The 72,089-nt window shown below is 41.5% G+C and overlaps 2 protein-coding genes across 2 annotated transcripts; one reads left to right on the top strand and one right to left on the bottom strand.

Annotated features, from left to right (window-relative positions):
• Positions 1 to 16,142: 16,142 nt before the first annotated feature.
• Positions 16,143 to 39,740, top strand: LOC124255648. The gene is made up of 6 exons (XM_046689543.1): positions 16,143 to 16,399; positions 30,133 to 30,185; positions 32,846 to 32,977; positions 36,546 to 36,699; positions 37,472 to 37,572; positions 38,639 to 39,740. The coding sequence occupies exons 1-6, from the start codon at positions 16,312 to 16,314 to the stop codon at positions 38,819 to 38,821; spliced, it is 711 nt and encodes a 236-aa protein (XP_046545499.1). The 5' UTR covers positions 16,143 to 16,311; the 3' UTR covers positions 38,822 to 39,740.
• A 2,490-nt stretch (positions 39,741 to 42,230) lies between these two features.
• Positions 42,231 to 65,635, bottom strand: LOC124255647. Its single transcript, XM_046689542.1, has 4 exons — positions 65,489 to 65,635; positions 44,842 to 45,051; positions 43,759 to 44,009; positions 42,231 to 42,437 (listed from the first exon to the last, which is right to left on the bottom strand). Exons 1-3 carry the CDS (start codon positions 65,514 to 65,516, stop codon positions 43,783 to 43,785), a joined length of 465 nt encoding a protein of 154 aa, XP_046545498.1. The 5' UTR covers positions 65,517 to 65,635; the 3' UTR covers positions 42,231 to 42,437; positions 43,759 to 43,782.
• Between the last annotated feature and the right edge of the window lie 6,454 nt (positions 65,636 to 72,089).

The following is a 72,089-nucleotide window of genomic DNA, read 5'->3' as shown; positions in this document are numbered from 1 at the left end:
ATCAAGCGAAACGGAGGCACCACTTGATGTCAAAATAACTTTTTTTAAATAGACGAAATAATGGAACGTTGTATAGGTGTTCCCTGTCGAAAGGACATCGTCTGTGATAACGTCAAACGAAACAATACATGCTCCCTCGTAACGGCCAACGGCCACGTCAGCTGACCCCTGACATTTGACCTCACCTGTCACCTGGTCCACGTTGCCCTTGTGAGATAAATATTGTGACAGAAATATAAACCATGCGTGTGAGAATAGGTCAAATCCCATACACCAGGGTGTGACAGTCTGAGAATCATGTTCGGTGAAAATGACCTTTTTTCATAGTGTACTAGGTTTTTTACCTACATAGCACAAAACAGATTTTAGAAGATGAACAGACTTTATTCATTCAACTTGTTCTGACCCGTGAAGATCCGGGTTAGAAAATTTATCTTCAGTAATCCATACTTGCCGTGAGAGGCGACTAACGGGATCGGGTGGTCAGGATCGCTGACTTGGTTGACACGTGTCATCGTATCCCAATTACGCAGATCGATGTTCATGCTGTTGATCACTGGATTGTCTGGTCCAGACTCGATTATTTACAGACCGCCGCCATATAGCTGGAATATTGCTGGGTGCGGCGTCAAACTAAACTCACTCACTCAATTTGTTCTGAATAGAAGGACTTCATCTAAATAGGTGTATGCTTTTGAATGATATGTGAGACATTGCTCTATTTAGATACAACAGGAACGGATTTCATATATACTCTTCAAAAAATGTAGAGGAACTTCAATTTTGATTTTCGATTGAAAACATTTCGAGATATATCGACGTCAACCAATGTTGATATGATAATAATGAATGTTTTGAGAGCACATCACCACTTGCACTTCCTTATGACCATAGTTGTTTGTACAGTAATCGCTCTTGAAAGATGATTGGTGTATGACGTGAAACTTGCATGTGTACGATTTTCTTTGGTGATGATGATGATTTTATGGAGAGGCATGTACAATGTGAATGACACCACCACCCCCACCCCCACCCCCACACACACCTAAAATGTATGTAAAAAGTAAATCCCCACCCCAACCCCCATGTCACGTACAAAAGCAATCCCCCCTTCCCTTTCCCATATTCTTTTAATATTTTTATGTTCAAAAGAGCTGACGCCCAAGTACATGTGTATACAAAAGTGATCTCAGATCTCCCTAGAACAAAATGGACATTTTATCCATTTGTATTTCACCAACATTAGGGCGGGGGACACTAGAAACTGGCTGCAAACATTGCAACCGTCAGGCAGTTAGAACCATAGTATGATTTCACGATTTACAGCTATGGGCACCAAACTGAAGAACAATGTCACCGCCATCTTCAACGAAAGTGTGGCAAAGAAAACGTTTGTAAAAGAAAACTTGAGAAACTCCTTTTCAAACTGTCAACACCCGAAATGTTGTAATTTATAGGGTTTTTTCTAGAACTGCCTGTGAAGTGTTAGCGTAGAACTAACCTTGTCTTGTTAGTCTTAGCACATTTCCTTACAAGCAGGCGCTTCTTTTTGCCCAACATCTGTCAAATAGTTGGGACAACGATGATGACGAAAATGTTGGAGAGTATTTATCGCCTTACTATATTTTAAAGGCTATTCTTCACCTTGAAAACATAATCAATAAACTGTCCCCATGCCGCTTCACTCATTATCTTTGAGGCAGTGGGGTAGGCTAATGGTAAAAGCGTTCGCTAACACGTCGAAGACCCGGGTTCGATTCTGAACATGAGTGCAGTGTGTGAAGCCCATGTCTAAATATTGCTAAAAGCGGCGTAAAACTAAACTCACCTACCCACTGACTTACTTGTCTGTTCGTGTTTATTTCTGTGATGATACACATGGACATTTCTCCATAATAAACAAACAAACGAACGAACAAACAAACACAAGCATTCACATTTATATGAGAGTTGTAAACACAATTGGAGTGAGTGAGTGAGTATGGTATTACGCCGCTTTTAGCAATATTCCAGCAATATCACGGCGGGGGACACCAGAAATGGGCTTCACACATTGTACCCATGTGGGGAATCGAACCCGGGTGATCGGCGTGACGAGCGAACGCTTTAACCACTAGGTTACCCCACCGCCCCCACAATTGGAACAATATATGTGCCGCGATGGGTAATTCTTCTTTACTATCATTCATACAGTTAAATAGAAATAATTTAAATACAAATAATTTAAATACAAACTCAGACGGAATACGCGTATACCATAAGAAATCACAGTTATTAAACTTGTTGACGAAGTACCGTTATCACCTTTAATGACATAACGTTCAATGACGGAATACTTATCATCATGTTGCACCCTTGTAGATGTCATCTTGACCTGGTTTACACAGGATAAATATTTGGATCGTAATATTACATTCGAGACAGACCGACGTGATCTTTGTTGGTCGTCTTATCAACTCTGTTATCATACGCCATGGTGATAACGACAGCGTTGTGATCACACTGGGCAGGTGTTCGACACGAAAGTGAATGTCTGCTTCGTCATTAGCACGTGCTGCACGTGGACAACGTGCGACCTGTCGTATCCTGCTCTGCGCAGGTGTCAAGGTCACCAGTGTATAGCACCCATCAGTCAAAAGAACTCTGAGCTTTTATCATGAATGTATCTGGTGGTCAGAATCGGGAGTGTTGGTGAGTTTAGTTTTACGCCGCACTCAGAAATATTTCAGCTATATGGCGGAGGTCTGTAAATAACCGAGTCTGGACCAGACAATCCAGTGATCAACAGCATGAGCATCGATCTGCGCAATTGGGAACCGATGACATGTGTGAAGCAAGTCAGCGAGCCTGGCACCCGACCCCGTTAGTCGCCTCTCACGACAAGCATGGGTTACTGAAGGCTCATTCTAACCCGGACCTTCGCGGGTGAATGAGAAATGAGAAATAATAACAATTTCAGGATGAAATGAAATGCATTCGACTTGGCCGATCAATGTATGGAAATACATAATAACTCAGTAACATTCAAACAAGAGTGAGTGAGTATGGTTTTACGCCGCTTTTAGCAATATTCCTGCCATATCACAGCGGGGGACACCGGAAATGGGCTCCACACATTGTACCCATGTGGGGAATCGAACCCGGATCTTTGGCGTGACGAGCGAACGCTTTAACCAATAAGCGCGCCCCAATTCAAACAAGAAAGCTACCATCTGTATTGTAAGAAGAGTAATACACATCCTCCGTAGTTATTATTATTACTATTATTATAGGATATTTATATAGCGCACATATCCATGCACTAGTGCATGCTCAAGGCGCTGGTATTTTTTTTCCCTCGAATCATTGGATGTCAATATCAACTGCACATCGTTTTAGCAATCTCAACTCCCTGGGGAGTATACAACTCTTGCTGCCACTAGGCGCACCGAGTTATCGTGGCTTTCTCATCCTAACCAGTTCATTTGCTAGTTGCCACGCTAGTGTCTATGCTCTCTCACCCTCTCCCCTTCCCCAATTATGTTACCGAGCGTCCCCGAGTCTCGCGAATATACATACATGTACATATATAGGCCACGGCAACAATACCTTTAATCCCTGTGATCCCAAAGTCCAGTTAAGCCACGTGGTCAGAAGTCTATAGCCAGATGGATGAGTGACCGTAATTCGGGAGTTTGTAGATTTTCATCCCAACCCATACTGACACGCCCGTTTCTCCCGAGGCTTCTGGTTTTGTTTGATATACGCCAGCAGTTACTGGGTACCCGGTAGGATCAGGTGTAATGGGACAATTAACGTTCGAGCGCCTTATTAGACAGCTAACATGTCCTCAAGCGAAATCAGAACAAACTGTGAAAGCGTTTGGTCTATAACAGATATAATAATCATCATCATCATCATATCTCAAATACGTAGATCGACGTTCATGATGTTGATCACTGGATTGTCTGGTCCAAACTCGATTATTTACAGACCGCCGCCATTTAACTGGAATATTGTTGAGTGCGGCGTTAAACAACAACCAAACAAATAAACAATCAAATCTAGTAAACAACGGCGGAGACGCAAAAACAGAACTTCACACACTACTCTATGAAAAACCGAACCCACGTCAACCACTTGACGACAGAGGGCATTAACCACTAGGCTACCCCACAGCCTTTGCTACATGAATTTATTGATATCCGCATATAAAAATATTAGAGTCATGAAACGTAGCAAATGATACTTTTCTTAACAAACACGATAATGAACCTATTTACAGGGGACATTCATCGCCAGGCTGAGCAATTACATTGATGCTATCAACAGAAGTAGCGTAAAAACGTCACTTGTCGGACGCATAAGGGAATGTCAAGGGTCGCGGTGTGTACACATGGTGTTTTGTAGGACAAGAGGGTCGAGAGGGACCCCCTTGCAAGACGTGCAGATATTATGATACTTTTCCTGGCGAGGGCAACAGGTATGTTTATTTGTTTGCTGTTGAGATAAAATTTATAAATTGGTGATTTATCTTAAATTGTTTATGCATACACACACGTACATTGACTAACTATAGTACAGGTGTATTAAAGGCGGAACGAAAATTCGCACGTTGAAAAAAATATTGCTCGTTTTCTTAAAAGCAAGGGAGACTCAGTAGTACAGCTGAGATGAGATTTGCTAGTCTAGGGAAATGGTTAAAGGTTTAGGTTGGTGTACATGCTAATGAAACATAAACGTGATGAGAAGATTTCTGGACAAAATATTTTGTTTCGTGGCCATGACCTTCTTTAAGGTCACTTGACCTACATTCAAACTGGGTCATGTACTGTTACGTGAAGAGAAATGGGGTTTAACGGTTACTTCAAAATCGTTGCACTTCTATACTTACGTGTGTGCGTGCGTGCTTGCGTGCTAATACTTGACTAATACTGTTTTTATTATATACACAGCGGACTGTCTCCAAGCCTATAAGCCTGTTTTGCTTTGAAGAACGAGCCCCCGACAGGATAGCAGCCAAAGAGTGGGCGAGTGAGTGAGTTAAGTTTTACGCCACACTCAGCAATATTCCAGCTATATGGCGGCGGTCTGTAAATAATCGAGTCTGGACCAGACAACCCAGTGGTAAACAGCATGAGCATCGATGATTTGCCCAATTAGGAACCGATGACATGTGTCAACCAAGTCAGCGAGCCTGACCACCCGATCCCGTTAGTCACCTCTTACGACAAGCATGGGTTGCTGAAGATCAGTTCTAACTGGTCCAAGGAGTCGGTTGTCAGAAGCTTTAATTTATACGGCCAGTCATTCCCATCTCCCGACAGTATTAACCAAGTTGGCGGTATATACCCATATTTACATTCAACTATGTCTAAAATGAACAAATTGAGAAAATTATGATGATTCGATGATGATCCATTTGATGCGGTTTGTTTCGGCGACTTTTTTCAGACAAGAAACATTTTGTAAACAATTAGATTCAATGTACATTTTTCAAATGTATACTTTCTTTTTTCTTTCAGTTTATTTGGAAATCGCCTCGTAACACACTCGCATTGTAAACAGAGTTACGCGGAACCAGAATACACTTTGTTGCATGTAAATGATTTAAAGGCACAATATCACGCTTTTTCGACAATATTTTGGTCTATAATATATATACTCATGGAAACAAATAAGGGAACGCATGAATGTACAAGTGTTCCTTTATTCTTTTCCAGGTTTCTTCACAAGGTATGTATTGCACTGTGGGTAAAATTCTGGAAATAAATAAAGGGACATTTCTACTTTCATATATTGGGTCATATGCACTCACTTTAGCTTCCTATTAATGCAATCGGGGCGGTGGGGTAGCCTAATGGTTAAAGCGTTGGCTCGTCACGCCGAAGACCAGGGTTCGAATCCCCACATGGGTACAATGTGTGAAGCCCATTTCTGGTGTCCCCCGCCGTGATGTTGCTGGAATATTGCTAAAAGCGGCGTAAAACCACACTCAGTCAGTCAGTCAGTATTAATGCAATCAAAGACGTATTATCCTTTACGACGTGCGTGAAATCGATAATTGAATCTTCGAGGCGAACAGCTTCCAAACAGGTGACACTTATATATGCCATATATGGAATGTAAACGATTGCTCCGTACATCGAAAACTGTCGTACGCGGTGTTGTCGGTGTTTACCGAACTGGCCTCAATCAAGTTATAGGATATAGCAGCTTCGCTGGGGGCTGATAATTAGCATTAATCAATAAGAGAAATGCAATACTGATATATCGGAGTCAGTCAATGTTGATATGATAATAATGAATGTTTTGAGAGTGCCTCACCACTTGCACTTCCTTATGACCATAGTAGTTTGTACAGTAGTCGCTCTTGAAAGATGATTGGTGTATGACGTGAAATTTGTATGTGTACCATTTTCATTTTCCAACATAAAACCCCCCAGAAACAAACACGAACAACTATACGATGTAAGATGATTGTCAAAATTAATGGTCTACAGTGACTTATCGACATTCTTGAACACTGTCAAAATCAAGAATGATAAGTGTATGGGGCTAATGCGTTTTGCACGTGCATCCCGTGGGTTAAGTGGTTGGAGAAATGGTGGTGCGTTCATAAGATGTCTGGCTTTGAGAAGTTCGTTAACGCTTATACTTCCTATCCACCCTTGAAGGTCCGGGTTAGAATATTGATCTTCAGTAACCCATGCTTGTCGTAAGAGGCGACTAACTTAATCGGGTGGTCAGGCTCGCTGCCTTGGTTGACACATGTCGTCGGTTCCCAATTGAGTAGATCGATGCTCATGATGTTGATCACTGGATTGTCTGGTCCCGACTCGATTATTTACAGACTGCCAACATATAGCTGGAATATTGCTGAAAGCGGCGTAAAACTAAACTCACTCACTCACTATACATCCAATTCAAACTGAAAGTTCAGGTTCCCTACCATTTTTTAAGAGTATAGTTTCCCCATCTATTTGTAATTCCACTGACCAACTCCATGGTGTAGCGGTTAGAGCGTCCGCCCGGAGAGCAGAAGGTAGTGGGTTCGATCCCCCGTAGGGCTGGGACGGGTACTCGGGTACTCGAATCCGGGTCGGGTACAGCTGGAATCGAGTCCTATTTCTTGGAATCGAGTACCCGAATAGGGAGAGAACTCTGTAATGACAAGGGCAGATAATAACTTGTCTTTTTCATAACTGACGCAACACTCATTCACGTCACTGGTATTGTCCGATTAATGAAGGTTATTATTAACGACTGTTATTTATCTGCGCATGAGCAGTGAGTAGTGAGAGTTACAGTAACAGTAACAGCGGGAACGAAAGGTTCTGTGTTCTGTGGATGTAAGTAATGGTGTTACTCTTTATATTGGTTTAACAGACGTAAATTAAATATCCTAAGATCTATTTTAATGTCTTATTGCCATCCTTTCGAGTTTTCTATAATAATCTCTGTCAACTCGTGATTAAATATTCAGACAGTTGACAGAAGCGCTGTATTCCTTACACTTCCGGGTACTCGATTCTGATTCGGGTAAGAACATACGGGTACTCGATTCCACTTTTTCCTACGCGTCACAGCCTTAATCCGCAGTCGACGTTAAAATATAGAGTTCACTCCCAATATGACTACTCCCCGTTTGACCACCCATCCAATACACAGTCTGTTCCAGTCAAATGGTTTATGTTTATGAGTAGACAATATGGGAGTAGTCCTAATGGCCCCATTTCACCTCACCTGTGACCGCCTCCGTGGTGTAGTGGTTAGAGCGGAAGAGCGGAAGGTCGCGGGTTCGATCCCCGATCGCGTCATACCAAAAGACGTTAAAATATGGTACTTGTTGGTCCCTGCCTGGCGCTCGGCATTAATGGGTACAACAAGGACTGGTGGGCTCGGAGTCAGTATAATGTGTCTGAGTGGGGTATTCATGCTTCACTGCGGCATGGTATCTCAGTGGGCTAGCACTATAAAACCAGTTTAAGTCTGGGCTATTACAAGCAGCCGCACATACAAATATACACACGCATGCACGTCGTCATATGAGCGAAATATTCTCAAGCACGACATTAAACCCAATTTCACCTCACCTCTTAGAATGTTCCAGTTCTAATTTATGGGAGAAAACAAGAAGTGTTGGATTTCACAGACGTTTCCCACTTCGGTGCAAACCATGAACAAGGGTAGAAATACATTTGGGATGCGAACACATGATCCTAGGCTCCAGGCGCCTCTAGGGGACGCAACTCTCCAATTGAATTGATGTTGAGCAGATAATTCAAGAACGACCGGTCCGGGGTGATTATAATGTGTGTATCCATGTTCGGTGTGGTATGGTATTTCACTGGACACGCATTAGTTCGCACTAGTGCGCACACACGTGTACACGTCTTCTTACGCACGAAGTAACGTCTATCGTCGCGTACACATCTAAATTTCTTTAACGTTCTTATAAAATAATATGTATAAAATCCTTCACCCCCACCCCTCCTCCACTAAACCGCCACCCCCTTCCCCTCCTTCATTAAACCGTAAGTAACAGTAATAGTAATTGTCCGCTTATATGGCGCTCATATCCAGGCACATTGCCTGCTCACGGCGCTACGTACATTACTATCCCGGTCATAGGACATCATCGTAGTTTCCGATACTTTTTCAACTCCCTGGGGATCATACAGCCATGCTGCCTGTTAGGCGCAATGAACTAATCACTCACATTGCCAGAACATCCTCACGGGTACCCATTTCACAGATGGGTGAACTGAGACAATGTTTACGTAAGTACCTTGTTCAAGGATATAAACTACGCAAATGTGCCCACTTTGGGACCCGAACTTAGGTGCTTCCACCGGGGATTGAACCCGGGCCTTCAGCGAGATAGGCAGACGCCTTACCACTGCACTATTGCGCTCCACCCCCACCCCCCAACCCCTTCTCCCTCACTAACCCCCTCCCCAACTTACCCATCAGTCCCTCTCTCCTCCACTGTTAAGCCCATTTCTGGTGTCCCCCGCCGTGGTATTGCTGGAATATTGCTAAAAGCGGCGTAAAACTAAACTCACTCACTCTCTCCTCCACTATCCCGTCACCCCCAAAACCCTTCACCAACCGGTACACCCTCCCTCTCCCTCGTTGAGCCACCCGTCACCGTCGACCATCCAATCTTTGTGACATTCCCACGGGATGTATTGTGTACGCTATCCTGCTGATCTCATGATAACATTGAAACCATCTCAAGTGCTAATTCTAAACGAGGGATAATCTCCAACTTGACATTACCATTCATTAGACATGAAATGGGCGGGTGTAGGGATAGAATACACTTCTCCCAGGCCCGCTCGTCTCGACCCAGAGGCTGTCCCTCGTAGACATCGATACTACAGAACCCCCCTCGTCATGCCATCTTCGTGTTTCACCCAATTCAAAATTTATAGCCATAATTAGTAGAATCGTGAATATTTCAAAATAAAGATCTCGACTTACGTAAAAAACCCGATGAGAAATGTATCTGTCATGCTGAATCACAGCAGGGCTTCACATTGGCAGTAGGGTAGAATCCAGAGCTCCAGATAAGATTTAGCTCATGTGGGTACTGTACCCACTGTATTTTTTTGGAGTGGGTATTATGAATGTTGAGTGGGTATTTCATTTTCCGTTACCCACTGCTTTCAAATATGTGGGTATTTCAGTCACTTTACTCACCTAAGTATTACGTCATTGAGTAAGTTTACTTAGCAGGTATGTTCTGCCTTATGTCATACCTAATCAAAACCAACTTAAATATAATGGAAATTATTTCATAAAAAATCACTCAACCTTTACTGACAGTACAACACTTGTCCTATACTAACAGTACAACTTGATAGCAATCGATGCCTTTTTCATTATGCAAGCGATTTTTATAAATATATTCCGTTCGCATTTGTTTTAAACTTTTTGCGTATCTAACATGTTACATGCGTAATTGGTACGCAACAATTATTTTTCAATGGGTAATTCTATGCGTATTTTACCCGGATACGCAGCTTATCTGGGCCTCTGAGTAGAGGATTGCAATATATGCTCGACACCAAACAACAGCTGGTGCACACAGTAACCTTGAGTGAGTGAGTGGGTGGGTGGGTGGGTTCACTATTACTAAAGACACCATAGTGAGTGAATGAGTGAGTGAGTGAGGGAGAGAGCATGGTTTTACGCCACTTTTAGCAATATTCCAGCAATATTCCAGCAATATCACTGCGGGGACATAATGGGCTCCTCACACTGTACCCATGTGGGGAATCGAACTTCGGCGTGCAGGGCGAACGCTTTAACCACTAGGCTACCCCACTGCCCCGCCTAGACTCAGGCTTAGCCTCTGACTATATATACAAACATTTAGATTGAAAAAGAAAAGGACCACAAGTGAGCTCAGCGATTACCTGAGGAAATCTACACTTGTTCATCTACCTTTTTTTCCGAAAGGGGAAATAATGTGATTTAGAGACTGTGAGAAATATGACTTGTAGACCTATTTCGTGGTCTTGAGGACAGAGTGTCTGCCCGGAAAGCGGAAGTTCCGGAGTTCAAATCCCGGTCGCGTCATACCAGGATGCCGATGTACAAAACGATCTTAGCACTAAGATGACCGTAACTCCCATACTTTAACATAGACTGAAGTTAGTCTTAGCACTAAGATGACCGTAACTCCCATACTTTAACTTACACTAAAGTTAGTCTTAGCACTAAGGTGACCGTAACTCCCATACCTTAACATAGACTGAAGTTAGTCTTAGCACTAAGGTGACCGTAACTCCCATACCTTAACATAGACTGAAGTTAGTCTTAGCACTAAGGTGACCGTAACTCCCATACCTTAACATAGACTGAAGTTAGTCTTAGCACTAAGGTGACCGTAACTCCCATACCTTAACATAGACTGAAGTTAGTCTTAGCACTAAGGTGACCGTAACTCCCATACCTTAACATAGACTGAAGTTAGTCTTAGCACTAAGGTGACCGTAACTCCCATACCTTAACATAGACTGAAGTTAGTCTTAACGCTAAGGTTGTTTTGTATAACAGCACCAATGTGTTGAAATATGAGTGAGTTAGTGAGTGAGTTAAGTTTTACGCCGCAATATTCAAGCTATATGGCACCGGTCTGTGAATAATCGAGTCTGGACCACACAATACAGTGATTGTGAGCATCGATCTACGCAGTTTGGATACGATGACATGTGTCATCCAAGTCAGCGAGCCTGACCCCCCGATCCCGTTAGTCGCCTCTCACGACAAGCATGGGTTACTGATCGAAGATCAATTCTAACCCGGATCTTCACGGGTAGTTGAAAGATAATTGATGTTGCTCTGCCTGGCGCTAGATCAGCTCGGGGTATACAGTGTCTGAGCGGGGTGTCCTAATAAACCTGTAGCACACACGCACACACGCACTCTTTTAAGTGTGTTTGTTGTTTAATACAGTAACCCCTTGATGCCGAGTTTTTTTCAGGCGCACATTTTCATACGCTTTGAAAAGTGAACGTTGTGCGAGAATTGCGCTCGCGTGGTCCTGGATCTACGTACGGCTATAAAATTACACAGAAATGTAGAATATTAAATTTCCTATCCGTTGGTATAAATATAAGTGCAACTACCTTGGCGGTTTGAGAAATAGACCTTGCTAAATGTTGTCCAAATTTTTGTTATGCGTTAAAAAACAGTAAATTTCTCCGCTTTTTATCGCGCACCGATAAAAGCACTGTGCTACGAATTTTTTAATGTGGCATCTTTACGGAATGTGTGAGCGAAGAAAATACAGCCTGATATCTGAACGACATAAGTGTATATGAATTGGGTTTATGTGCTTGTGCATAACGTTATACGCTCAACATTAAAAATGACTCGTAATAAATGTCAAAAATGGATTTTCTTCTATGACGTCAAACGACGACAGAGAGGTCATACACGTATAATGATAAGGGGGCATAACTCCGTTATGCGTAACACTAGGTCAATGTAACTCAGATCACTTGGAGAGAATTTGTTGTGGATACGGACGCTATATTTTCGTTATTTTATGTTCATGGTGAACCAAACTATTCCAATTCAAAGTTCCCCAATGTGAACGGATGCGCTTTGGTAGTTTCACAATTTATAAGAAAAGATGTCAACGTATTACATGTGAAAGCACGTAATAGCGATTTGAATGGCCCTATCCGATATATAAGTTAGTTCTTAGATTCCCATATTCTCCTGTTTGTGTAGATGTAATTTGACTTATTTTGCATCGTTATTACCAGAGTACTAGCCATATCTTCAAATGTAACGAAATTGCTGAAAATGATACAACATTTTAGTTGACGTCATTGCTTGTTTTATGCATTTTGCGACGTCGGAAAAAGACGACATTGGTATGCTGATTAGTATATATCTCACTTAATTTCCATTAATTGTATAAAAGGTCTAGACTTCTATGTCAGAATTTAACACTCTTTAGACAAAACATAAAATGACTGATTTTTCCATTTAAATAGTGTCCTGAATATATCAACAATTAGACGGTTTGACAGCGTATCTCTTTTTGTGAACAACACGCGCACCTGTTTGGCATCAATTTAACGTAAATAAAAATAATATTTCACAACACCCGAATATTTTGTTTGGGATAAGAATTTTGTTTGTTTATGATTATGTCGCTATTTCTCTTCATACGTATGCAATGAAAGATGCAAAAAGATAGCTTTTTTATATATGGAACTATATATTAGAATATGGATGTAAGATTTGTCCGAATTAACACATGAGATGGTATATATATTTTTCAACAATTTTCCTATAAATGTAGTTAGAGTTTGATATCCTGTCATCACAATATTATTTAATCGAATATGAATTGAATATATTATCGAAAACAATGATAGAGAATCATAAAACGTTTCCAACAAACGCGCACCTTGCCGATCAATATGCATCATTCTTTTGTCTATAAAACGACACAAAATTATGCAATGAACAAGACAATTCCTTTAAATATGTGTGCATATACATTTCATACCATATATAAATCATTGTCATTAATATTATCAGTTTTACATATAAGGTTGAATTAAATCAACTTTCATTAACCTGTTCATATGAAATTGCAATATTAGTAAAAAAAAATTGAATATTGTACATCATAGGAACTAAAGTAGTTGCAGTTATTGCTACGTTTGATCTTCTAACACTTGTGTAAAGGTTTCGAATATGGTGTATTGCACTAAATATGTCAATTTCTTATGTAAATATGATTCAAACAATCAAAAACTTTCAAAGAATAAAACACCGTAAACCCTATATGCACGTATGATATGATATTGAACAAGGCTAAATGTAGATACTGAAGTCAGTTTCATGAAAAAGTATCTGAACTAATACGCAAAATATACACCATAATACTGACAGTGTAATCGGAAGGATATGGCGATTGTGTTTACTCTTGTTCAACCGACCTTCACCTCAAAGAAATTGCCTAATATGTAGAACAATGTTGACGTATGACATCACTACCGCTGACCGATTTCTTACAAAATGGCGGCTTTGCTGACAAGGGTACACAGGATTTTGCGAGGACCCTTCCATTGATTCAGGGATCGTTTGTACATAAATATGACATGTAAGTAATCAGAATGATTCTGACTATCTGTGTATTGTTATATGTTTTTTATCGTTTTCACTATAAGTAAGAGAAAAGGCCAGAAATGCAGATAATTACCGTTGTCGTTTTCCGTGATTTGGCGTCAGTCATGGCGTCACGCTGCACGGAAACTTTGACAATTTCTTATGAATTATCAAATCATTGCATTGTATCTATTTATAATTTCCTATTTCTTGCTACGATACTCTTTCCATGCATATTCCAAAGGTATTGAGCAATTGCAAGCAATGAATAGACGGATGAATGTTGAAAAATTTCAGAAAATGCTACGCAGTGTAAAATCGGAATTTGTCTTTGTTTACATTTCAGACTAACGCAGTCTTTCAAGCACAGCGTTCGTTTTCACACCCAATATGTTTCGTCTCATTTTATCTAGACAGTTATCATTGGTGACACAGACCAGTTGCAATTTGATTCTAAAATGTATGGGGAATTCAGTGATGCATTTTTCGAAGCTGAATATGAAATATACGTGATGTAATAGGCGTCTCAATACCGGCCTTCGCGAAACGTGATTTTGTAAACACTATCCAATATGGCGGAAAGCGCTCTACGGTGTTCGTGTAAGTGCATTTTCGAAAACATCCCAACCGATTCTAGATTCATCGGCAACGTTTCAGAATTATAATTAGCGATTTCATGTAAAACTGATATCAGTGATCATAAATATGTTATTTTTGAAATTCAATACTCCCAGTAATTATCCGATTTTCACATTTCAAAACATACAGCAAATAACGCTGTGAATCGCGATTTCGTACTGTGTAAAAAATGGCGACATTTTCGATGAAGCCAATTTTGAAAGGTCATTTTCAGCACTTGAGCTTTGTCTAAAATACTAGTGGGTATTATCAAGAAACAGGAAATTTCCCGCAGAATTCGAAACTGTGAAGTGTATTTGTGTGCGTGGGATATTTTGATTTTTATTGGACTTGAAATTGAGGGTTGAAGGGGAAGGACATATATGTCCCTGTGGCATCCAGGGGGTTAGACGAACGTTACCAGAAAAAAGAAATGATAACAGTTTGATGACGGTTTACGTTCGGATTAAATATCTTCTCTGAATTATTTTAATTACATCTGTCATTAACGTAAACCATGTGGGGCAATATGAACGTCGCATTTCTACTACCAGCGTATGTTTAGATCAGTACATCCAGAAGAAGCTGAGTAGTCAAGCGACATTCCACGATTGCATTGTGGGAATGTAAACAGTGCGAACGTTACCGTGTCGCTGAAAACTTGTGAGTCGAACTGACACATTTTAACCATCGTAAAACATAAACGTAATGTTAGCTGCGTGAAGCAACTGCAAACCAAGAAACGGGATGCAACGGAGTAGTTTACTGTAGAAGGCCGTACGAGGCGATGACAACTGACATGCATCGTGACGTCGCTTACATTGTGACGTAATGTAAAATGGTTCGATTACGAGGGGGCACACTAGAATGGCGCAGTGACAGGATAACGTCATTCAATTGTTACGTCATCAAAAAAATATACCTTTATTGTCTGATAATGTTTTGTTTTTTTTCGATTGTTCTAACCGCTAGGCATCTTAGAATTGGGATTACACTATCTCAGTGAAGTTCAGATTCTCTTATTTTTGTAGGGGTGAGTTGTATCCGGGGTTCGAACCCACACCCTCAGAGTCAGGCACCTAATCGCCAGCACACAAAGTCATCCATCTAACCCGCTAGTCACCGTGGCTTCCACAAAACGGGAGTCGGACAACTGGCCTGACCCCGGACGGATAAGTGGCAATTAGAACGTCTGAGGGGTCAACTCAATTAAAGTATTAGAATCTATACTTTCTGAGAAAGTTTAATCCCAAATAAGCATCTGTTACATTGCTAAGAATTTTCTGAACAAACAAGCAAGGCGGTGGGTTAGCCTAATGGTTAGCGTTAGCTCGTCACTCCGAAGACTCGGGTTCGATTTCCCACCTGGGTTCAATGTGCGAAGTCTATTTCTGGTGTCCCCCCGTCATGATACTGTTGGAATATTGCTAAAAGCGGCGTAGAACCACGCTCGCTCACTCACTCACTCACTCACTCACTCACTCACTCACTCACTCACTCGATAAACAAAAAAATGTTCACAAAAGGGAGTGAGTTTGGATGATGACAAATATGTCAGTCATGTAACCTTGTGTCATGTAACGGGATCGTTACGACAAGCATGTGTATCAAATTATCATATCTATGTATGTCTAAACTTATTAACAAACTGAAGTTCATTTTCAGTGCAGTAAACATACGTTGATACTGCAAACATTAACAATACGGGGGAAAAAACTAACAATATTTCAGCAATTAGTAATTAAAACTTTAGTTGCGTGACTTATCGCCATCAGCATATAATCAACTTACCGCTAACAACATGGCCGCATATTAAATTACCACAATTATTTCGGACAACAAAGGAAGCTCGTGACCACACCCACACAGCAGTCTGTCGTCGTTGAAGTTGATAGCAAGCACACTCAACAAGGTCAAAACTGAACGACACCCACGTGAAATTCCGCTGTGGCTACCTGATGCGCTACCCCATGTGGAGCCTCATCTAAGCTTCCGAATACACCTGTGAACTTGCGCTTGGCTTTTTTCGCTGTTCGGACCACAGTGAAATCGCATTTTTTGTCTAAAATGGCGATGAACGGGAGTGTTCGAACAGGCAATTCTTTAACAGAGTTTCAGAGCCGAAAACAGGAGTATATATTTGACACACTTTACGGTAGGTGCTTAGCGACCGAGATATGAAAGTGATATTAACATGACATGAACAACGTTTTATATCATTGTCGTCTATGGGACAAGGGAACGAGACAGAGCTATAAACATGATATCGACATGGTTTTGTAGCGGTCTGACTTCCTGGTGGAGAATCTACGTTATTTTCACCTGGGCTTTTAAAATTACTTCATGTATACCTCTTCCAAATAGCAAGGGGATATAAATACGTTATAATTGTAAACGTTTGATGTTGAAAATTAGAAATACCGTTTCCATGAGGTATTTCGAAATCAACAGGTGTACAATTGTTTGGCCGTTGCCCATTATATGCATGTTTATTGCGAATTTCGATATTCTTTTTAATTATATTTCAGTGGAATTTGCTTTCAGTGGAACTGAGTTTTGAAAAGTCACTTGCGTTCTAGATAATCAGTGTGTGGAGTTATGTGATTTTTTTTCAGTATGAATGTAAATAGACTTTATCACATACGTGCAGAGAATTAACAGTTGTGTGAACCCAATGATAACCTCTTCAGTTTATCAGTAAACAATAACTTACTAAAATGGCGATATATGGACATATTTAGCTGTCCGTGACAGAAAATAGAGTGAATGAAGGAGGAAGGAAGGAAGGAAGGAAATGAGAAGAATGAGTGAATGAATAAATGAAAAAAGAAGTAGTAGTGAGTTCAAATTTAATGTCATATCGGAGTTATTTCAGCTATATAGCGACGAGGAGATGTTGTACACTGCTGTGCAAAAGAAAGTGTACACATAAAAAATCCACTCTGTTAATTACTGTGAACATGCGACTTGAGACTCTATGTGCACGTCCTGATGAGATAGTGGGGGAATTAGTTTAGTCTTACGCCGCACTCAGCAATATTCCAGCAATATGGCGGCGCTCTGTAAATAATCGAGTCAGGGTCAGACAATCCAGTGATCAACAGCACGAGCATCGATCTACGCAATTGGGAACCGATGGCATGTGTCAACCAAGTCATCGTGTCTGACCACCCGATCCCGTTAGTCGCCTCTTAACAAGCATGGGTTACTGAAGATCAATTCCATATCTAAAAATTCATTGTTCCTAGTTTCGCTTTAAAGCATTAAACTGCTCTCATCCCAACCAAAATATTATGCCTTTAACCATATCTAATTATTTGCATATTTGCCTGTGATGGTAGAAATATTTGTAAACAGTGCAGGATGACGCTGCCACTATGAAACTCCGTTTCACACAAAGTCATCACTTCACCTTTAACGTCAATATGCTCTAGTTACGTGAGTTCAGAGTTTTCCTCATTTCAAACAAAAAAGTTTCCTTGTAGAAAACAAAGGGAACGTCTCTCTTTTGTGGCCATGTCCTTGAGAGTGAGGTGTGCGTTACGTGATAGGTATAGCGTGCCGAATGGGACATGGCAACCTATAAAACTGATGTTCACAGCATGGGCTTTTCACCTTGGAACATAAATCATCTTTCTCTTTTTCTTTTTTTCCTTATAATTGTAACGAAATACTCTGGAGAGCATGACTCTGACGGGAGACAATTTATGTACAAAGTCGACAGGTTATTCAACATGTAGTTTATATAAACATGTGGGTTTTTTGCGACTAAGACACATACGTGCAAATATAATGTTTGTTAAGAAGATTTTAGTGTAAGAACGTTTGGAAGTATAATGCGTTTTGACAGGTTGTTTTTTATGTTTCGGCGATTAATTAAGGTTTAATAACAAATGGGTTATTTTTCTCAATGGTTCAAAGGACAAACAACATAGGTAGGTCAGTTTTATTTTATATTTTGATTTCCCATTCTCCATCTATGGAAATAACACGTCCCTTCGAGGATTTATATACTCTATGCTATAACCACGAACGCAATTGCAAATCAATTAACAAATTATCCGGAACAAAACAAAACAAAAGAACACCAAAAAAAATATTAAAAATAAATAAATAAATAAAAAAACAAAAAAATAACAAAATAAAAATAAATAAAAAAAAATAAATAAATAAATAAATAAATAAATAAAAAAAATAAATAAAATAAAAATAAATTAAAAAATATAAAAATAAATAAATAAAATAAAATATAAATTAAATAAATAAATAAATAAATAAATAAATAAATAAATAAATAAATAAATAAATAAATAAATAAATAAATAAATAAAATAAAATAAGTACCCAAGACCCAGTTACGATCATTCGGTGATGAATAAACTCTCCCAAGCACGCACCTCTGCAGATCTAGAACTCGGCCAAAGTGGGCGTTACCCCGTGGACGGGTCAGTCCATTTAGTAGACGGAAATCAGTCAATCCAATGCTGTCCCCAAGGACACGACACATGGATATTTCTCACTCTTGAGCGCAACACGACAATATTTCATCTGGATATTTCTTGGTTTCTCATATCCATATGAGCGTAGTTTCTGGGGGGCGGTGCGGTAGCCTTTTTAATTGGCTCGTCACGCCGAAATAATTGTTCCTGGTTTCTCATATCCATATCATTTCTGGTGTCCCCGCCATGATTTCTGGGTCTGCTAAAAGCGGCGTTGTTGTTTCGTTGTTTCTTCCTGTGCTTGTTGTTTCTGACAATTTTCCAACTAAACTGATGTAAAAGAAAGTACACACCTAGTTCATTGGGATTATTTTCCAAATCCAAATAACAACGTAAATATTTTGAAAAGAGTTTTGATTGTGACTTATAGAATATTTACGTTCTTCATCTTTGGAAACAAGTAAACCAGCAGCTTACTTTCTTTTGTACCTCGGTCTGTACACATTCGTGTCTGGACCAGGCAATCCAGTGATTGGTATGATGGTAACGACCCATGCCGGGGGGGTACGTTGACTTTTGATCAGTGAAGTCAACGACACTTACCATCCAGTGAAGTGCTGCCCCCCCCTACGGCCATTAAAGGTTGCTTAGGACCTATTCAAACCCGGACTCAAGCCATTGTTAAGAGTGAGTGAGTGAGTTTGGTTTTATGCCGCTTTTAGCAATATTCCAGCAATATCACGGCGGGGGACACCAGAAATTGTACCCATGTGGCGAATCGAACCCGGGTCTTCGGCGTGACGAGCTAACGCTTTAACCACTAGGGTACCCCACCACCCCCTATTGTTAAGAAAATGGGTGAGTTGGGTTTTCCGTCGCTTTTTGGTAATATTCCAAGAATATCAGAGCCAATGACAGCATAGATAGGATCTACAATCTACAAAGCGTTCGTAATGTTACGACCTGTCGTACGTCTTTAGTTTATCACATGCTTACGAATCTACCCGATTGCCTCGTAAGAGCTAGAGGTGAGGTGAAAGTGGGTTTTACGTCGTACTTGAGAATATTTCGCTCATATGACGACATGCATGCGTGTGTATGTGTATGTGCGGCTGCTTGTACTAGCCAAGACTTAAGCTGGTTTTATTGTGCTAGCCCACTGAGATACCATGCCACAGTGAAGCATGAATACCCCACTCAGACACATTATACTGACTCCGAGCCGACCAGTCCTCGTTGTACCCATTAATGCCGAGCGCCAGGCAGGGGAGCAACAAGTACCATATTTTAACGTCTTTTGGTATGACGCGGTCGGGGATCGAACCCGCGACCTTCCGCTCTCCGGGCGGACGCTCTAACCACTACACCACGGAGGCTGTCCATAAGAGCTAGAGGGGTGGTGGGGTAGCCTAGTGGTTAAAGGTTGGCTCGTCACGCTGAAGACCCGGGTTCGATTCCCCACATGGGTATAATGTGTGAAGCCCATTTCTGGTGTCCCGCGCCGGGATATTGTTGGAATATTGCTAAAAGCGGCGTAAAACTAAACTCACTCACTCAAGAGCTAGATATGTGGGATACGGGTGTTTGGTAATGGAACATGTGTGGATAAAAAAAATGATAATTATCAATCATGGTCTTAGCTAATGGATAAGGTATTGTTCGTTTTACAACGTGTACCGGTATACGATGCCAATTAATGGCTAAGAACTGGCACCCCTTTCACTGGTAACCTCCCAGAACCCCTACATCCCACAACCTTGTAATCTCTCCTTTGGGTCAGTTCATTATGCCAGACAGGTAAATACCGCGTGTTGTATTAACTAATTGTAGGGGTACTGGGCTGTAGGGGTTATGGGATGTAGGGGTTTTGGGAGACAACCCTTTCACTCCACGTCATTGTCGAGCTCTGAATCCTGATTTACCGGGATACCTAAATTTATCTGTACTTCACTGACAGATATGTTACATATTTAATGAAAGCTGAAACGTTTATTGAGAAATGAAACGGTATCTGATATTTACAGACAATAATAAAGCAATTGTTATATTTGCTGAACGTTGAAACGTGATATAATGAGACAGGAAGCAATATCTGTGACCAACAGACCACACAGTTATATTAAATACGAAGCATTGTGTTATTATGATGACATTGATGACATTAAAGCAATATTGGTGAAATTATCAGACTACAGCAGTGAAACACGCGTCACGGGGGAGGTCATTTTTGAATAACTAGTATTTGAAAAGCATTGACGTTCATATTCCACATGAAAACAATGCTATAGTAAGCATTTATCACAGTTCAAGTAACTGCTGTGCATTTGTCATTAGTTTCTGAACAAATATTCTTTTGATGACAACTTTTGTAGTTCTTGTAATTGGTCTTCAGTAACCCATGCTTGTCGTAAGAGGCGAGTAACGGGATCGGGTGGTCAGGCTCGCTGACTTGGTTGACACATGTCATCGTATCCCAGTTGCATTCATCGATGCTCAGGCTGTTAATCACTGGATTGTGTGGTGCAGACTCGGTTAGTTACAGACCGCCATATTGCAGGAATATGCCACGTGCGGCGTTAGACAATAAACTAACTGAGATGTCACGAGTCAGTCCTTAGCTTTTCGTTCAATACTGAAGTGCGGATCGATATTTGTGGTGTGTGTGCTGATGATGTGATGGTAGCGTGTGGTGCTGTTGATGTTGTCACCCCTATCCTAACGTACAATTAAACTTACAAAAGACAGTACATACGTGCTTTTTATTATTTAAAAAATAATGTAAATTGAAAACTGAAAGTGTTTTGACTGTGAATTAAAATTCGAAGTTACAAACATTTTGTACGTGTTCCCGAAACACCATGGATATCCTACCCAACTGCGACGTTGCCATCGAATCAAGTTCCTCGCCCAACGTCGACGATTCTCTCAATGTTGACGGATTGATGACATGACCCGAAACGGCCATTCTATTGGTCAAGCATAGCAGTCATGTTGGCGTATACAGCTAAATAATTTCGTGGCCATTCTGGACAACTTTGGCTCATTGTCTTATAAGAACTGAATAATGAGAACTGATCGTATGCATTTGAAAACTTTTGAATATTTTAAATGTGTCCCTTTTTCTGAACAGCTGTGTACCCTCAGCCCACCTTGATCGTATATACTCATGCCAATAATGGTTGTCACCCCCAGCCCACTCCAACCCAACACACACCTTACACCCCCACCCCACACCCCCTCTCCAATTAAAAAAATTAAAGTGGGTGACAACCATTATTGGCATGAGTATATTATGCTAAAGAAGATAAAGACATCCCGATTGTTTCAAATGAAAATGGTTAATCTGTCACAACGAGACATATTTACAATATGACAGATTAACCATTGTCACCTGAAAATAATTGCGTGTTATTTAACCTCCCCTGAGTAGTGCATATTAAACAGAACAAACGAAAATATAATATGTTTATGTTGACCTTTCACTTTGTTATCATTGCAAAATATATGTTTTGAGGTTTAGGGATGGTTGTTTTATAAGATCGTAACATATTGGCGCCAAAACCCACTCAGCGGATTACCCGAATGGTTCCGTGTCCTTTTCAAACCTTGGTTGAAAGACGTTGAAGGGAAGGGGAAAGGTTAAGGAGCCCCAGCCCTTGAACATGAGGAATTCTACACTGCTACAGAGTAAGGCGGGGGTCACTCCACGTGTTGACCACTGTCCAGTCTACAAAGCGGACTAAGTACAACATAATTGGGGTGGTTGAGGTGAAATGCGGTATAAATTCCCGTTTAAGGTGATTTTGTTCAAATAGCGAACCTGCATTGATGTAAAGTGAGGGTGAGTTTGGTTTTACGCCGCTTTTAGCAATATTCCAGCAACATCACGGCGGGGACACCAGAAATGGGCTTCACACATTGTACCCATGTGGGGAATCGAACACGGGCCTTCGGCGTGACAAGCGAACGATTTGACCACTAGGCTACCTCGCCGTACCCCAGCATTGATGTGCGTACCTACGTACATACGAACGTGCGTGCGTGTGCGCTGGTCCACACGTGCCGGTGTATATTGCTACCCGCTGACGTAACATGCTGCAATTTAACATGCAATATACTACGGTTATAACGAATTCAAAGGGACCACTAATTGTAGTTCGTCATAGTGAGTGAGTGAGTATGGTTTTACGCCGCTTTTAGCAATATTCCAGCAATATCTCGGCGGGGGATACCAGAAATGGGCTTCATACCTAGTGCCCCCGTGGGCGTTAAAATCCCAGTTTGTTATACGCATTTCGAGTAAAAAAAGAACAGGTGACAATGAATCAGTTCGTTACATCCATCAGTTCGTTATATGCCCCACTCACACAGCTGTCTTAGTATTCGCTGAACATAGTTGCGTCTTGGCATGTCAAAAAACTTTTGTTCATGGGCTCGAATCACACTTCTTTCGGATTATGCTACTGAGGATGATATAATCTTTCGGATTATGCTACTGAGGATGATATAATCTTTCGGATTATGCTACTGAGGATGATATAATCTTTCGGATTATGCTACTGAGGATGATATACTCTTTATGCTACTGAGGATGGCATACTCTTTCGGATTATGCTACTGAGGATGACATAATCTTTTGGATTATGCTACTGAGGATGACATAATCTTTCGGATTATGCACTGAGGATGGCATAATCTTTCGGATTATGCCACTGAGGATGACATAATCTTTTGGATTATGCTACTGAGGATGACATAATATTTTGGATTATGCCACTGAGGATGGCATAATCTTTCGGATTATGCTACTGAGGATGGCATAATCTTTCGGATTATGCTACTGAGCATGATATAATCTTTATGCTACTGAGGATGATATAATCTTTCGGATTATGCTACTGAGGATGGCATTCTCTTTCGGATTATGCTACTGAGGATGACATTCTCTTTCGGATTATGCTACTGAGGATGACATAATCTTTTGGATTATGCTACTGAGGATGGCATTCTCTTTCGGATTATGCTACTGAGGATTCCTTGTTTCATAAGAATATGGTATTGACAAATGAATTTTAATTTTAAACTTTAAAAAAATCGTATTTCTCTATTTTTATGGTTTAGGCAGCATGATGTTAACTAAGACGTGACAGATTGCCCCTGTTTAATGACGTGGTAACATGATTCACACTTCATCTGGCTCACTGGTTACACCTGTTATGTGTTCTTTGTGCTTATTAAATGTATTCTTGTAACGTACAATGTGATTGATATAATATCAAGGCCGTACAAGACCGCCAAACTTTTCTAGCGGCCGAGCCTCGGTTTGAAATTTCCACGATTTCCGTTTGTCAGAGCACGCACGCTGTACGACAGAGCACCCTGCACGACGTGTTTACAAGGATAAGAAGAAGCGTAGTGTTACAATATACAAGTGACTAGATGTATCAAATAATACTGATTAATATTCATATCCAGTTGAATGAGTTGGTCTCAAAATTCTGGACTGGTTATTGTACTAAGCTGCGCAATAGGACGGAGCCCAGTCAGCAGGAAACGAGACTGTTTTGTAATCAATGAAATGAAATCAATTTTGACTTAGCCCATGTATGTCTGGGCGCACTTTCTTTTAAATGTTTTATGTTATTCTGTATTTTAATGTAAATGTGCGTGTGAGACTTTAATAAACATTTTACTAATACTAATACTACTGTAACATGGGCGCGACCCATGCTAAGAATAGTCCATTAACGTGTGTGGGGATGTCAGGCAACAACCGGATTGTACGTGCAATGCCAAAATTTCACTTAAATCCAGTATTTAGCGATTCATCTTTATAAAAGTTCGTTTCAATGTCAGTATTTCCGAAGTCAATGAAATAAAACGACACAAAATTAAACTAGTGGGTACATTTAGTGTTTATTTGAATTCCAAACATGTAGAGCTGTCACTGTTGGTGAGATTAAAACTGTTTGCCTCAAATTACGTATGCTAATCCTGCTGGTTTCGAAAATTCCTAGAACTAGCGGGACGAATTCCGATCACAGCTTACAGCTTAGCATCTGCATATGGCGCTCAGTGGTCCGAATGTGGCCTCCTCGTGGATCCCTCGAGGACCCCTCGTTAGGACTGGCGTGACATCGAGGTCAGAGGGAAGCCAGGGGTGTTTGTTTAAATGCGGGTAGCGGTGTCGCATACGGCGGGGATGTTCTGTTAATGAGGACGAGGTCACATTTAGATAAAAACTTTCCCTTTGGTGGCGTGTTGGTTTAGGTTCAGCCGTATTTCCGGAATATTTTTGAGGGTTGATTTTGTCCGAAGAAGAAGTGAAAGTGGGTAGAATGAGTGAGTGAGGGATCCACCATGAACATTATTCGAGTTATATCTCGAGAGAAAGAGTGGGTGAGTTTAGTTTTACGCCGCATTGAGCAATATTCCAGCAATACCACGAAGGTGACACCAGAAATGGACTTTACACATTGTACCAGTTGGGAAATCGAACCCGGTTTTTTATGTGATCATCAAACGCTTTAACTACGATGTGATGCAGATGTCAGACGTTGAAGGAGCAATCCTTTCATTTCTGATTGATCCCTTCTCCTTAATGTATAGAAAATGTTAGAAGTGTCTTGGTTGACACATGCCATTGTGTCCCAATTGCGAAAATCGATGCTCATGCTGTTGATCACTGGGTTGTCTGGTCCAGACTCGATTACTTACAGACCGCCATCATATAGCCTGAATATTGCTGAGTGTGGCGTAAAACTAAACTCGCTCACTCACCTTTCAGTCATCACTCACGATAGTCATGTAGCGACCTCTGACAACGATAACTTTAATGTAATGTTTCAAATTTAATGTTTACAGTATGTGGCGAATAGCATATATTTTTATATTTTTATTATGTTTTCAAAAAATGAAGAAACAGTCGAACAGTTTTACGTAAATTTTAATGCAAAACCCATTCTAGTTTTGACTCAACGTTTTTGCCGCTAGGCTGGAAACAAGATCATTTAGTTTGTTTTGACAAGGCTGTCAGCGTCTTTGTAAACAGTGTCGATTTCAAGTGGCTGAGCTGCCTGAAAAAAGCACGTGCTGCAGCTTTAATCCGTGCATTGTTGTGACGAGCTCGCGGCGGTCAAACTGATATTGACATGATGGTATGTATTGTGATCAACCTATGTACCGGGTTTTACGTCATGTTATGTTAATAAACGTAATAAATTACGTAAGACTGTTCAATTTAACACGTGCCGAGGAATAATGGGTGTTATTTTGGTAATAATAAATCCCATCCAATCTGAAACGTTTAACATTTTGTGCAATAGTAAGTAAACACAATATGATTTCACATAAGTGTACATTAAAATACATATAAAAGCATGCCTATTATTAAATTAATATATAAATATGTATAACCATAGTGTTAATCGGCTGCGTTATGCACATTATGTATATACATGCACAGGGGCTTGTAACGCTAAAAACTGCCATCAAGGCCTATAAAAGGATCCTTTTATATAGTACTAAGACCCCGTCAGTGACAGTATATGCCTTGATGGCAGTTTTTAGCGTTACAAGCCCCTGTGTATACATGTATTAATAATACAACCAGTTATTACCATATGCGAAAGTCAAATCTCTTAGTTTGCACTAGAAAACGCTTAGTAAAACCAAGCGGGTTGAAATATTTATGATCGTTAGAGATTAAACGTTCCCATCCACCAAGATACATACAAGCAAACTGTGCTTCAAAAGTCGAGTGTTTGTTCTCCTCTCGATAACTTCAGTCGGTACTTGATATCCCTTTCCAAATACACGCCCCTTCCGTCGCTGTCCGATTTTCCCCGTCTCTCGTAAATCATCAGTGACCCTGTGTACATTTCACTAATCCAACAGGTGTATCCGAGCTATTTCAAGCATCTCTTGTTAATCTAGCGTTCAACGGATACTCTATCGGGTAGACGTATTTACATTTCACGTTTCGTCAGCCATTTTGCTCGGCTGTTCTGTTCTCTCCCCTCCGTCGAGACGTTACGTTAATCTCCCCTGGAATCCTCGGATCAGATATCAGGGTATAAGCTGCTTGTTAATCTCACGTACGTTTGACTGGCGGGTTGAAGATGATACGGGTACATTTTTGTTGAAAAAGGGCGAAGTGACACGCTTATGTCGGGTGACCTAACATCAACTTAAGGGCACGTTTTCTAGCATATACAGGACAGATGGGGCACGATTTGTCGGTGACACTTTGGGGAACCCCAAACTCAACAATATTCCGCTCCATAACGAAGGCTGACGGCAAATATTCGACTGCTGACGAGACAAACTTTATTAAATATCAACTGTGCTATGCGATGGAACGTACGTAAGGCACGTTTTTCCAAATAGATTTGAGAGTAGGGCACGTTTTGTGACATATGGTTGAGTGTAGGGCACGTTTTGTGATAAACGGTGGAAGGATGGGCATGTTTTGTGACATACGGTGGAGTGTAGGTCATGTTTTGTGACATACGGTGGAGAGAGGGACATGTTTTGTGACATACGGTGGAGTGTAGGTCATGTTTTGTGATAAACGGTGGAGTGTAAGTCATGTTTTGTGACATTCGGTGGAGAGTAGGTCACGGTTTGTGACATACGGTTGAGTGTAGGTCACGTTTTGTGACATACGGTGGAGTGTAGGTCACGTTTTGTGACATACGGTGGAGAGTAGGTCACGTTTTGTGACATACGGTGGAGTGTAGGTCATGTTTTGTGACATACGGTGGAGTGAAGGTCATGTTTTGTGATAAACGGTGGAGTGTAGGTCATGTTTTGTGATAAACGGTGGAGTGAAGGTCATGTTTTGTGATAAACGGTGGAGTGTAGGTCACGTTTTGTGACATACGGTTGAGAGTAGGTCACGTTTTGTGACATACGGTTGAGAGTATGTCACGTTTTGTGACATACGGTTGAGAGTAGGTCACGTTTTGTGACATACGGTTGAGAGTAGGTCACGTTTTGTGACGTACAGTGGAGAGTAGGTCATGTTTTGTGACATACGGTGGAGTGAAGGTAATGTTTTGTGACATACGGTGGAGTGTAGGTCATGTTTTGTGACAAAAGATGAAGAGTAGGTCATGTTTTGTGACATACGGTGGAGTGTAGGTCATGTTTTGTGACATACGGTGGAGTGAAGGTAATGTTTTGCGACATACGTTGGAGAGTAGGTCATGTTTTGTGATAAACGGTGGAGTGTAGGTCACGTTTTGTGACATACGGTGAAGAGTAGGTCATGTTTTGTGACATACGGTTGAGAGTAGGTCACGTTTTGTGACATACGGTGGAGTAGGTCACGTTTTGTGACATACGGTTGAGAGTAGGTCACGTTTTGTGACATACGGTGGAGAGTAGGTCACGTTTTGTGACATACAGTGTAGAGAAGGTCATCTTTTGTGACATACGGTGGAGTGAAGGTAATGTTTTGTGACATACGGTGGAGTGTAGGTCATGTTTTGTGACATACGGTGAAGAGTAGGTCATGTTTTGTGATAAACGGTGGAGTGTAGGTCACGTTTTGTGACATACGGTGAAGAGTAGGTCATGTTTTGTGACATACGGTGAAGGGTAGGTCATGTTTTGTGACATACGGTTGAGAGTAGGTCACGTTTTGTGATAAACGGTTGAGTGTAGGTCACGTTTTGTGACATACGGTGAAGAGTAGGTCGTGTTTTGTGACATACGGTGAAGAGTAGGTCATGTTTTGTGACATACGGTGGAGTGAAGGTCATGTTTTGTGATAAACGGTGGAGTGTAGGTCATGTTTTGTGACATACGGTGGAGTGAAGGTCATGTTTTGTGATAAACGGTGGAGTGTAGGTCACGTTTTGTGACATACGGTGGAGTGAAGGTAATGTTTTGTGACAGACGGTGGAGTGTAGGTCATGTTTTGTGACATACGTTGGAGAGTAGGTCATGTTTTGTGACATACGGTGAAGAGTAGGTCATGTTTTGTGACATACGGGGGAGAGTAGGTCATGTTTTGTGACATACGGTGAAGAGTAAGTCACGTTTTGTGACATACGGTGGAGAGTAAGTCACATTTTGTGATATACGGTGGAGAGTTGGACTCGTTTGGCAGAAGCATGAATCTATAATGGCATGCATCCACCAAGTCAGCGAGCCTAACCACCCGATCCTGTTAGTCACATCTTACAAGCAGGAGCTGCTGAAGATCAGTTCTAACGTGGATCTTCACGTGTATGAGATGGGAAATTCGAGAGAACATAAGCGATCGTTGATGAGAGGAATGTATGGGAGATATTGTTTTAAGGAGTATGCAGAACGAGTGAGGGAATGTGTGAGTTTGTTTGACGCTGCAATGAACTTTATTTTAGTTTTAGTTGTGTGTGTTTTCATGTTGAAATTATACAGGCCATACCCGTCTAGATGAAGACGTCCTTGTATCATTAGTGAGTGTGTCTGGTTTTACGCCGCTTTTATCAACATTCCAGCAACATAACGGCCGGGGACACCAGGAATGGGCTTCACACATTGTACCCATGTGGGGAATCGAACCCGGGTCTTCGGCATGACGAGTGGACGCTTTAACACTAGGCTAACCCACCTCCCCCTCGTATCATTAACGTGATACGAATATACGATTTATGCATTTGTGTATATGAAATATACTTTTAAAAACTATTGTCTCCAGAGAGAGGTATGGGGATGGCCAAAGCCTGACAGGTGTGTCAATTCCAGTATCTGTTATCATATACAGGACGTGATCAGACACGTCGGATCAACATGCGGATGTCACTCGGTAAAATTATTCATGTGATGAATTCAATGAGGAAGGTTAAACGAACACAAACAACAATGAAAGACTTTTTGCTATGACTATAGATTATTGTTGTGCTTGCTATTCATTGTTTTATAAGCTTTACATTAAATGCTTATTTGTTTTATCCAGATTCGTCTCGTTTTTGTAATAGTAGGGGAAGCAACTCTTGCTTGAACTTGGGTCTTGATTCAGTAGTCCGGACTATTCGCAATCCGGACGAATTTGCTGAGAAACGCAACCGTCCGGATTAACGAGGTTTCACTGTACCCATGTATAATGAGGATAGTAATACAGGGGTGTAATACGGATGACGTGGTCAAATTCCGTATTGCACCCCAGATTCCGTATTGAACCCCTACCGCTGCGATATGCTTTGTTTTATTAAGCAACAGATTAATGCAAGATAAGAGGGTATATAATAAATATAGAAGGTCATACAAGTGCCTGTGGATGTTTTGTATTGAACTCGAAGATTTCATGGGAGCAGAGGAACAACTCGTTTTTGAACTCCTTGTTTCTCTGCTCCCATGACATCTTCTCGTTCAATACAAAACATCCAGTGTGACGTTCTATGTATGTATTTCGACTTTTTCTTGATTGTTTCATTACGTGTGGACCTCTTTTTTGCAGATATCACACATGATAGAAACCTGTCGAGGCAAGATTTCACTAAACTGCAAAAAGTGAGTACATTTTTTATATTTTTTTATTTATTTATTTATTTATTTATTTATTTATTTATTTATTTATTTATTTAAAGTCAGTTACAGAGATCGACAGGTCATGACCTCAGTTAGTTGCTATGAGACAGACCATTATGTATTCGGGATGAAAATTAGAAACAAGGGTTTTACTATCCAGTACACAATATGTGTGATGAATGTTCAGATGATTTGCAGTGTGTTATTAACTGTCATCGCATCGAAACATGTATATTGAGTGAGTGAGTGAGTGAGTGAGTTTAGTTTTACGCCGCTTTTAGCAATATTCAAGCAATATGACGGCGCGGGGCACCAGAAATGGACTTCACACATAGTACCCATGTGGGGAATCGAACCCGGGTCTTCAGCGTGACGAGCCAACGATTTAACCACTAGGCTACCCCTCCGCCCCAGTGGGCTTATGATAGAAGGGTGGACTAATGTTGGGAGAGAGGGCTTATTTTAGGAGAGTGGGCTTACTTCAGGAGAGTGAGTTTATACTGAGAGTGGACTCAAGTTAGGGTAGGGAGTTCATGTCAGGAGAGTGGATGTCTGCTGTGCACGTTGGTAGGTTCAGAGGGCTTATCTTGGGAGATCGGTTTTAAAGTAAGAGGTAATAACTTTTAATGATGTTCATATTTGATCAGGGGTGGTGGGGGTAGCCTTGTGGTTAAAGCGTTCGCTCGTCACGCCGAAGATCCGGGTTCGATTCCCCACATGGGTACAATGTGTGAAGCCCATTTCTGGTGTCCCCCGCCATGATATTGCTGGAATGTTGCTAAAAGCGGCGTAAAACTAAACTCACTCACTCATATTAGAAGAACGAGCGTATGATCGGAGAATACGCTCATGTTATGAGAGTGGGCTTCTGCTATAAGAGAGGACTTTTATGAAAATGGGCACAGGCTGGAAGTTCGGGCTTACGATAGAAGTTCGGGCTTATGATAGAAGTTCGGGCTTATGATAGAAGTTCGGGCTTATGATAGAAGTTCGGGCTTATAATAGAAGAAAGGGCTTATGATAGAAGAAAGGGCTTATGATAGAAGAAAGGGCTTATGATAGAAGTTTGGGCTTATGATAGAAGAAAGGGCTTATGATAGAAGAAAGGGCTTATGATAGAAGTTCGGGCTTATGATAGAAGTTCGGGCTTATGATAGAAGTTCGGGCTTATAATAGAAGTTCGGGCTTATAATAGAAGTTCGGGCTTATGATAGAAGAAAGGGCTTATGATAGAAGAAAGGGCTTATGTTCAGAGGTCGTGCTAACGGCAGACGTATTTAGGAGGTCGATGCCAGGGGTGACCACGAACACATTGGTGACATGTAGCGACACCGAGGTCGGCCATGACGACATCGAGGTGACAGACCATATCGCGGCGTTAACCTGGTCATAGACATTACCTCAGTATATCTACCATACATAATGTGATCGGAAGGCTGGAAACCCCAGCCAACCTGGCCATTGTACATACCACGTAGACATTGTCAAGAAAGTGGGTTATCTCATTTGGAACCAAAATATGTGTTTTTAATACTGTAAAGGTGTCGGGGTTTAGATAGAGGTTTGATCTGATTTAATTTTTTAGCTGTTTGAAAAAAATATGGCGAACCTTATATGCAAGTCATCAGTACAGACTAAAGCTATACATGATAGCTGGTTACATGTCCACTTTGTGTGTTACAGCTGGTTACATTTACACAGGTTACTTACAGCTTAACGTTGCCTGTTACAGCTGGGTAAAGCTAAACGGTGTTTGTTACCTCTGGTTACGGCTAAACGGTGTTTGCTACAGCTGGATAGAGCTAAACGGTGTTTGTTACAGCTGGATAGAGCTAAACGGTGTTTGTTACAGCTGGTTACAGCTAAACGGTGTTTGCTACAGCTGGTTAGAGCTAAACAGTGTTTGTTACAGCTGGTTACAGCTAAACGTTGCCTGTTACAGCTGGGTAGAGCTAAACGGTGTTTGTTACCTCTGGTTACGGCTAAACGGTGTTTGCTACAGCTGGATAGAGCTAAACGGTGTTTGTTACAGCTGGATAGAGCTAAACGGTGTTTGTTACAGCTGCTACCAGCTAAACGGTGTTTGCTACAGCTTGTTACAGCTAAACAGTGTTTGTTACAGCTGGATAGAGCTAAACGGTGTTTGTTACAGCTACTTACAGCTTAACGTTGCCTGTTACAGCTGGGTAGAGCTAAACGGTGTTTGTTACCTCTGGTTACGGCTAAACGGTGTTTGGTACAGCTGGATAGAGCTAAACGGTGTTTGCTACAGCTGGATAGAGCTAAACGGTGTTTGTTACAGCTGGATAGAGCTAAACGGTGTTTGTTACAGCTACTTACAGCTTAACGTTGCCTGTTACAGCTGGGTAGAGCTAAACGGTGTTTGTTACCTCTGGTTACAGCTAAACGGTGTTTGCTACAGCTGGATAGAGCTAAACGGTGTTTGTTACAGCTGGATAGAGCTAAACGTTGCCTGTTATAGGTGCTTACGGCTAAACGGTGTTTGTTACACCTACTTACAGCTAAACGTTGCCTGTTACAGCTGGTTACGGCTAAACGGTGTTCGCTACAGCTGGTTACAGCTAAACTTTGTATGTTATAGCTAAAGATTGCCTGTTACAGCTAAACGGTCTTTGTTACAGCTGGTTACAGGTATCAAGGGTCTGTCAGGGCGATGTGAACAGAGTCGAGCGCTACAGACGAGGATGGCCAGCATCTGGTCCGGGCTGATGAAGAGCTCCAAACACTACCGGAAGAACCCGCTACAGCTGCACGTACGTCCTCTCTGTCATTTACGCAGTTTGGTAAAACGGAAAGAGCGCCATGACACAATATGTGATCATTTAGGTTACCAGTGTTACTGTTTATGGGCTCGCAGAGACATTTTACAAACATTATGAACAGTGTCCTCTCCGGGTTCACCAAAACAATGTGAGAGCTGCTTCAGTTCATATTACAATATGGGAGTTACGATCACCTTAGCCTTAAGATCGCTTTGCGATACTGGGGCCCGTTTCACGTAGCGATCGTAGCGCTACGACTGTCGTAAGTCTATGTTAAAGCATGGGAGTTACGATCACCTTAGCGCTACGATAGCTTTGTGAAACAGGGCACTGGTCCTTGGGAACACATGTATAGGAGTGGGTGAGTGAGTTTATTTTTACGCCACACTCAGCAATATTCCAGCTATATGGCGGCGGTCTGTAAGTAATCGAGTCTGAACCAGACAATCAAGTGACCAACAGCATGAGCATCGATCTGCGCAATTGGGAACCGATGACATGTGTCAACCAAGTCAGCGAGCCTGACCACCCGATCCCGTTAGTCGCCTCTTACGACAAGCATGGGTTACTGAAGATCAATATTCTAACCCAGATCTTCACAGGGCGAACACATGTACAAGCAATAGGGGGGCTACGTATGTCGTTTACAATGGATAAGTATTTCAGTGTAAACACTGTTAAGGATCTATTGGCTTCTGTTAATTTTCATTTAATAATTGATTTTGAAAAAGAAATAAAATTGTTACATAAATTTTGATATGTTTTGGAAATAGATAAATGTTTTTATAATTGGTAGTTTAGATTATCAACTGAGACTGTTAGTGGCCGTATCCTCAAAGGGGGTTAAAGTACTATAAAATTATACTGTCCTCCTGAGAGGATACGTAAGTCCCAAAACTTTCAAAGTCAATTTAAACTTACTACTTTTTAACCGCAGTATACATGTTATTTTAATTTATGGCTAGAGTGTCTAATATTGCTAATAGCTGAAGGAATGGTGTATATCCAACTAGGGTCCATGCAGGAATCAAATGTACTGTAAGTCCCCATGGTCCCTAGTATGGTGATCTAGCTTCAGTTGTTGGCGATATATAGCCTGTTTTACGTTGCATTGTCTTCTGTAGTTAAGCTGTTTTAGATTTACATACTAGTTCTATATTCATAGCTGTGATATTCTAGTTGGTTTTACTGTCAGTTAGTTTTTTTAAATTTACCTTTATTTATTCTAAAATTATAACTTGTATTTGGTCACGATATGGCTGAAATATTGCCGATGTGACTTTAAACCTTAACTCACTAACTCACTCACTACGTATTTCGTAATTGCACATATAAACAAACTAACGGATGTCGTAAAGTTCAAAACATTTGACTGACGGAATACGGCAACTGGAGTCAGTCAGGGATGCCTCAATTATTTTTCTAATCTATTTTTCTATCTATAGCTGGAATTTTGTTTCTTGTTTTTGGATTTTCATGTCCGACGAAATAACTATTCAGATGCTTGCAATGGAGACGTGCATCTACGGACTATAAAACACAGCATGAATAGGCTTTAGTAAGCGCGGTGGGCGAGCTGGCTAAAGCGCCAGGCTTGTGATCCAGCGAGCATGAGGTGCCTGGATCGAGCCCACCTGTGACCGGGTGTAAAAAAACCTAGGAGTCAACTTTGTGTGCAGACTCTTTCAGTGTTGTCACAACCCTTAGTGTATAGTACACAACCCTGTGCACTTAAAAGAACCCACGAATCCGTTGGTATATGACCAGATGGTGGCCACATGAATACGTGCAAACACCTAGTTGCGGGTACAACAACGCGCAGTAAACTTGGACTGTGAATGTGACTGGACTGTACTGTGACGATGTGTGTCCCAATCCACCCAGCTGTGAATGGGTACCTCGTTAGGATGGGAAAGCCACAATAACTCGGTGCGCCAAGTGGCTGCAAGAGTTGTATCATCCCCAGGGTGTTGAGATTGATAATACGATGATCCAATACTTTGATCCGATGATCGAGGGAAAAAATACCAGCGCCTTGAGCATGCACTAGTTGCGTGGACATGTGCACTATATAAATGGCCGAGAACCCGAAACAGAAATGACTTTCTCAAATGAACATGTTTCAGGATCAGCTAATTGTGGGATTAACTAGTGTCCCTTATGATCATTCCATCACCATAGTAACAGTGCTCTGGAATTTCTCCAGGGAAACTACACATTGATCAGTAGGTTCCTTCTTTCATGAAAGAGGCAATGGTCGCCCAGCTCAATGCTTTCCTGGGGCGGTGGGGTAGCCTAGTGGTTAAACCGCTCGCTCGTTACCCCGAAGACCCGGGTTTGATTCCCCAGATGGGTACAATGTGTGACGCCCCTTTCTTGCTTCTCCCCCCGTGATATGGACTATTGCTAAAGGCGGCGTAAAACCATACTCACTCACTCCCAATGCTTTCTTCTGACCTGCCAAGTCCTAATATAAGCATGGGCCTTCGATTTCAAAACCATGGACGACCTCCATGACCCCTTGTTGACCGTGAAACCAAAGTAAATGTTAGCTGACAATTTTCAGCACAGTCATGTGAATGACTTAAACGTCATGCGTCTGTTGACATGAGTCTCCCATACTACTGAACCTGGGGTGGGGGTGGGGTGGGTGTGTGTGTGTGTGTGTGTGTGTGTGTGTGTGTTCTCGAGTGTGTAGACTAAAGTGATGCTAATTAGTTTTATTTGTTGATCCCATAATGAATATAAGTAAAGTAATATTATCATCTAGAGATTGACGTTAAATATATATTCTGATATGCGCCAGGGAATTTAACTTTCGATAGTTTAGGTAAATACTTCAAAGCAAAATTGCAGCATCATGATGACTTGCATTTCTGTTTTACGTTCTACTCGTTATGCTTAAACGTTTCCTTACATATGCATTACACATAAATAGGAATAATGGCAGCTTTGTCAAACAATCAAACAATTGTGAACCTCTTTGTGTGGTGCAACAATACAAGTGTCTTTTTTCTTCTTCTCCGCCATTTTGGATCACTCTATCAATTTTCTTTTGTCTCGAACTTTGGATATGTCGAATTATTTACGCAAATAAATTATTTCAACTTCCAAAGAACGGTGTTTGACTGAATGTCTAAGGTTTCGCTTTAAACGTTGAATTTGGGGTACAATGTCAAACTATTTCGAATGAATACAGTCAACCATGGTTGGCGGACATGAGTTGACTCGGTTGACTCTGGTCACGTAAATCATAATAATCGAGCGAACGCATTGAGTAAGTGAGTGAGTGAGTATGGTTTTACGCCGCTTTTAGCAATATTCCAGCAACATCGCGGCGGGGGGACACCAGAATGGGCTTCACACATCGTACCCATGTGGGGAATCGAACCCGGGTCTTCGGCGTGACGAGCCAACGCTTTAACACTAGGCTACCCCACCGCCCCGAAGATATTGACATATCTGATGACATGCTACACCAAATTCACTCACTCCTAGAAATTTATTATTTACGGAAATTTATAGAATCTGCATATGAGAGCTTTCTTTTCTTTTTCAGCTAAGTCTACCGGAATGGTTGTCGTATTGGAGCGACTTTGTGAAGGCCGCATTGAAGTCACATGACTGGCCGGCCTCCTCCATCGACGATCACGCGGTGTATGACTGGCACGTGGAGTTCGTGGACTTCGTGTTCGATGTCATGGACATCAATAGTGAGTTGTCTATTTCACCACGTGGCCGATTGGCTTGAAGTCGTAAAATACCCACTATCACTAAATCACGAAATATGTAAACTTTAATTTACTCAAAGAGCACTTGGATTGGGATTCCAGAACGAAAACACAATCCAATAAGGTTTTTGAAAAGAAAATGGCGGCGCTGACAAAAACGTCACCGCTTTTTGTTTCGATCAATAATTCCCCATTAACGTGAACCGTCGATGGAAAAAGTGCAATGTACGTTGCGAGGATTGAATGAGTGAGTATACCCGCTGCGTTTAGCAATATTCCAGCCATATTACGGTGGGGGTGACCCGTGAAGATCCGGATTAAAATTGATCTTCAGAAACCATGCTTGTCGTAAAAGGCGACTAACGGGATCGGGTGGTCAGGCTCGCTGACTTGGTGCCTTTGCTGACCCATGTCATCGTATCCCAATTGCGTAGATCGATGCTCATGCTATTGATCACTGGATTGTCTGGTCCAGACTCGATTATTTACAGACCGTCGCCATATAGCTGGAATATTGCTGAGTGGCGTAAAAGTAAACTCACTAACTCGCTGACTCACGGTGGAGAAAACCGCACTCAGTAATATTCCAGCTATTGTTGTTCTTGTTGAAACTATGATTACCTGTTGATTAAGCTGCATGGTTAGTGCCAAACGCCTACATGATTGTATGCTTCAAAAGGGGTCCACTCAACCCTTCCCCCCTCAGCCTAACAAGGGTCTCGGTATAACGGACACCTGCGAATATGAATTTCAGGCGACAGCGTCATCGACAAGGATGACTACGTCAGCAGCTTGACACAGTTCAGCGTCCCCGAAGACGTCTGTCTGCAGGCTTACAGCAAACTCTCCACGGCGGTAGGTTCAGCTTCAGTTGAGCTGGAAATAATTATAAGTTAAGCAATCCTATTTCCCCTCCAACCCTTCCTGTACGCACTGAAGTGAGTGAGTGAGAATGTTTTTTTTCGCCGCTTTTAGCAATATTCCAGCAATATCACGACCGGGGACACAAGAAATGGTCTTCACACTTGTACATGTGGGGAATCGAACCCCGGGTCTTCGGCTTGCCGAAAAAACCTCCAAGCTACCCCACCGCACCTGTATTCAATGAAACTATCTGCATAAACTTGGTCTCGTGGATATGAAGCTGAAATAGACCTGGTGAAATTTAGGATATTCAAATACACCTGGATATGTTATCTGCCGTAAGATGTTTTTTATTGCGTTCTGCTTCTGTGTAAAGACACACCAACAAATCCGACCCTTGATTATTCTGTGGTTTTTATGGATGAAAAAAAGTATTCTGAAACTTGCAATGCAATGTAGATTGAAATATTTTATGGGCGCTTCAAAAGGTAGCTGTAACAGGTTTCCTGAAGTTGGCGTGCTAAATAACTCAAAGGAACTAGTTACATAAAGTGTGCTGAATGGCGTTCATTCAGCTGTCAGAATGGTTCACTCACCTCACTCAACCGGAAGCGATCCGCTGCTTTACACCCCTTTCTGATAAGTCGACTGAGCTTTATCACCACCCTGCACGTTTTTGGCTCGTGCAAATCATGTCCCGTGCAACAAGTGTCAAACTTGCTGTCATCGCTGCCCTGCACGTTTTCAGCTCGTGCAAAACATGTCCCGTGCAACAAGTATCAGACTTGCTGTCACGTCACTGATTGTTTGGCCAAGATTAGATTGATCGCATATTGACGCGCGGCGATAGACAACAACCGCTAAGTTTTTATGGAAATTATGTGAATGTATGGTGCTTCTTGTAGAAAAGTACGATTCTTATGATTTTAACTACTATTTCAACTTTTACCGCTGTGGAATATTAGAGAGGGACCATTCCATGGCGTTGATGTTTTACATATTTGATAATTACACTGTTCGACACAGATCGTCATTTCACAACAATGAATTGTTTCAGCTGAACGGAGAAAAGTTGAACAGGGACCATTTCAGACAGTTCTGGTTTCGGTTCCTCGTGAGCGACGATCCAGCGGAAATGGGAAACTATCTCTTTGGCGACCCAACTCTGTCAACCAAGGCTACATCCGGGGACTCGAAAATGACGTCATCACCATGGCGTCACCAACAACGCCCAAAATGACATAATTTCAACGAATGCGAATTGGCAATCTCTTTATAATGTACATAGAAAAGGCGGATTTCAATTTTCATTTTACAAACATGTTTACAATGTCTATTTGCCCGTCCTGTACTCTGCTGTCTTTGTGAATCCGGGGATTTTATGATAATTATGATTTTGTTTCCTTTCTATTGCGTTGTGCAGTTTTTCAGTCAGTTGGTAGCAGCACAACCACTATATAAAATAATTCATTTTTAATGGCTAACATTCATTATAAACAAACTTCTCTTTGGTGAGATTATCATCTATGGTACAAGTACTTAATTGTGAACGTCGTTAAGACGAAGCATCCTGCAACTCGCAAACCTTTCTTCGACAAGTTTCACTTTCTTGTGCACTTTCCTTTGCACAGGGGGGTTCTTTGAGATGGATTACGGTCCGCTGTATGAAGTTTAAGGGGGCAGCATTTGATTTCAGGGTCTGGGGGAATTTTGGTTTGGCATGCGCATTTTTTAATGCTCAAGTATATTGTCTCCAAATTGATGGGTGCCCAAACATTTTTTAAGTGAATATAAAACCCGAGCTATATTTTGTGACACTTTTCTGCGAGCGTATGTAAGATTTCAGAAATAAAAGGCTTGAGTTGATCTTTCCCTACCCCCCTGAAAACCAAATGGTTGCTTCCTATTGATGTGTGTCGTTTTCATAATCGTATTTATTTGCAGATCGTAGGATCTGTGCATTGGTGCTACGATTGTTAGGATAATTATCAGAATCGCAATAGACATGTTGTTGCTTGTCTTTATACATATACCATATACCGATAGGGCTTTGTATGTCATATCTCTTGAACCACTCCATATAAACGGCACAGTAACATGTATACATATCGTCAATCGTCTTTGTAAATCAGATGATGTAATAAATATGTGTAAAAATATAAAGGACATTCATTTTATTTTAAAATATTTTTTTTCAAGACATCTCGTAATTTTATTTTGTGTATTTTTATTTCAATTTTATTTTTCAGTCATGTTCGCTGTGTTCAGTTGTGTCGAATTCGAGTGTTTTTCGCATTTCTTATTTTTTCAACACTGAACTTCGTTCACGTTGTAAATGTTGCCGATGTGGTGGTGAGGCTCAAAGTGGTGTAAAAAACACCACTATATATTTCAGTGTCAACTGATTTGCGATCGTGTTCGATTCCCAACATGGTTGCCATGTCAAGACAACGTAAACCCGTATCATTGTACGCACTGACCATAATTCGATTACTCTGGGGTCAATAGGGTAGCGTAGCTGTTAACGTGTTCGTTCGAGACACCGAAGAACCGGGTTCGATTCCCCAAGTATATATATATATGTGTGAAGTCTATTTCTGGTGTTCCTCGCCGTGACATTGCCGGAGTATTGCGTAAAATCATTCTAGTGTAGTCACTCCTGTCAAGGGGCGGTGGGGTAGCCTAGTGGTTAAAGCGTTTGCTTGTCACGCTGAAGACCCGGGTTCGATTCCCCACATGGGTTCAATATGTGAAGCTCATTTCTAGTGTCCCCCGACGTGATATTGCTGGAATATTGCTATAAGCGGCGTAAAATTAAAAATGAGTGAGTGAGTGAGCTATATGGCGGCGGTCTGTAAATAATCGAGTCTGGACCAGACAATCCAGTGATCAACATGATGAGCATCGATCTACGCAATGGGGAACCGATGACATGTGTCAACCAAGCCAGCGAGCCTGACCACCCGATCCCGTTAGTCGCCTCCTACAACAAGCATGGGTTACTGAAGAACAATATTCTAACCCGGACCTTCACGGGTGCGTAAAATTAAACACACACACACACTCCTGTCGATGTGCAGTATGCCCCTTTCTATGCAATTTGCACGTGTGAAAAACAAAGGGACATAATTCACGCTGGAGTGAGCGAGTTTAGTTTTACGCACACTCGGCAATATTACAGCAATATGGCGGCGGTCTGTAAATAATTGACTCCGGACCAGACAATCCAGTGATCAACAGAATGAACATCGATCTACGCAATTGGGAACCGATGACATGTGTCAACCAAGTCAGCGAGCCTGACCACCCTACCCCATTAGTCTCCTCTTACGACAAGCACGGGTTACCCGTTCTCACAGTTAAAGATTGTGTCCGTGAATATCTTTAAACAAACTTATAGACATAATGTTCCTTAAACATTTTCGGTTCTTTGTTGGTTTGAAGACTGGCCTTGCTGGCTCGGCTACCCTACCGCCCTTGTGAGTTGGAACATCAACTCTTCATTTTGCTCATTTCTCTGTATTTCGACTCCCACGTTCCTTGAAACACGGGACGGTGTGGTAGCCCAGTGGTTAAAGCGTTAGCTCGTCATGCTGAAGACCCGGGTTCGAATCCCCACATGGGTACAATGTGTGAAGCCCATTTCTGGTGTCCCCCGCCGTGATGTTGCTGGAATATTGCTAAAAGTGGCGTAAAACCAAACTCAGTCAGTCAGTCCTTGAAACACGGGGCGGTGGGGTAGCTTAGTGGTTAATGCGTTAGCTCGTCATGCTGAAGACATGGGTTCGATTCCCCACATGAGTAAAATGTGTGGAGCTCATTTCTGGTTTCTCCCGCCGTGATATTGCTGGAATATTGCAAAAAGCGGCGTCAACTAAAATCCACTCAGTCACCCTGAATTGCGGAGGAGTAGCCTACTGGTTGAAGCGTTTGCTCGTCACGTTCGATTCCCTACATGGATACTGTGGAAGATGAGTCCATGGGAGATAAAGCCAGCTTGTGCAGCAACCTTCACATGCAGTAACTCACACACAACCTCACTCCCCTGGTCAGTAGTAATGGTTTCTTCCGCTGCTCGCGGATCGTACTCTGCCCGACGACGAGTGAGTATGGTATGGAGCGAGTCTCCGATTGGATGATATAGTTGCACGTGAAAAGAGGTGGGAAATTTCACCAATCAGAGACTCGCTCTACTATTCGGTGCGTGTCTGTAGCCTGAGATTTGTTTACTTCCGGGCATATGTCCTGACTTCGTTCGAGAATGGACGGCAAAATTATTGAAAGCTTTAAATGGGAATAAAATCACCAGGTTTGTGATACGCAAGGTACTTGACAGGGGTCAACTGAGTATAAATTGTGCAGTTTATTCAACAGTCAAAGCGATGGAAGTGTTTGTCAGAACGAAACCGAACCGAGCCGAGCCGGGCCGCCTTTTTGTTTCGATTTACTGACACACCTTTCTTATATCTTATATATATAGGTCATAGTTATAAATATATCAGAATCGGGCGCCTATGGCCTAACCCACCGCTCAAAGATGCAGTCTTCACAGACATCATTTTCCACAAGTCAATTTAATGTGACGGCTTTTACTGACACTAATATTGGAACTTGTTGGGTCCTAATCATCATTGAAAAAGGAACGAAAATGTAATCCAAAACTTTATTGAAAGGGCTGAAAGTTACTTTGCAAACGCATATATTTCAGCGCCGTTGAATGTGCTTGTCGATCAAGCTGGGTATTCCAGAAATATTGTACTTTTAGATTGAAATGAATTATGGCAAGGTACAATGGCTGTTTTCAAACAACTCGCGGTGAGACTTCCTGTACTTGTGCTCTGATTTGGCTCCAAAATCTGAAAAGAACAAGAAGTAGGATGAGTGAGTGAGTTTAGTTTTACGCCGCACCCAGCAATATCCCAGGAATATGTCGGCGGTCTGTAAATAATCGAGTCTGGACCTGACAATCCAGTGATCAACGACATGTGCATCGATCTACGCAACTGTGATACGATAACATGCGTTAACCAAGTCAGCGAGCCTGACTACCCGATCCCGTTAGTCGCCTCTTACAAGCATGAGTTACTGAACAGCAATTCCTACCCGGATCTTCACGGGTTACATAATATTATCCTTAATTAAGGAAGAAAACGAGGCAATACAAATCTATAACGGAACTGCTAATGTTTGTTTGTGCGCTCGTGTGTTTGTTGTTTAAACAATATTTCAGCTTTATGGCGGCTGCCTGATAATGTCAAATCTGGATCAGACCATCCAATGATTCAGATTATGAGCACAAGGGTAACCGAGACGACCCTGTTCTGCCAGGGGGTACCCTTCTACTACATTGCAATGGTACTGAGTGGGTCTGTATAGTTTTTACTTTCAGCAATATTCCAGCAATGTTGCAGCAATATCACGGTGGGGGACACTAGAAATGGGCTTCACACATTGTACCATATAGGGAATCGAATCCGGGACTTCAACGTATGCTTTAAGCATTAGGCTACCCCACCGCCCCGCCATGGCAGTAGGTAGTCTCTAAATATATATATAAAGAAAGTGATGAGAATACCGAGCGTACAGTAGTACATAAGTACATATATAAGAAGAAGTTTCTGAAATAATCACACGACACGGATCTTCTCCAACATGTTTCACTTTTATCTTCAGGGAGAAGATACCTGGACACTTCTCCCTGAAGATAAAAGTGAAACATGTTGGAGAAGATCCGTGTCGTGTGATTATTTCAGAAACTTCTTCTTATATATATATATATATATATATATATATATATATATATATATAGAGAGAGAGAGAGAGAGAGAGAGAGAGAGAGAGAGTTGGGTTTAGCAATATTCCAGCAACATCACGGCGGGGGAACACCAGAAATGAGCTTCACACATGGGCTTCACACCCATGTGGGGAATCGAACCTGGGCCTTCGGCGTGATGAGCGGACGCGTTAACCACTAGGCTACCCCACCGCCCCTATATTGACAGAGGCAAAGAATTCTTTTTAAATTGAAAAGGAGCCCTAGTGAGGAGGGGGATTCTGAGGAAATCTGGACTTGCTTCATTTAGGGCTTAAGCATTGCAGAAATGGATGGACAGAATGGTAAAATGGGGTTCAGGGACTGTGAGACAGACTCATGACATCAGCACCTTCACGTGTTACCTTGTTCTCCTCCTGTGGGTGTCGCTAGTGATACAGTGCCGGTCGCTGCCGATCCCCCGCCGATCTGTCGACCGAGCGCCCTTTCCGCTTCAGCCAGGGGTTCCTCATGGACTCGAAGTAGCGCAGCAGGGCCTGGAACCTAGAGAGGTAGTCTCTAGAGGATGCGGACGGGGTGGGGAGTCGTGTTGTCGTAGGGCGTCGTGTTGTCGTTGGGCGTCGTGTTGTTGGCCGATCCGTGCTGTCACAGTTACCTTTCAAAAAGTAGAATAGTGAAAATACGTCGCCTGAAGAGATACGCGAATTACTGTTGATGTACAGAGGGTGATGTTAGATGTTGAATGAGTGAGTGAGTGAGTGAGTTTAGTTTTACGCCGCACTCAGCAATATTCCAGCGATATGGTGGCGATTTGTAAATAAATAAGTCAGGGTCAGACAATCCAGTGATCAACAGCATTAACATCGACCTACGCAATTGGGATGCGATGACATGTGTCAACCAAGTCAGCGAGCTTGACCATCCGATCCCGTTAGTCGCCTGTTACGACAAACATGGGTTACTGAAAACCAGTTCTAACCCCGATCTTGATCTAACCGCCTCCGTGGTGTAGTGGTTAGAGCGTCCGCCCGGAGAGCGGGAGGTCGCGGGTTCGATCCCCGACCACGTCAGACCAAAAGACGTTAAAATATGGTACTTGTTGGTCCCTGCCTGGCGCTCGGCATGAATGGGTACAACAAGGACTGGTTGGCTCGGAGTCAGTATAATGTCGGGTATTCATGCTTCACTGCGGCATGGTATCTCAGTGCGCTAGCACTATAAAACCAGCTTAAGTCTGGGCTAGTACAAGCAGCCGCACATACACATTAACACGCATGCACGTCGTCATATGAGCGAAATATTCTCAAGTACGACGTTAAACCTCACCTCACCTCACCTCACCTCACCTCACCTCACCTCACCTCACCTCACCCCACCCCACCCCACCCCACCCCAATCCCTCCCCACCCCACCCCACCCGATCTTGGTCTTGTTTATGGAAACGTAAGGGCGAGTACACTCCAGCAAGCTTCCCCGGCAATACGTACCTGTATGGAAGAGCGTCATACCCGGTAAACCTCTGTTCATCTGGGTTCGTTTGGCCTGACAGAACACACAGTCATTCGAGTAGGTCCGTGAGTCTGACCCACATACGGGGAAGTAGCTCCGGGGGCACGGGTGGTAGGGGTCATATTTAATGTCGACGTCACATCCGTCCTTGTCGCTTGACGTCACTACTCCCAGCAGAGCAGCGAACGCTGAAAGGAAAATGTTCACATTACGTCACTGGTGACGTCACTTCTCCCAGCAGAGCAGCGAACGCTGAAAGGAAAATGTTCACATTACGTCACTTATGACGTCACTACTCCCAGCAGAGCTGCGAACGCTGAAAGGAAACTGTTCACATTACGTCACTGGTGACGTCACTACTACCAGCAGAGCTGCGAACGCTGAAAGGAAAAACGTTCACATTACGTCACTGCTGACGTCACTACTCCCAAAAGAGCAGCGGACACTGAAATATGGAATGTCCTTTAATTAAGGTGTCATTGCTGAGGGATCGAGCTGTAGTCTTTTTTCACTATTATCAAATGTTTCATTGTGAAAGATGAATACCGTTTATTAGCTGAAGTCGTTGGTACATTCATTCACTGCTCCATCCATTCACTTGTCTATTCACTTGTCCATTCACTGGTTTTTACTATAGGATATTTATATAGCGCACATATCCACGCAACTAGTACATGCTCAAGGCGCTGGTATTTTTTCTTTGGGCGTCAATGTCAACGGCATATCGTATTATCAATCTCAACTCCCTGGGGAGTATGCAACTCTTGCAGCCAAAAGGCGCACCGAATTATTGTGGCTCTCCCATCCTTACGAGGTACCAATTCACAGCTGGGTGGACTGGGACACATAGACACAACTTTGTCCAAGTTTACTGCACGTTGCTGTACCCGCAACTAGGTGTTTGCACGTATTCATGTGGCCACCATCAGGTCATTTACCAACGGATTCGTGGGTTCTTTTAAGTGCACAGGGTTGTGTACTGTACACTAGAGGTTGTGACAACACTGAAAGAGTCTGCACACAGAGGCCCGTTGACTCCAAGGTTTTTTACACCTGGTCACAGGTGGGCTCGATCCCGACACCTTAGCCAGCTCGCCCACCACGCCCCCATGGTTCATACATTCACTGATCCATTCACACCCCGGCACAGCGATGACTTAACATAACATCACTGCCACAGGCTAATTTGCATATCACGTGACCGGACTATTTCTCTTGTTTGTAATCAAACGTGCATATTCATAATAAGAAGAGACTGGACTCACGAAAGCTTTTCGGCGCCCTTCATAATGTTTTACATTGTTACATATATATTCTTCCACAACTGCGACAGTTAGGTCTATGACAGTACATATTTAGATATCAAACTGGCTGCATCGTTTGCTCTCCGTCGGCTTCGATGACAGCACGTGGAGCCGTACAACCTATGTAAACAAAGGATCGCTACGCAAATCGAAATAGTGTTACAACTTGTTGGATATTTTCTCAGTGAAACTAAACCATTCTATTAAAGATGTTTAGTTAGATGTGTAGACTCGTCAAAAATAAAAGAGTAAAAGAAATCTGTACATTATGTTGAATGGACATTGCAAGATGTGACGAATCGTCTCATTTTTCTGGCCTGTGGCAGAGGTACTAATATATGTTGGCTTGCCGCATGGAACTCTGGGTAGGAGAGTGTGATCCATTCGCTAACTGGTCCATCCACTCGCCAAATATGCACACGTGACACTTGCATTGGATGTCATCAGTCAGCGACAGCTATCTGTTGTTCTGAGCTTCGATTATGTCTAAGCTTGAATATCATTGTGACTTTTAACCAGATCAAAATGATTTGTTAGTGCGAGCTTCGTATTTTCCAAAATGACAAAGCTATTTCCCAGCGACGGAAGGTGCAGTAAACTAACGAACTCAAGGGACCACTAATTTTTGTTGGCATTAACCGTACTTCGTTTGACGCAATCAAACTAAATTCAAACTGAACTAAGCACCAAGTGACTGGGATCACACAACACACACACACACACACACACACACACACACACACACACACACACACACACACACACACACACACACACACACACACACACACACACACACACACACACACACACACACACACACAACAACAACACACAACAACAACAAAACAAACAACAACACAAAACACACACACATATTTCGTTATATCCTTGAGTTCGTTTTAAACGTAGTATGTGTATTAGGTTAGTGATGTAGGAAGTGAGAAGTTTAGGAAACTACGGATAGATTGTAGTCAAGGAAACCACTAAATTTAGTTTCTTATAGACGTACTTCGCTATCCGCATTTCGAATTAACAGCCTCCCCTACTCAAAAGAAAAACCAAAAACCAAAAACCCAAAAACACACATTAGAACCCCCTAAAAACAACAACAACAAAACAACAAAAACCCAACCCCAAAACCCACTAAGCTCACACATACACAAAACCAAACCAAAAAACTATTAAAAAAACCAAAAAAACCCAAACAAATTAAACACAAAATCAAAAACAAACAAATAACACACACACAAAAAAGCCAAAGAGAATTCGTTATAGCCTTTAGTTTGTTAGATTCTACTGGATTTTCTAACGGGACGATCCGTAGTTCCACAACCTGTCAAACATCGTTGTGTCGAACTTCGATGTGTCGAACCTACGGTTATTACGAAGTCAAAGCTATGTCCTTACATATTTTATCACTTTGCTGTTGTTTCGAACCGCGGATAACTCGATGTATTTCGAAGATCCCTTCAACTTCGACACAACCGTCTTGACAGTAGCTATAGTGAGTGAGTGAGTTAATATTTAACGTCACATCTTTGACAGTACAATTTAGAAAAATGACATCAACTGTGGAACGGATACGAGGACACTGTAACAGCAGCTAATGGAAACGTATTGCCTTGCGTTGCTAAGCGACGCTATCTGATTGACGGCGCACAGCGACTACTGCAATTAACACCACACAACTCAAGCCACATCAAAGGGCAGGCGGAAATACATGCGAATGTCAGGGCAATTGACAATAGTTTCTGTGTATTTGTAAACAGAGAAGGGGCGTTAGTCAGCATGGCGATATCAGATGTAATTAAAACAATCGTCAATCACCCTGTCATGTCGCGTCACGTATGCTCTGTGGGCCACGTGTGACTTTAAGGAAGTCATCGATCGTTATCCAAAGACTGGAAGATCTGAAGTAGCAAGTGACTTTAGAGTGACTATAGTGTTGAAACTGGAATGTAGAATAGTGAGTGAGTTTGGTTTTACGCCGTTTTTAGCAATATTCCAGCAACATCACGGCAGGGGAAACCAGAAATGGGCTTCACACATTGTACCCACGTGGGGAACCGAACCCGGGTCTTCGGCGTGACGAGCGAACGCTTTAACCACTAGGCTACCTCGCCGTCCCGGAATGTAGAATAAAACCATGAGGCTTATAACGGGACATTAATTTTAGCTTCGTTTTTTGGTGAGGTTAAATCAGATGGGACCTCACTTCGCGTGTGCGTGTGTTTCTGCTCGACAGTTCGTATCATATCTGAATAGAAGGTTATACATGTAGAGCAGACAGGCACATAAGCAAGCAAGCATGTACGCACGCACGCACGCACGCATGCACGCACGCACGCACGCACGCACACCTGTGCATACACGTGTCGATATAAGTGCAACAGTTATGAAACCCACCAACTCACGACATCACATCATCTCATCAAATCAACATGCTATCGTTTTTCTTTACAGACTTGAAATTGATGCCACGACACATATCAAATCAAAGAGTGACACTTCTTGTGCACACGTGCAAATCGTGCGTGTCACGCTACTCCGCCACGGGTAACAAGAAAGACATTTCCGGCACGACTTGCACGAGATTGTAATACGATATGGCCATGTTTCACGGTGGCAGTACGAATACAAGTCAAACTGTTATTGTTTCTAGTCACGGGGGTACTTTTCTCCGCTTGAAAGTCCTTGAAACTTCGTTTGAGGGGAATTCCCCTGAACAGTCAGACGTATACTGTTTTTCACGAAGTAAAATACGACATATGTTGTTGAAAGACTGATTGATAAGATTATTTGTTGTGTTCTGATATTTAATCACTTCCCAGATAGCAAAGGTGTGTTGGGCCAATGTTGGTATATGGTTGGTTGGTTGGCCAACAGTTTGACAACATTGGCCCAACGTTATCTTAATGACTTAAAAGTAACGGTGGCTTTTGACACGTTGGTCCAACGGTGGGCCAACATTTGAAAAACTCTGCCTATTTGCCCTGATCTTACATCTATTTCACAAAGTTGGGCCACCGTTGGCCCAACATTGTGAATAAAAAGAGTGAGCACACGGCCATTTATAGCCATGTTTTCTTATAAAGATTTTGATGACAGTTGAAATAATTACACAGACAAAAAGAATGAATCCATTTCCCTGTCTTTCAACTATGATGCAGTGAAGTTTACAGCATTGTTTTCTCCAAACTGAATACCAAACTTGTCATCATTGATAGCTTTACCTGATATTCAAAGAGCAGACGACACTACATTTCTGGAGGCCTTCAACTGGTAAATATGCATTGTTATTTCTGTGATACTGAATTGCGAATATATTGTGAAATAATTGGTTTAAATCATCATTTAGGCTAAAGAAACTGACACATACTGTATTGAAAGGCAATTGCTTAAGTAGATAAAAGATTTAATTGACTCTTTTCTTTAGGTAGCCTGTTTTAACCACTTTGATAAATCTCATTTCATTTTAAATTATTTAAATTTATTGTGTTTACTTTATTAACATAATGTGTTTGTCAGTTACACTCCTGTTTCCATATACAACTCTCTCTATTATTCATCTTTACAACCAATAATTGCTAAACATCATCATATCAGATATATGTGTCACAGTTATAGTAGTTACATGTCATATCCAAATAACACATTATTTGAACAGCATTCTAGAAGTTGGTGAGTCCAAAATGAAACATACAACTCTATGGATGACAACTTCTTCTTTATTGTATAGAGCGACGTTTCGATGTAAATTCTTACACCGTTATCAAGCTAAAAGTGACTACAACCAAATGATGAGAAGTATATATACATGTACAGAGTATGTTTTGTCAAATAAACATAATTGGGAGCGGCCAGTTGGGGACTAAGAACAACAAATGGATCTAGTGATGAAACCAATTAACAAGGAAGGGAGGGGGTGGGGTGTTAGGTTGTAACAACCTGATAGGGTGATTTGATAGAGTCTATAGTTTGATTAGTTCTTCATAGGCCGATGGTATGTAGTATCCTTGGTCTCTATTGATCAAAGGTTTGTGGCGGCTGATTTCGATGGCTTCCAAAAGTTTTCTTTTTGTGAAGTCCTGATTCTTGGTGGATAAGATTTCAAATTTGTCAAACCAACCCCCTAAAACTAAGTTTGGCGTCATCTCAACCCTGATCAAGCACGCTAAGAACATTCCTCCAGCAGCCATGACCTAGAACATGAGCAGAACCACCTACAACATGTCTTCACGAGCCTCAACCAGTAACCCACCAACTCATAGTCTGTTTGATTTCATTTGAGACCAATGAATTGCTCACTAACACAAAATCTAATACTAGTAATTGCAAGAAAACCAAATTTTGCAGTCACATGAAAACGACAGACCAATGAAGAACTAATCAAACTATAGACTCTATCAAAGCACCCTATCAGCTTGTTGTTACAACTGAATCCCCCCTTGTTTATTGGCTTCATCACCATTCCATTTGTTGTTCTTAGTCCCCATCTGGCCTCTCCCAATAATGTACCAGTTGTTATTCAATTACATGTTGTTAATGTCAAACTGCTGATTGTCAAAACATACTACTCATATATACTTCTCATCATTTGGTTTTAGCTTGATAACAGTGTAAGAATCTACATCCGAACGTCACTCTGTGCAATAAACAAGAAGTTTTCAATCATTAAGTTGTATGTTTCAAATAAAACATAAGGTCAAATACTATGTCCTTTTACGATAGTTCTCATGTTTAAAATTATGATATCTGACATTTTCATGAAAGTTTTGGGTTGTTTTTTCAGGAGCAGTTCGAAAAACCTGTCAGCGGCGACAGCAAAAAGACCTAAGACAAGAATATTTTCAAGAAATACAATAATGTTCAAATAACAATGAAAAAAAAAGAATTAAATAGTTCACTTGATTAACTTGTTGTGTTGTTTATATATGTTTCTGATTGCAGAGGTCAGGAAAGAGCTAAATGTTGAAATACAGTTGTGCCAACATAAAGCCAACTAAATCACATCGTTGGGCCAAGTATGGGCCATGGTTTAGTACAAAGGTCAAGAAAGAGCTAAATGTTGAAACACGGTGGTGCCAACATAAGGCCAACAAAATCACTACGTTGGGCCAACTATGGGCCATGGTTTTGTGTGAATTTTCATTCGTTGGCCCAACAATCAGCCAACAAGATGGGCCAACGTGGACCCGATGAGCATATCCAAGTGGGCCCATCGTCAGTTTGCCAACAATGGGCCAACCAAACTGGTGATTATGGGCCAACTATGGGCCAACATACCAATGCTATCTGGGTTTTAGATAAATCGCAGAATTTATCGTATAACAAATAATGTATTTTATTTCAATGACCAATTTGTAATTTTAGTGGCATATGTCACATGTTTACACTTGCAATATTCGCGACACTAACGAAGGTAGATTTAATTTCCATATAACAGTACGTGGTAACAGATGCTATTGAGAGAAATATATTGCCAAAAGCGGCGTAAAACTAAACTCACTCACTCACTCACTATTGAGAGATCGAAAGTAATTGAGTATTTCTTCCCTGTATGTGAGTGTGGACTTGAAATACAGAAATGCTGGACGAATGTAGCTAAATTATAAGTGTGTTATTAAACAAGATACCATATTGATATATATTTAACGTTAACTTGCTTGATGATTCAAAACTGGTTTTTTAGGGTGTGGTGCGCACGCCTGCAGGCCCATTTTGTTTAGCGTATTTTTGAAAATCGAACACGGTCTTCGCCGTGACGACTCAACACTTTATCTTACCTCACACATAAATGTCGCTTTCTGATTGGTTGAGCGCTCTTCTATTATTTTCAATGTACCCCGCTTACAAGCGAGTAACATTTCAATGTACCCCGCTGTCAATGGCAACCCATTTGGTACTTCGTGGTAGTAATTCTTTATCTCGAATAACATTGAATCACGTATGATGTACGGACATTACCGCTGTTTTGCGAATGCAAATCGATGGAAGCGAGATAACTCTAAATCTGAAGGCCCAGATTCGATTTCCCACACGGGTACAATGTGTGAAGCCCGTTTTCTTGCGTGCCCCGCCGTGATAATGCTGGAATATTGCTAAAAGCGGCGTAAAACCCAACTCACTCACTCGAGAAATAACGAAAGTAGTAAAATCATGTGACATCCTTTAACACGTTTCCAGACAATTCAATTATCTAACACATATTTACATACGTCAATGTCCAAGTATTTGTATGTAATGATCCGCTGTGACCGCCCTCGTCTGTCAATATTTACTACCACGTACATGTCAACAGCTGGTTATCAAGTTACCTAAAATGTCATGAGTGTCGGCCTCAACTGAAACATCCAGACACATCTAATTATAACATGACAAACGTTTGTCGATCTATGTTTACAAACATGTTTGTGTGTGGAAATTGAGAAAATAGTTTGAAACTTTTAATGTGAAGTTTCACATTGTTATTTGTTGTTTTACGCCGCACTCAGCAACAATCCAGCTACATGTGTTTGGTGGCGGTCTGTAAATAATCGAATCTGGACCAGACGATCCAGTGATCAACAACATGAGCATCGATCTACACAATTGGGAACCGATGACATGTGCCTGACCACCCGATCCCGTTAGTCGCTTCTTACGACAAGCATGGGTTACTGAAGATCAGTTTTATCCCGGATCTTCACGGGCTGAAGTTTCACCAATTTTTGGAGAGAAATATAGTCGGTCTTTATTGTCTATCATATTTGGGGAGCAGTTTTGTTTCTCAAAGTCGATTTTTGCGTGTGAACCTTGTTTTTTTAGTTGTTAAACATGCGTCGGCCACAACCAACCAGACACTGGGAGATATTTGAGAGATGTAAAGAGGAACTACAGCTTGTTCACCTTGACCTGATCAAGTGAATACTAATGCAATGCGTGACCGTGTCACAACTGGTTGGGTCTATTATTGTGAAGGGGTGCACCTTTGTCAGTTGACTGTCAACATGGTCGAACAGCCGAGACAAGGTCGCCGTTTGACATCTCTGTGTCGAAAAATCGTCAGCTATGTCCTAACTTTCTTTTAAAAAGGAGCTACAGATGGTTTAATGTTTCCGATTCGCGCTATAACGAATCCATGCATGCATGTTTCGCACGAACGCAACATTAATAACATTCTCTGCTCCCCTATTTAATGAAGTTAACTCGACCAGCCGTTTGTGCCATTTGACCTCCCAGGTCATGCATATGTAGAGTAGCTCAGGTCAAGCTGAACAAGCTGTAACAATCAACACTTTTGTTGTGTGCAAATACAAAATGGCCAACCTTTGGGAGTTTCACAGCTTATGATTGCTAAGTTCTGTGGCCCCCGCTACACCACATGCACTATGTTTCGACATGGCCCCAGGAGTTATTCCCAAATGCAGGTTACTTCAATATGAGAATTACGATCACTATGTTGGTTTGAACAAAAATGTATCAAATCTATGTTTAGCTATCATAAAGAAGTGACTAAATTCCCCCACCCACCCCGAAAAAAGAAAGATATAGATACAAAACAATTACATAAATAAATAAGTAAATAAAAAAAAACTAAACAATAAAGAAATTTTTTTAACGCCCCAATGACACCCCTACCCTATTGAACAACACACACACACACACACCAAAAAAATAAAGAACAAGCAACACAATAAAAAAACACCCCTCCCTCCCTCCTCCCCCAAATAAAACAAAAAACACCCAGACAAACAAAATAGCAATAACAAAACAACATAATTAGCTAAAAACGGCAAAACAAAAGAAATCATGAGCTTAAACCCTCTGTACAGTGAAACACCTGACACGACAAGCATAGAGACCAGCGTCAAAAAACCCATAAGTTTTGAGTATATGCCCAAAAATTACAATATCACGTCCGGGGAACGGTAGACTGAGTTTCACAAATTGTACCCATGTCGGGGATCGAACCCTGGATCCGTGACGAGCGCACGCTTTGACCACAAGGTTATTCCAACACACAAGATGTAATAAAAAGATCACAATTTACTAATGTTGTACAATCTACAAACCGAAACATGAGTCTCATTAACCTATTCAGACAATGACCTACTTTTCAGCCAATCCGAATTTTCTCGTGTGAAAGTGAATAGAGATACTACAAACAACTATGGTGACACTGAATTTTAATTTCGTGTCTCATAAGAAAATGGCATTTACAAAGAAATTTGAATTTTAAACTTTAATAACATCGCATTTCTATATTTTTGGCGAGGTGTAGGCAGCATGACCTTAACTAAGACGTCACAGACTGCCCCTGTTTGATGAGCTCGTAAAATGATTCACAATGCATCGTGCACATTGGTTACATCTGTTATGTGTTTTTTTGCGCTTATTCAGTGTAGTTCTGTAATGTACAATGTGATTAATATAATATCAAGTCCGTACCAGACCGCCAAACTTTTCTAGCGGGGAGAGCCTCGTTTTGAGATTTCCACTATTTCCAGGTTTCCGTTTGTCAGAGCTCGCTGTACGACAGAGCACGCTGCACGACGTGTTTGCAAGGATTAAAAGGAGTGTAGTGTTGCAATATACAAGTGCTTAGATGTATCAAATAATACTGATTAATAATTATGTATCCAGTTGAAAGAATTGGTTCTAAAATTCTGGACTGGTTATTGTATTAAGTTGCGCAATAGGACGGGACCCAGTCAACAGGAAACGAGACTGTTGTGTAATCAATGTTTTGACTTGTTTACATATATAACCATGAATAATTATGAAGGAATAGTACGAAGACCCTGACCTCTGGAAACTCCATACAAGAGTACGACCGGGTAACGAAATGTGAAAAATGAAATTTAAAACACGGGATTTAATTCTAAAGCTGGTGATGTAGTCACCACGCAGGTAACACTGACTAAACATAAGTATGATTAATGCGACAGTAAAACAAGGCGATTAACTTCGACTGCAGACTGCTTGACCTTTGAGAATTTGACATTGTGATAACATGGCCATGACATTGACCTTTGCCAGAAAGGACAAGCATGTGCCCAAACCCAAAGAGAATATATTACGGAAAGAGTCCGACTGAAGTCTAGAAATGATAAAGCAATTTTAGACGACCTCAGCTAGGGACTGACACGACATGGTTCATAACGGAGGCCCCGCTGATATCCCCAATCTCTGTCCACTGATGTGGGTGAGGTTTCTTCGTGACACCTGGACGCTCTTTCGTAATGAAAGTTAAACCGAGGGGATTGGGTGAGGTGAGGTGAAATTGGGTTTAACGTCGCGCTGGAGAATATTTCGCTCATATGACGACGTGCATGCGTGTGTATGTGCGGCTGCTTGTACTAGCCCAGACTGTAGCTAGGGGATTGGGCGTTTTGTTTGAAAATAGATAGGCTCAATTAAGGCTGGGTATGCAATTGTCTTGTTTTACATGCTGTAAATTTGAGAGAAAAGCATTTAAAAAAAATAAGATGTTTAAGGTATCCATCACAATTTTATATTATGCGAATGTTTTAAAATATTGATAGTTTTAGATCAAATAATGTGTTAAAATAACACATAATTAAGCGCTAATACCGTGCATTTATAAAATATACATAAATAGGATCGCTAAGTTTAGATGTTTTCATCTGAGAATTAAACAAACGGTAAAATTAACCTAAAGGTGTACTTTCATTTGCCCATCAGTACATATATAATCACTGGTCCGAGGTCATCTCTTGCAATTGTAACCAGAAACCGATATATTGACGTTCAAAAGAAAGTTACATATCTAGGGTGGGGGATTTATTTTAAAATAAATAAATTTTAAAATAGATATTTTAGAAAGTGTTTCGGCTGTGAGGGAAAATCACAAGCATTGTGTACATGTTGCCCAAACACAAGATGTATACTTTCTTTTGAACGTCAGTTTATATGCGTTCTGTTACAGTATTTGTAGACATTGTAGAACAGTGTTGTATTTGTAGCTGATAAAATTCTGTACATTTCTTGACCATTTCAGAAATATTCCAGAGAACCAGAGAGTTAGAGAAATTTCTTGAAGCATCTTACGACTTACGATTTAAAAAAGTGGGAGATATATCGACGTCAACCAATGTTGATATGATAATAATGAATGTTTTGAGAGTGCATCACCACTTGCACTTCCTTATGACCATAGTTGTTTGTACAGTAATCGCTCTTGAGAGATGATTGGTGTTTGACGTGAACTTTATATGTGTACGATTTTCATTTTCAAAAAAAACCCCGGTAGAATCAAATACTAACAACTGTGCGATGCAAGATGATTGTCAAAATAAATGGTCTACAGTGACTTATCGACCTTCTTGAAAACCTTGAAAACTGCACTCAACAATATTCCAGTTATCTGGCGGCGGTCTGTAAATAATCGGGTCTGGACCAGACAATCCAGTGATCAACAGCATGAAACATCGATCTGCGCAATTGGGAACCGATGACATGTGTCAATCAAGTCAGCAAACCTGACCACCCGATCCCGTTAATCGCCTCTTACGACAAGCATGGGTTGCTGAAGATCAATTCTAACTCGGATCTTCACGGGTCATATGACTGACTGACTGACTGAGTTTAGTTTTACGCCGCTTTTAGCAATATTCCAGCAATATCACGGCGGACGGGTCATATGAGCGTGTGTTCCAATGGAAATATATGTTTGAGTAAAAACACATGGTGCAATGGGCTTTCCCTTAAATTACCCCCAAAATACTGCTTAACCAAACTAAAAAGATATATAACTGATAATTGTTACACATATGACAATTCCACGACACAATGCAAAAGAGTGTAATTCACAACATTTAAACAATGCATACGAGTATGTTAATTTGCCGATTATCTATTCTGTTGTTAACTAAACTATCTAAGATTACAGGTTTCATTTCAGGGGAGGTAGTCGGCCCCCCTGCTATCTATTTTGCTCATATTTCATGCATAATAGTGACATAAATATAAGTGTTACGTAATTCAACACTTCCCATTAATCACAGATCACCTCATGAGATGCCCACACAAAGACACTTACATGGAGCCACAATTATCACAATAGCTAGGACAAATATTATCAGATAATACCACACTGTCATTATTCAAATATGTCTCCTTTTAACACTCCTCTCCATAAAAACCCAAACAAATCAAACACACAAAATCTACAAAGCAAACAAAAGAAATCAAAAACAAAAAAGACCAAAATATCACAACAAAATAAATACACAAACCTCCCAGACCCAACAACCCTTACCCCCCTTCCCCTCCCAAATTTTTTTAAAAATTAATAAACGAAAAATAAATAAATAAAATAGTTAAAAAATCCAACAAACAAAAAGCACCCCCCACCCCCAAAAATACCCCAATAAACAAACAAACAAACAAACACACCAAACATACAGAAAAAAAACACGTTTTCGTGGATGTTCTGTTCTGTAAGAGATTCAAATGGGTCGATATGACCGATGTCATTTTTGTGATTTCATTTGGGGTACTGGTGTTCTTAGAACAACCTACATGCTATGGGGAATTACTTTGATCGACTGTCAGTGCAGCCCCACAAGACGGTGGATAAATTCGAGCCAAAATTCTAACAAAAAATTCTGTTATCATTGTGCATTTATTGCAAGTACGAATATTCAAATAGGCTTGATTTGTTTTGGTAACAAGGACGTAAAACCAATATACTGAGGGACAAAGAATTAAAACATTTTGAAACTTGAATTTGACAAAAACCTTACAAAAATGATAAACATTCTACTAGGTTGAGTAAAGTCGTCGACGCATTACATGGTTAAAGTCCGACACACATCCATGGTATTCGCAACAAATTATATTCATGCCAATAATGGTTGTCCCCTCCCCATCCCACAACACACCATCCCTCACAATATTTTTTTTATTGGCATGAGTATACATCACTAACGAATATATTATTAGCCAAGAACACGAGTGTGAACTTTCTTTTGCCCTATGGTTTACGGAAATTGAGATTCACATAATCCACTTAAACCTCTCTACGTGACGTCATTATCGAATTTAGTGACGTCATCAAGCAAACTGGATCTGCCGCCACAGGCAACCACAGCAGTAGAACCACCCAGTTTGCACAATGCATCGACGCTTTAGGTCAAATAACATGTTTCTGTCCTACCCAACCTTTTAGGGTCAGTGTTTGCCCTTACCCTGAAAAGCTGCAGGCTCTGAGGACCCAGCACCATAACAAGCTGTGGGTCCTGATCAGAATGTGTAGGCCCTATATTTTAATATGGAAATAATACTCTTAGTTATTGGGGATGAAAAAGCTGTCGGCCATAAGGACCGCAGAAAACAAAAGCTTTGGGTCCGAGTGGTTTTCAGTCGACTTCGGGCATAAGGCCTGACGTTAATTTCGAACGTTGTAATGATAAGTGTATATGTTATTGCACAAGCAAAAATGGTCCCACAAAAATGTCCTCTTTGAACTATAATGATAAATGAACGATAAATTATCTGGATGCCGAGTTATTTTCTGGAGCACAATTTTTATAAGGTCTGAAAAGTGAATCTCGTGGGTAAAACGTACCTGAATCTACCTACCGCTATGGAATTACATTTATATGCAGAACATTAAATTTGCCTTCCCTTGGTGTAAATTCAGGTGGAAATACTTGGTCGATTGGAAAAATGGACACTGTTCTAAATTCTCCGTTTTCATGGTACACCGATAAAAGCACTGTGTGTCGTCTTATACATTCGGCATCTTTACCGAAAGTGTAAGCGGACAAAATTCTGCCTGATGTCTCAATGACATAAGTATATATCAAATAGATTCGTGTATTTATGAATTACGCAATACATTCGATATAAACTAATGGCTTGCCATAATATCTAGGGGCCGTGGGGTAGCCTAGTGGTTAAAGCGTTCGCTCGTCATGCCGAAGACCCCCGGGTTTGATTCCCCACATGGGTACAATGTGTGAAGCCCATTTCTGGTCTCCCCTGCCGTGATATTGCTGGAATATTGCCAAAAAAGTGGCGTAAAACTAAACTCAGCACTGTGATACCCGTGCAGATCCTGGTTTAATTGTTTTTCATCTAACTTTGCTTGTCGTTGGATGAGGGGATGAGATCGTGTGTGTGTGTGTGTGTGTGTGTGTTTTCATCGTGTCCCAGATTGGTGATCATGATGTCAATCACTGGGTGGTCTCGTCTAGTTACAGATTGCTGTTATTTATCTTGAATATTGCCCTGTCTGCCTTTTAGCGACAAACAATAGAATAATAATTCAACTAGAATGTGGTTGGGGTAGGCAGGAAACATGTCCGCTCCAACGTATTGCTTCTCCTAGTGTAACCTGGTCTTTGTATTCTCAAATGTGAAAATAACATGAGGTGAGGTGATATGGGGTTTAACGTCGTGCTTGAGAATATTTCGCTCATATCACGACGTGCATGCGTGTGTATATTTATGTGTATGTGCGGCTGCTTGTACTAGCCAAGACTTAAGCTGGTTTATAGTGCTATCCGACTGAGATACCACGCCGCAGTGAAGCATGAATACCCCACTCAGACACATTATACTGACTCCGAGCCGACCAGTCCTGATTGTACCCATTAATGCCGAGCGCCAGGCAGGGACCAACAAGTACCATATCTTAACGTCTTTTGGTATGACGCGGTCGGGGATCGAACCTGCGACCTTCCGATCTCCGGGCGGACGCTCTAACCACTACACCACGGAGGCGGACATAAATATGATCAAATTTATAATAAATTGAAAAATTGAAAGAAATATATTCCGTTAAAATGACAATGCCTTGTACGTATTATAAAAACCTAGTACAGTTATCATTATCCTGCTTTTAACACACCCTCAATACATGTTACTTCTTCAGAAATGCTATTAGAAATTGTAAATATGTGTTGTAAATCTTCAGGAATTCGTTTTTGTTTTGTCCCCAAAAGGAATGACATTGCAAAACACGTGTCCTTCAAGGACAAAGATCACCTGAATTTAAAAAAGAATATACGTTAAAAGACAGATACGCCCTGAAATTGACACTAGAATGTATTTTTCTGTATTTACACAATCCGTTCCCGTTTTAAGAGTGAGCAATTGAGCAATTCGAGTTCACTCCGTAATTTTTATGCAAATATTATTCGGTGAAATTTTACCCAAATGTAAATTTTCTCGAAAAGGCTGAAGTCGGTGTCAATATTTCCAGCGAAGGTAATTGCAAAAAGAACAAATCAGGAATGCTTAAAACGAACGTGGATTGAGATTTAAAGAGGCCAGTTTTTGTCACGTTTTCTTCTCAGAGATCCAAGTATTTTTCATCATCTTCACGCTTAATAACATTATTTAAGTTCGTTTTAGAAATATACTATTTGTAATTCTGAGAACGCAGGCTTTAACTCTACGTGCACTCCAAAGGTTGACAAAGCACTCGTTGACAAAGCACGTGTTGACAAATTGTCTATTTGCACTGCCGGCATCATTATCCGAGATTGGTGTGTATATTTCAACTGAAATGGACACCCCTGCCCAGACGTCAACATCACGATATTGACACAGCACGTGCTCCTCGAGGATAGGCGTCTTCATTCAGGTTATAGTGAGTGGATTTTGTTTTGAATGAAAAATACCTGAATGCGTTGTACGATCATCCCCACTTTTGAAAAAAACTTCCCGAGGAAAAAGTTATCCGTGAACAATTTGGGTGTTTTATACAGTTTTACTTGAAAAGCGGCCGTCAAACATTTGATTCGTCAAATATAGCGTTTGACAGTTTGGCACCGCGAATCGGGTTTACACATTTTGTCGGGTATTCTTGCGACGAGGGGCGGTTGGTTAGCCCTTGTGGTTAAAACGTTCGCTCGTCACACCGAAGATCCGGTTTCGATTCCCCACACGGGTACAATGTGTGAAGCTCATTTCTGGTGTCCCCCGCCGTGATATTGCTGGAATATTGATAAAAACCTCGTAAAACCTAACTCACTCACTCACTCTTGCGACGAACAAACGACTGACTGACTGACTGAGTTTGGTTTTACGCCGCTTTTAGCAATATTCCAGCAACATCACGGCGGGGAACACCAGAAATGGGCTGCACACATTGTACCCATGTGGGGATTCGAACTCGGGTCTTCGGCGTGACGAGCCAACGCTTTAACCACTAGGCTACCCCACCGCCCCACGAACAAACGAGCAAACGTTACCGCCTGATCTAGTCAAACACTAACTCTGATGTTTATTTTATATAGTATTGGTACAAACGTGGGAAACTCTTAACTTTTCAAACACCATATTAATACGTTTGACATTAACAATTACATTGCGTGAATTGCATATACAAGTTTGGATGATATAAACTGACATGCAACAGAAAGTATACTTCTGGTGTTTTTGTGAGTGAGTGAGTTTAGTTTTACGCCGCACTCAGCATTATTCCAGCTATATGGTGGCGGTGTGTAAATAATCGAGTCGGGACCAGACAATCCAGTGATCAACAGCATCATCATCGATCTGCGCAATTGGGAACCGACATGTGACATGTGTCAACCAAATCAGGGAGCCTGACCACCCGATCCCGTTAATCGCGTCATACCAAAAGACGTTAAAATGTGGTACTTGTTGGTTCATGCCTGGCGCTCGGCATTAATGGGTACAACAAGGACTGGTCGTCTCGGAGTCAGTATCTGTCTGAGTGGGGTATTCATGCTTAACTGTTGCATGGTATCCCAGTGGGCTAGCACTATAAAACCAGCTAAGTCTGGGCTAGTACAAGCAGCCGCACATACACACGCATGCACGTCGTCATATGAGCGAAATATTCTTAAGTGAGACTTTAAACCCCATTTCACCTCACTTAAAAAAAATAAAATTGTCTTCTTACAAGGTGGTGTTTATATTATGATTATACCGTTTTGTTTACATGTTTTTCAATCCAAATTGACAGTTATAACCTATATCAGTGTGTTTTCTGATGAAAAAGCATATCGACCAAAAGTACCTAAAAAGACAGACATGGTAAAAGGTTCCGTATGACATTCGTGAAAATACGTGACAACCCTTCCAATGAAAGCGAGTCCCAAACTCGCCTGAAATTATTCTTGTGTTGACACAATCGCCATTCCAGAGACCAGAGGAACCAAGCCTTGGGACGCTTGCAAGCTGGCCAGACTGCACGGTGGGTAGCCAAACATTTAAATGTTCATGTTAGGACAATTTACCGACTGCAGGAATGGTATCAGGTCACTAACAGCATCCACGACCGTCCACGCAGTGGGCGACCTGAATAACATCACAACGTCGGCAGATTGTGCGCAACCGTCTGCAGGATCGCATTACATGAGCCACGGAACCAGCACGCCAGACCACTAGGACTCACAAGAGACCCATTAGTGCCGATACAGTGCGTCGACGTTTGCGCAGAAGAAACCTCTGCTGTCATAGACCATATCGTAGTCCTGTCGCCACAGCTCATCATCGCCAAAACCGACGTTATCGACAATGGAGAACTGTGCTTTTTACAGATGAAAGCCGAAATTGTGTTTCGACAGCCGATGCCAGAGTGAGAGTATGGCGAAGGCGTGGGGAACGGTTTTCCAATGCGTGCGTTGTTGAAAGAGATTCTTGTGGTCCAAGCATCATGGTGTGGGGTGCAATCGGTCTGAACCAGAGAGCTGGCCCTGTGGTGTTCCAGAATCTCATTCCAGGACGAGGAAATGGCGTGACAGCTGCTCGTTTAGACTAACAACTAGTATCTGAAATGAACATATTTTACTGAAAAAAGTTCATAGCAAAAAAAATATATATATATTGAAAAAGAGCACTGAGACTTTCTTCATTTTCAGAGTAAATCTAGACTTGCCACATTTTCTAGACTTGCGTGGCCTTTCTTGGATATATTTGCTTCAGGGTCTGTACGACAGACTACTGCTCGCTATACTGACCAAGTCATAAGACCCAACTTTATACCACATTTTGGACTTTACAGAAATCACACCTTCCAGCAAGAAAACAATCGTGCCCACACTGCCAGAGCAACACTGGACTTCCAAAGACAACATGGCATCCAAACCCTACAATAGCCTGCACTCAGTCCGGATTTAAGTCCAACAGAACACCTTTGGGACGAGATTCAAGGAAGACTGAATGACCTCCAACCAAGTCCGACAACTGCGACTGGACTCGATCAGGCATTTCGCAGAGTACGGACCCAAGTGCCTATGGCCTTCATCAACCGTCTGATTCATTCCATGTACAGGCGACGCAATGCCGTCATCGATGCCCATGGAGGCCACACACAATACTGACTTTGGGATATCCTAATGGTACCATTTCTGGTGAATTTGTTTGTGTGGAAACTAAATGTGATTCCCGAAAATGTGTTAACCGTAATTGTCAAGTTTGAACGCAATCATCCGTTTTGATTGTTAATTAGAGCGAATCAAAGTGTGCGGTTTAAGAAACCTCTATCGGTGTGGCGTTTCTTTTGCGGTTCAGCATACGTACATGGTGTTTTAATTTTCATCAATTGGGTAAGAAATCCAGAAACCACAAAAGAGTGGAAAACAATGCTGACTGAAATAAAATTCTAATTTAAAACAATGAAAAAAGGTCCGGGTTTATGTTTATTTTTAACACCAACTCAAAATATGGGTACCATCACCCTTTTAGGTATTTAGTAAAACCATAGCCTAAAACTTCTTTGAACTTATTCCAGAACTATCGCCTCTGGGACGCCGGAGAGTGGAAGGTCGCGGGTTCGATCCCCGACCGCTTCATACCAAAAGACGTTAAAATATGGTACTTGTTGGTCCCTGCCTGGCGCTCGGCATTAATGGGTACAACAAGGACTGGTCGGCTCGGAGTCAGTATAATGTGTCTGAGTGGGGTATTCATGCTTCACTGCGGCATGGTATCTCAGTGGGCTAGCACTATAAAACCAGCTTAAGTCTGGGCTAGTACAAGCAGCCACACATACACATACATACGGATGCACGTCGTCATATGAGCGAAATATTCTCAAGCACGACGTTAAACCCAATTTCACCTCACCTTTCACCTCACCGCCTCTGGGACTCCAGAGGTGGACTCGGTGCATTGTAACCATTTGGAGAATCGAACCCGCGCTTTCGGAGTGACTAACGAACGCTTTGCCCACCAGACTACTCCTATCATATACCTGACTGAGTATGGTTTTACGCCGCTTTTAGCAATATTCCAGCAACATCACGGCGGGGGGACACTAGAAATGGGCTTCACACATTGTGCCCATGTGGGGAATCGAACCCGGGAGTTGGGCGTGACCCGGGAGTCTACCCCATTCTGGTATCGTTGTCTGTCAGAGTCAAATCTACGTATGAATTCGTTATATGAAAGGGACGGTGGGGTAGACTCCCGGGTCAGTAGACAAATAACCACTAGGTGATTTGGACATCTTCTAATACAGTTTAGTCGCATATATATATATATATATATATATATATATATATATATATATGCGACTAAACTGTATTAGAAGATGTCCAAATCACCTAGTGGTTATTTGCCTACTGACACTGATATAACTACAGACCAAAATACGGTCTACAAGTTGATTTAAATCTCTTTACAATTATACCATTCTCGTTTATTTTTCTAGCTATTTTTGCCTCGTTTTTTGGCGCCCGAATTTACACTATAAACAACGAACTAAATGGTGTTCGGATAAGCGGGGTTCCGCTGTATGCGGTGAACTAAACCATGGTTAGGAGATGTTCATTAATATATCACGAGTGTTCGAGTATCTCGAAGTAACAACACCGTCTCGATGGGTTCCAGTCAACGGGATTCGACTGTATAATATTATATGCTTTCATCTATATATTCATCTATTGACCAAAGACACATGTGGGCACCAATGTCCTTTGTTAATACATCTGAGTAGTAAAACCAGTCATAATGACCCCACCACCAAAAAATAAATAAATAAATAATAATTAACAAAAATGAAATGAGATAAAATAAAATGAAATAAAATTAAACATAATAAAATTAAATGAAATGGTGGAATACAAATACAAAAAATAAATATATACATAAATTACATTAATACATAAGTAATAATTCACAAAAATAAAAAAATAAAATGTCATGGTGGAATACAAAAACAGGTTCACCTGTAGAGTTGCCAATTCAAATCTTGCAACAGTTTTAATGGTGAAGATTATTACGAATGACGACAACAAAAATGATAAAAACTCCTGTAAGAAATCATCACAGCTTAATACATTTTGCTTAATTCTTAAAACAATATTGTAATGTACAATGGTAAAGTTACCTGCGGAAATTATCACAAATCGATGCATGGAAAACCAGAGACAAGACCGTCCGTGGAAACGTCGCGCTAAAACTTGCTACCCCAAATGTTGTACAGTTGTTTAAAACGTATACGTGAGTTCATCTGGATTTGTAAAAGGGCGATAAAGTCAACACTCACGGCGATAAACCGCCTATAGCAACAAGCCGTGGAAGCACCTAAGTAAATAAGTAACTGAACATCTCCCGTGAGAACTACGGAAGCCTGATCCTGCCACGTCGCTAACATAAAACATTTTCAGCGACATTTCTCGTTGCTTTTATTATTTTGTCCATGCTTGGGAGTATTTTCTCGTTATTTCAATTATTTTCTTGTCACTTCGATTATTTTCTCGTTACTTAGATTATCTCGTTGCTTCGATTATTTTCTCGTTTCGATTATTTTTTCATTACGATTGTTTTTACTGTTCCTCGTTGCTTTGAGTATTTTCTCGTCGCTTCAATTTTTTCTGGTTACTTCGTTTATTTTCTCGTTACTTCGATTGTTTTCTCGTTACTTCGATTGTTTTGTTGCTTCGATTATTTTCTCCTTGCTTTGATTATTTTCTGGTTACTTCGATTATTTCTTCTTAATTCGATTATTTTCGGTTACTCCGATTGTTTTATTACTTTCCTCGTTACTTCGGTTGTGTTCTCGTTGCTTCAATTAATTTCTCTGTGTTTCCTCTTTACTTCAAGGTTCTTTCAAAAACTTGAAATTTCGATAAATTTCTCCTTACTTCAAATATTTTCTCGTTGCTTCAAAAAATTTCTTTCAAACACTCGAAATTTCAAGTTTGGAAAGAACCTTGAAACAACGAGAAAATACTAAAAGCAACGAGAAATTAATTGAAATAACGAGTAAATAATTGAAAGAACGAGTAAATACTCCCAAGCGCTGACAAAATAACGGAAGCAACGAGAAATTTCGCCTACAAATATTTAAAGCTACAAAAGTGGCAGGAATAGGCTTCCGTATAGAAGAACTGGTGCGACGAGTTTTTCGGTGTTTGAAAGGGGTATTTGTCTGTGTGTACAGTTTGATTTAAGCGCTGATTTACTAATTGCCATTGTTTGATGGTTTGATTAACGTCATACACGTTGGCGTTGTTGCATGCTTACGTGGACGTAGAAGCTGCGAATGACGCAGACAACGGCGTTTTCGATATTTGGGGCGACCTCGGTCGACACCAGGCGCTCGGCTTGATGACTTAGTGTTAATCCGTGAGGCGGCGACGTGACTGTTAACTCGCGCCGCCCTCCCCGACACCAACACCCACTTCCGGGTCTAAGAGTAGGCACACAGTGGCTGGATGTTGTTTTATGCCGCCATTTGGAATTGTTCACACAGAGAGGTAGTGACGTGAATCCTAAACAGATCCGCCCTTCCGTCATCAACACCTACTTTGAGGACTGGGGCGGTGGGGTAGCCTAGTGGTTAAAGCGTTGGCTCGTCAGGCCGAAGACCCGGGTTCGAATCCCCACATGGGTACAATTTGTGAAGCCCATTTCTGGTGTCCCCCGACGTGATGTTGCTGGAATATTGCTTAAAGCGGCGTAAAACCAAAAATTCAGTCAGTACTTTGAGGACTTACTGTAGATACATTGTGAATGAATGTTGTTTTATTTCACCTTTACCAATATTCCAGACCGAGAGATAGCGACGTGAATCTGCACTCATTTGACTCGCCCTTCCGTCATCATGGGCGACGGGTAGCAGGATCTTTACCCATGCTTTCGATCACTAGGTCTACTCAAGGCTCGAGTATTTGCAATGTGCCGTCATGAAACTTGCATGTTGTCAATTGTCAAGATTTGAAACAACATTCACATAACTGCTTCGCTGTATGTATAACAAATATTGATTTCATTTAGTTTTGGGGCGGTGGGGTAGCCTAGTGGTTAAAGCGTTCGCTCGTCACGCCGAAGAGCCAGGTTCGATTCCCCACATGGGTACAATGAGTGAAGCCCATTTCTGGTGTCGCACGCCGTGATACTGCTTGAATATTGCTAAAAGCGGCGTAAAACTAAACTCACTCATTCACTTCCGCCATCAACACTCACTTCCTTGTCTAACTGTAGGAACACAGTGAATGAAAGTTTTATTTATGCCGCATTTGCCAACAATCCAGCCATATCACTTTGGGGCGAAGAGAACTGGCGTCATTCATTGCACCAGTACGGACTCGAACTTGAGTACTCGGTATCACGAGTGATCGCTCTAACCACAAAACTACCCAACCGTCTACAAACTAGAAAAGAATATTTGCAAATCCTCAGTAACAGATAAAATTCTGGTGTATGCACAAAGCCTGATTGCTGGGTTCACCGGGTATTTCAAACACTGCTAAACAAATGAGTGAGTGAGTTTAGTTTTAGCAACAACACGGCGGAGGACACCAGAAATGGGCTTCACGCATTGTACCCATGTGGAGAATCGAACCCGGGTCCTCGGCGTGACGAGCGAACGGTTTAACCACTAGGCTACCCCACCGGCCCCTAAACAAATGGACCGCCTCCGTGGTGTAGTGGTTAGAGCGTCCGCCCGGAGTGCGGTAGGTCGCGGGTTCGATCCCCGACTGCGTCATACCAAAAGACGTTAATATGGTACTTGTTGGTCCCTGCCTGGCGCTCGGCATTAATGGGTACAACAAGGACTGGTCGGCTCGGAGTCAGTATAATGTGTCTGAGTGGGGTATTCATGCTTCACTGCGGCATGGTATCACAGTGGGCTAGCACTATAAAACCAGCTTAAGTCTGGGCTAGTACAAGCAGCCGCACATACACATACACACGCATGCACGTCGTCATATGAGCGAAATACATGTATTCTCAAGCACGACGTTAAACCCAATTCCACCACCACGTAAACAAATGAAATCAATATTTGTTATACATACAAAGAAGCAGTTATGTGAATGTTGTTTCAAACCTTGACAATTGACAACAAGCAAATTTCATGACGGCACCGTGCAAATACCCGAGTCTAAAGTAGACCAAGTAATCGAAAGCATGAGTAAAGATCCTGTTTCAGAACTTGTTTTATCTGTTCCTTGTTTAACTCAACTCTGCACTCATGTATGACGTCAGTCTGCAAATAATCCAGTCTGGACCAGACAATCCTCCCCGTGAAGATCCGGGTAAGAATCTTAATGTCAGTCTGTTGTTAGGTATATAATTTACATATGCCCATCGGGCCCGTGACGAGCCGGGGTAGAATATTTCTTCAGCAACCCATGCTTGCCACAAAAGGCGACTATGCTTGTCGTAAGAGGCGATTAACGGGATCGGGTTGTCAGGCTCGCTGACTTGGTTGACCCATGTCATCGGTTCCCAATTGCGCAGATCGATGCTCATGCTGTTGATCACTGGATTGTCTGGTCCAGACTCGATTATTTACAGACCGCCGCCATATAGCTGGAATATTGCTGAGTGCGGCGTAAAACTAAACTCACTCACATATGCCCATCGTATCATTAATACTTCATCATAATTTACGTTTATGTTTGTGCATGAATTAATTGTAAACATGTTAAAAGGTATTGTGTATCCAACAACCGTGAGTTTTAATTGCAAACATGTTAAATGGTATTGTCTAAACAATAAATGTGAGTTTTAAAAAAATAAATGACCCGTGAAGATCCGGGTTAGAATTGATCTTCAAAATCCCATGCTTGTCGTAAAAGGCGACGACCGCCTCCGTGGTGTAGTGGTTAGAGCGTCCGCCCGGAGTGTGGAAGGTCGCGGGTTCGATCCCCGACCGCGTCATACCAAAAGACGTTAAAATATGGTACATGTACTTGTTGGTCCCTGCCTGGCGCTCGGCATTAATGGGTACATCAAGGACTGGTCGGCTCGGAGTCAGTATAATGTGTCTGAGTAGGGTATTCATGCTTCACTGCGGCATGGTATCTCAGTGGGCTAGCACTATAAGCCAGCTTCAGTCTGGGCTAGAACAAGCAGCCGCACATACACATACACACGCATGCACGTCGTCATATGAGCGAAATATTCTCAAGCACGACGTTAAACCCAATTCCACCACACCACGTAAGAGGCGACTAACGGGATCGGGCGGTCAGGCTCGCTGACTTGGTTGACACATGTCATCGGTTCCCAGTGACGTAGATCGATGTTCACGCTGTTGATCAATGAGTGCGGCGTAAAACTAAACTCACTCACTACAACAAAACGCATTTTTTCGTTATGTAATATTTTTATTACATGAAAATCAATATAAATTAGAAAATACAAAACACATAAAGATATGTACAAACGCATACTGTTAAAACCCGAGTACACGATATTTTTCATATTGCTGTCGTTTCTTCAGTAGTCATAGTTCCCACAATCGACAATTTCCCCGTTATAACGCCACACGGCCGAACATGGGTTGTCTTTGCAGTAGTAGTTTCTGAAATGGGGAAAATCTGTTTCAACAAATGGCATCGGAATGTGAACTTGCTTTGATATCGTGATACAGTGAAACAATGAGGGGCGTAGGGTTGCCTAGTTGTTAAAGCGTTCGCTCGTCAAACCGGCAAACCCCGGGTTCGATTCCCTGCATGAGTACAATGTGTGAAGCCGTTTCTGGTGTGCCCCGCAGCGATATTGCTGGAATATTGCCAAGTGCGGCGTAAAACTAAACTCACTCACTCCAACAATGCTTACTCACCACTCACTGAAACAATGCTTACTCACTCACTCACTCACCCTCGTACGCTCATCCCTAAATCACGCAACATGTCATCTATATACAATCTCATTCACTCATATCCACTCACGTACCCTGGGGCGGTGGGGTAGCCTAGTGGTTAAAGCGTTCGCTCGTCACGCCGAAGACCCGGGTTCGATTCCCCACATGGGTAAAATGTGTGAAACCCGTTTTGGGTGACCCCCGGCGTGATATTGCTGGAATATTGCTAAAAGCGGCGTAAAACTAAACTCTCTCACTGACTCACTGACTCACATACTCACATTCCACCTCACTCGTTCACACACACACAAACACACACACACACAAAACACACACACACACCCATGGTTGAGAGGACTCACCGACAGACAGCTGTGGGGTAGTTTGTGCAGTTCTCCTCAAACTGACAGGGGGTCACGAAGCACATGGGAAGCACCATCCCCATCCCTTTCGGACATTCCTCCGTGTCGTGGATGAACTCGTTGTAGGAACACACGCCTGCGGCTGCAACACCAACGTCAAATTCCCCAGATGAACAGCTTGACAGAAACTGGTATTTATTTTAGGTAACAGTGTCCGCGGTAGGTTTTGTACCAGTGCGTGCAGAGATATAATTATATGTATGTAGTCCAAATCTTTGGCGTGTGAAATTTTCATTACGATACCATCATTATCATAACAAATAAATATAATTATAAGCTTTAACTTACGTTCCAGTGTTTGAATGTAATGAACGGTCATTATGTGACTGTAGTTTGCCTATACCGTGTGTTGAAGTCACATCCTGACTACCGACGATCGTTAATAGTGGGTTTACATATCGATCCTATTACTGATCATATTGATATTTGCAACCTGGGCTTTGATTGGTTGAAATGAACAACTTCTTGGGAATTCCTTCGACAGTAACCAATGACATCCTGTGTATGATTAATTATTCCCTTGTCCATTTCATTATATAATATGGCATATGAGTGACGTAGTTTTGGCGGGCAGTTAGTTACCAAGAGGATAAGACGCTAACCTGAGCCTAGATTTTCGAAGCTCTCTTAGCGATAAGATAGTCGTAAGCGCCATGCATTAACATTAACTTACGACAATCGTAGCGCTAAGAGAGCTTCGAAAATCTAGACCCTGGGCGAGACTATCCTAAATGTCGTCACAAGTAACGGGTTTTCCGATAGTCAACAGTAAAAGACCTATGACTGCTAATGATGTCGACTTACGTGGAGAAATATAATATAACATATGTATGTATTAATGACATTCTAGTGAAACTATTTGTGACAATTCTTATTATGTATTTGAATGTTGATTATATTCAGTGTAGAGAGAAGTGTCTAATTACGCAGTATTGTCAATAACAATATGAGAATCTGTACCTGAAAAACACGCACTCAAAATATGTTTTGGGTGTTTTTATGATTTTTTTTGCGTGAAAAGCGCAGGTTTGTGCGTTAACGCAAACACTACTGGTAAGATTATTTTTCTTAAAAAATACCAATACTTTTAGCACACGCCTTACATATAAAAGATTTTTTACTTGACGTGTTGTGAAAATATTGGAAAAATATCCTCTGATATCAGGGAAGCCCTGATGTAGCAGAAAATCTGTTGAAAGCGGTGTAAAACACTGACTGAGTTTGGTTTTACACTGCTTTTAGCAATATTCCAGCAACATCACGGCGGGGGATACCAGAAATGGGCTTCACACATTGTGCCCATGTGGGGATTCGAACCCGGGTGTTCGGCGTGACGAACGAACGCTTTAACCATTAGGCTACCCCACCGCCCCGCGGCGTAAAACAACACCCACTCGCTCCTTCCTATGGGAGTGAATGAATATGGTTTTACGCCGCTTAGTAATAAATACAGTAATATCACGGCG

The sequence above is a fragment of the Haliotis rubra genome, unplaced genomic scaffold, assembly GCF_003918875.1.
Source record: "Haliotis rubra isolate DU_JTF1 unplaced genomic scaffold, ASM391887v1 Scf604, whole genome shotgun sequence".
In the NCBI taxonomy this organism is placed as follows: Eukaryota; Metazoa; Mollusca; class Gastropoda; order Lepetellida; family Haliotidae; genus Haliotis; species Haliotis rubra.
The sequence above is the reverse complement of the archived record's forward strand: the minus strand, read 5'-3'. Positions and strand labels throughout refer to the sequence as shown.

Bases quoted from the DNA above. Each gene is read 5' to 3' on its own strand.
- LOC124255647 (XM_046689542.1), bottom strand. From the start codon at position 65,516: ATGCATCGATTTGTGATAATTTCCGCAG. The intron at 45,052-65,488 runs GTAACTTTACCA...TTTTCCTTTCAG, and splicing joins ATTTGTGATAATTTCCGCAG to CGTTCGCTGCTCTGCTGGGA. The intron at 44,010-44,841 runs GTACGTATTGCC...ACTTTTTGAAAG, and splicing joins TATGACGCTCTTCCATACAG to GTAACTGTGACAGCACGGAT.
- LOC124255648 (XM_046689543.1), top strand. From the start codon at position 16,312: ATGGCGATGAACGGGAGTGTTCGAACAGGCAATTCTTTAACAGAGTTT. The intron at 16,400-30,132 runs GTAGGTGCTTAG...TCTTTTTTGCAG, and splicing joins TATATTTGACACACTTTACG to ATATCACACATGATAGAAAC. The intron at 37,573-38,638 runs GTAGGTTCAGCT...GAATTGTTTCAG, and splicing joins ACAGCAAACTCTCCACGGCG to CTGAACGGAGAAAAGTTGAA.